Source organism: Nuphar pumila, chromosome 4, assembly GCF_984573655.1.
Source record: "Nuphar pumila chromosome 4, dmNupPumi1.hap1.1, whole genome shotgun sequence".
Taxonomy (NCBI): Eukaryota; Viridiplantae; Streptophyta; class Magnoliopsida; order Nymphaeales; family Nymphaeaceae; genus Nuphar; species Nuphar pumila.
The window spans coordinates 145,619,464-145,691,552 of NC_143252.1; the positions used below are offsets into that span (position 1 = coordinate 145,619,464).

The 72,089-nt window shown below is 37.8% G+C and overlaps 3 protein-coding genes across 4 annotated transcripts; all 3 read left to right on the forward strand.

Annotated features, from left to right (window-relative positions):
• Window positions 1-423: 423 nt before the first annotated feature.
• On the forward strand, window positions 424-1,089 carry LOC149841524 (large ribosomal subunit protein uL15x). The gene has a single exon (XM_090003883.1). It carries the CDS (start codon window positions 489-491, stop codon window positions 927-929), a length of 441 nt encoding a protein of 146 aa, XP_089860009.1. The 5' UTR covers window positions 424-488; the 3' UTR covers window positions 930-1,089.
• A 22,151-nt stretch (window positions 1,090-23,240) lies between these two features.
• LOC149841525 (thiol protease aleurain-like) lies at window positions 23,241-46,158 on the forward strand. Of its 2 annotated transcripts, XM_090003889.1 has the most exons (8): window positions 23,241-23,700; window positions 24,117-24,238; window positions 24,315-24,427; window positions 44,109-44,182; window positions 44,275-44,539; window positions 44,799-44,930; window positions 45,666-45,801; window positions 45,917-46,158. In XM_090003889.1, the coding sequence occupies exons 1-8, from the start codon at window positions 23,507-23,509 to the stop codon at window positions 45,955-45,957; spliced, it is 1,077 nt and encodes a 358-aa protein (XP_089860015.1). In that variant the 5' UTR covers window positions 23,241-23,506; the 3' UTR covers window positions 45,958-46,158. The 2 variants fall into 2 exon arrangements, with proteins under 2 accessions (XP_089860015.1, XP_089860016.1); XM_090003890.1 differs by lacking the exons at window positions 44,109-44,182; window positions 44,275-44,539; window positions 44,799-44,930; window positions 45,666-45,801; window positions 45,917-46,158 and adding an exon at window positions 29,826-38,285 and having other exon boundaries at window positions 23,244-23,700.
• Window positions 46,159-51,584: 5,426 nt separating this feature from the next.
• On the forward strand, window positions 51,585-53,477 carry LOC149841526 (pentatricopeptide repeat-containing protein At2g29760, chloroplastic-like). Its single transcript, XM_090005282.1, has one exon. The coding sequence runs from the start codon at window positions 51,585-51,587 to the stop codon at window positions 53,475-53,477; it is 1,893 nt and encodes a 630-aa protein (XP_089861408.1).
• Window positions 53,478-72,089: the final 18,612 nt, after the last annotated feature.

A 72,089-nucleotide genomic window follows, 5' to 3' on the forward strand; every position in this document is an offset into this window, starting at 1 on the left:
TTTGGTTCCAAACTAGTTCCAATGTAGTCACTTCAGATCCAGATCTGAATTTTAAATGATCATACTGGATCCAATAAAAAGATTGGAAAATAAGTTTTTGAATGTAAAAAAGATTAAATGGATCAGATCTTGATCCAAATATAGTTCAAGGGTAAGTAATTACAATCTTGAATTCAAATGAGAATTTGAAGATTCCAATATCCAAACATGTAATCCCTAAAGTAAATTTGGATCTTAATTTAGGATCCAAATCCTTGAATAATGGGTTGGATTCGGATAAGAAGTCCACTCGAATCCGGTTCATTCGAACTCCCACCCCACAGGGGCTCATCTGCCAATTCTGAATAAGGATTGTCTATTTCGGTAATTTCTCATCTCCTTAGCCACTATAAATAAAGACACCCGCTCCCCCCAAATGCTCAAAACCCTAATCGCCGCTGCTCCTCTTCTTCATCTCTTCCCTTTATCCTCGCAGTCGCCGGGAGAAGATGACCACTCGGTTCAAGAAGAATCGCAAGAAGAGGGGACACGTGAGCGCCGGGCACGGCCGGATCGGGAAGCACCGAAAGCACCCCGGAGGCCGCGGTAACGCCGGAGGCCTGCATCACCACCGGATCCTCTTCGACAAGTACCACCCTGGGTACTTCGGCAAGGTCGGTATGCGCTACTTCCACAAGCTCAGGAACAAGTTCTACTGCCCCATCGTCAACATTGACAAGCTGTGGTCCCTCCTCCCTGCGGACGCCAAGGGGAAGGCGTCGCCGGACAACGTCCCCCTCATCGACGTTACCCAGTTCGGCTACTTCAAGGTCCTCGGAAAGGGAAACCTCCCTCCCTCGCAACCAATCGTCGTCAAAGCGAAGCTCATCTCCAAGTTGGCGGAAAAGAAGATCAAGGAGGCCGGGGGTGCGGTCGTATTGGCGGCTTGATGGTGTTGGTAGGAAGATTTGTTTCCTTTGAATCTGATGTCGTCGCTTAGTTCAATTGGTTTAAGGCCTTTTATTTCCCTTTGTCTATTTTCTCTTTTGAGAGACAATTTTGTGTTTGAGATGTTTTAAGTATTAATCAAATTCAGATGAATTTTAATGACTTGTATTATCCTACATCAGAATTTCGTTTTCATTTTTTTTGCATTTGTTATAATCGAAATTAGGGTTTATGCTGTGTTTTGTTTGTTTCTTGCTTGGTGTTGGTGTTTTGTTTGTTTGTCTTTTTACAACCATGAAATGCATGCGCAATGGGTGGATCCGTGCTTAAGAAGGTTATGGGTGGAGATCGCTATGGTTTACTTGGTGGGTTGATTTTTATATATATATATATATATATATATATATATATATATATATATATATATATATATATATATATATATATATATATATATATATATATATATATATATATATATATATATATCGGTTGGAGGAAGTGAACTATATTTAAGTGTCTCTCCCGGGGATTGTAGTGTCCCACATTTGGATACACCTTTATTTAATTGAGAAACTGGTTATTTCTTACATTTATTGTATTCTTTGCAAGATAATAGTATTCTAAGTTGTAATGGATAATCTTTCTGTGGCACTGATGTTTAGAGATGCTTTATTTCTGGTATATTTGGAAAAGGTTGTAGACGAGGAATATGGTTTAAGGTTGTTAAAATCTTATGATTAATTGTGGTAGCTATTTCCTGTGCCACTCTTGTTGATAACCACGCATATGACCGGGTCCCCTGTTTATGGCCTGAATGAAGAGGTGTCTGTTAATTTGTCTCTCCTTGTTATTTTTCATTCTCTTTTCCAAACCCTAAAATGATACCATATACAACAGTATAGAATTCGTATTTATTATTTTGGTATCTAATGAAATGCGTTCACTTTTAGGTGAAATTTGTAGATAAGGGATTTGGGAGTGTAGGTAACTATGAGTTGGCTAAATGAGGGTTCAATGGTGATGAGATGAAAATATGGGTTGGTGGGAGAATACGAAAATAATGTCATTGCTCAAGTTTGGCTTGTGTTTCATATTTGGACCCAAATATTTTTTCTCCAAATTGTCTACTTCACTCGTACATTTGTCATATTTCTGCAAAGTTAGGATTCTGTGTGGCAAGTCTTACCAGCCTCTGGAGAAATTTTCTTCTCATTCACAGAATTCCGTCTATGATGAGATTACGTGTGCATTCTTTGCCTACTGAATGTTTACTACATAGTAGCTTATCTGGTAGAGACATAGACGTGATTAATGGTACCTGGAAATTGAATGAGTTCTATGCATATCTGGATTTGAATATCAACTGATTATTTTGATCACATCTTGATAGGAAATTGGCTGCACATTTGTTGGTAATTAGTCTTCATTGTGCTCCACTGAGTGAAGATGGTGCTATTCCAGCTAAGTAGTGGACTATATCCTTGACTTGTTCCTGATATGAAAGACGAATGCATTAGTTCTCTATTTCTCTGCAAGTTAGGAGTAGAATTTGGTCTTTTATTTATGATAATTTTGTCAAGTTTTACTCAATTCTATATTGTGCTTGCTTTTATCTCGTGATGTTGCTGTTAGACTAACCATGTCCAATTAGTGTAATTAGTTATTAACCATGTAAGTGGAAACTAGTCTAGGTGGTTGTCATTGATCTGATTTTGGTGGAGCCATTGTGGGAATGGAAAAGTAAAGAACACCTATTCTAATTTAATGCAACGATTTTAAAAGAACTGTCTGAAGCTGACATCCCGTTTATTTTATTTTTCTTGTATTGTTGGAAACAAAGGAAAACGAAATATCAATTTATTATAGTCCTTTAAAACAGGATCCTGTTATCCTGTGTGTTGCTCCTCAGTTATATATAATTAAAGACATGAATGGACTATAACATGTCCCACTGATTTTAATTTCACGGGTTGGTGTCTGTCATATTGTGTGTCATTATAACCAGGCATTCTGTATGGAAGTTGTTTACGGTTGTATACCATGAGAGGTTGATATCCCCCTAGATTCTTTTGTTTATGCTTGCTGTTTACCACAAATGGTTCTCTGCTTGAGGAAAATAAACCATAAGGATGCTTACCCATGGATTACAAAAATTTGAGTATTGATGAAAGCTTTTTGAAGGTCAGACCAATCAGTCTGTAGATAAGTTGATGCTAGTTGCTCAATTAAGCTATTTGCAAACTCTTCCTGGAATTGTTATCGAGTTTTTTCATGTGGTTCTCATTTTATGCTGTTGAATTGTACACTTCCTGATTAGTCTCTCTAGCATTGAAGATTTATTCACTGGCTCTTGTTTGCAGATGTAAAAGTGAGGGATTTCGCAAATGCCAAATCCCTTCCATTTCCTGTTTTCGACTACTACAGCCAATAGGTAGTTTTTGTATTGGCATTTTCCAGTGCAAGACTTGACACCACCGGCCCTTTTGGGCAACCATCCATACCATGTTCATATCGTCCATTGCCACCCGATCTCCATCTGAAACTTCAACCCTAATGACCACCAGATATTGTAACTCTAATTGCTCCACTGGATGACTCGGAGAAGCATTTAGATCCCAACAAGGAGCAACATGCCCTGGCTCAAAGCTTCTAATGGGATGTTACATAGTGTTCCATTCAGCCAACATGTTGGTGAAAGTAAGAACCAAACGACTCACTGAGACCCATTTTGCCATCTTTGATGGAAAAAGGATTGCCGAGTAGTTTGAATGTTTGATGGTTTGTCTCTTATAATGGGTGGGATCTATGAAATCTGAATTGGATGGTTGGGCTTTCAGTCCGAGTCATGGTTGAATTGTTTTAACGGAAAATGACTGTTCTATCCTTGCAAAATGACGAGCTTTGTCTGGTAGGAGCAGCTAGTGCATGTCACCTTGTGTTGGGACGTTTCAAGTTCAAAACCCAATGGTATAGTTGTATAACTGGTAGGGGTATGCTCAACCCCAGTTTGCCTTTAAAAAATGGCATGCTTTTGTTTAATTCTCATAAGTTGCCAAAATCCACTTCATATTTAAAATTTTGATTCCAGACCTTTTTAGGACATTTTTGCTCTTTTGCAATGTCCCCAAAATGTGTGAACCTCTTTTTACTAAAAAAAATTGGCAAATACATTATTATCTTTTCATTTCATGGTTTTGAATGTCTTCAAAATTTTGTAAACCTGCTTTTACCAGAATTGTATAAGGGGGGTACCGTCAGAGAATTTGCTTGTCTGGCAAGAGCAGTTAGTGCCTGCCACTTTGTGTTGGGATGTTGCAAGTTTGAATCCCAATTCTTTGTGGTTTTATAACTGGTAGGGGTCTGCCTAACCCTAGCTTGCTTTATCGATAAAAACATCACATAAGGAGAACAAGCAAGAGGGTGTTCTCAAATGTCTGAGGGCATCTGCATAAGGTTAGGGCATTTGCAAATTTGTATTTAGTTAAAAGGAGTTTTGCATGTTTTGGAGATTTTTGCAACTCATAGTTGCAAATGTGCCAACCTCTTTTTACTTAAGTCATATAAAGGGCTTAAGTAAGATCACATTTGTAAATGTGTGAGGATATTTGCATGCTAAGGTCAGGACATTTGTAAATGTGAGAGTATTTGGTTAAGGTTCATACATTTTAGGGACATTCACAATTATGAATTGTGAAGGTTGTGTTGTATATGTAAATGACTTTTCTTGCATGTGCCTTTTATGCATTTTTTTTTATTTTAGTAAAAGGAAGTTTGCGCATTTTGGGGACATTCACAATTCATATTGTATTTGAGAACGTCTTCTTGTCCGTGCTCTTTATGCATTTTTTAAGGAGGTTCTCACATTTTTTAGACATTTACAATCATGAATTGTGAAGGTCTTATTGAATTTGTGAATGTCCGGCTTGTGCCTTTTATGCATTTTTTTTAGTAAAAAGAGGTTCACACATTTTAGGGATATTCGCAACCATGAGTTGCGAAGGTTGAATGGTATTTGTGGGAGGGCAAAAATGTTAGAAATCAAAATTTGGACATTGGGTGGATTTCGGCAAATTATGTGGCTTTTTCGAAAGTACACCACTTTGTCGATAACCAAACAATAAAAAATTGGATTAATGTAATTAGGATTCAATTGGGTTATCACAATTGTATTACACATTGAAATTTGAAGGCTAGTTTTTACAATGGTTATGATTAATTATAATATTTAAGAATTTTTACATATGAATTTGAGAATATTTATGTAAGATTATATAATTTTAAATCTAGGAGTGATCCAAAGTCTAGAAATCTGGTTTGAATCGGAGATTGAGCGGTATAGACTCTAGAGGATTGATCCGTACTGGACTCAGATCGATCGAGACTCTAAAAAATCCATTTAATGATAAGTAGATTGGAATACATTACAAGTTGGATCGAGATCTGATTACCCAACCCCAAAAGAGGCAATACGAAAGAAAAAGAAAGCATGAACATTTTGAAAAATAGTAGAAGACCAGGAGGAAAATTAAAAACTCGAAGAAAGGTAAAATTGGAAAAAAATAATAGTAAATAGGAAGTAGAGCTTACACCATGGGTTGTTGCCATGTGGCAGCACCCCCCCCCTCTCTCTCTTCTCCCTCCCCTTACACTCTTTCCCCCTCCACTTTCTCTCTCTTCTCTCACCCTTTAGCCGGCCCACTCCCCCCTCTCTCGTATCTCATGAAATCTCCTTTTATCTCTCTTCTCTCACACTCTCATGAATCCTCTCATCTCACCTGTACCCTTCCCACTCCCATGTCTCTCTCGTCTTAACTCTCTCTCCTCACACTCTTCTCCCTCTTCATATGACCATGAAGGAGGACGAGATGAAGAAGAAATAAAGAATACAAAGGAGGAAAAAGAAGAGATGAAAGAAAGAAAAAGATGAATGAGAGGAGAAGAGAAGGGAGTTGTAGTTCCCTCTCCATCTTGTCTCTTCTTCTTCTTCTCTCTCTCTCTCTCTCTCTACGTTCGGGTGTGCCATCGCCTTATCGAGCTGTGTGGGCCTCGTTAACGCCGGACAATAGTGCTACTATCGCCATCGGGCACTCCGCTTGTGTCGTGTCGTGTTGATGTGGGCTTTGCTGCCACAATCGTTCCATCACCATTAACCTGTCAACCATGCCATTGTCAGCTTACTCACGTGTTATCTTGTGAATTGTGCCATAATCGCTCTTGCCATCGCACACCCTCTCGTGTTGTCAATCCTCCATCAGAGTGTGTGTCGAGAGCGAAAAGTTTGGGAAATTCTCGAACAAAGGACACATTTATATAGGTATAATTTTCAAACCCTTATTGGGGCTTCAGATATGATTCTCCTATGCTTACCAGGTTTCTAGTTATGCAAGCAATGCGTATGTAGATACTTGATGATATTTTTAGAACTCGGAAAAGGTTCTTTTTGGGTTCATATGTATTCTATAATATTTTATTGAACTAACTGGAGTTGAGTTTGACAGACAAAATTTTATAATAGTAGTATCAGTGTTAGAAGTGTTTTATTTTGCAGGTTGAAACTTAAACAATAAAAGATAAAATTGAGATTTAATTGTTAATTAGTTGCAGGTAACAATGAATATTAATTATGTGTTATGTGAGTGTATGCAATCAAGGCATACACACACACATGAATGTGTTTGATGCATACATATGTAATTACGGTATATGTATGAGAATTTTGTTTGTGTGTGTGTGCCCAGAGTATATCTCTGTTGTACTTATTTTTTGGAGTTGAGTTCTTGTTTGTGGTTCATTTTCTTTGTAGACTATGTCCTAGTGAGTTAATATACACTCGCGTTTGCACTCAGGTGAGCTCTTTAGTGCTTAGTTTGGTTGAAGCATCATTATTGATATATCTTTGCATTATTAGGAAAAATAGAGTAAATGAGAATATTCACAAGGTACATGTGATTGAGGCAGTTTATAAATATATAAATGTGATATGATACATGTGTATGCAATTGAGGCATATATGCGACTGCTTATGTGATGTGATATGTGTGTATATAATTGAGGCATACGTACAAATGTGAATATGATGTGATGAGTGCATATGCAATTATATCATACATATGAATATGTATATGATGTGATGTGTGTATACAATTGTCATATATACAAATATATGTGATGTGTGTGTATGCAATTGTATCATACATGTGAATGTTTATGTGATGTGATGTATGTGTATGCAATATAGTCATACGTGTGAATGTTTATGTAATGCATGGAATGATGTATGAAATGGGACAAAATGGATGGATGCGTGCATTTGAAATTAACTACATATGGTAGATTGCACACATTAGAAGGTATCTTCTTAGGGCATGTCATACATAAATGGGTAGATATATCTGTGATTGTTTTGGAATTTCAAGTACGTAATGGGCATCAACCCCTTATGATGGTTTCAAATGTAAAACCATGTGAATTGTGTTTGACATATTCAAATGTGACAAATAGTGAGTGATAAATATGATGCATGTTCAAAAGACATGATTTGTATTGGGTATTGATCCAAGTATTTGTTTCATGTACTGAAACTATGTGTTTATATTTTAAATATTGCAAGAATAGCAAGTACGATATATGCATGAGGTGTATGATCAAATAGCATGAATTTGATAGGTATTGACTTAGGTGTTTATTTGTATGTTAAAATTCATGCAATTCAAGTTTGAAATATGCATGCGTGTCAAATATGATGTGATGCATGAAGTGCATGAATAAATGACATAAATTTATGGTGTTGACCCAAGTTATAAGTTGGAAATATGCATGCGTGTCAAATATGATGTGATGCATGAAGTGCATGAATAAATGATATGAATTTATGGTGTTGACCCAAGTTATTGTTTGTTGTGTTAATTTTTTTCTATTGGTGATGCAATCTGTAATTATGACAAATGTGATGTATGATATGCATGATTGAATAACATAAAATTTATGGGTATTGATATGAGTGCAATTGTTGACATGATATTGCCTAGCATATATATTTACTTTATGACATGACATGCATTAAGAAAAAAATTTTGAAAGATAAAAGTTGCACTAATTCATCACACTCTGAAAGATTTGGGTAACATTAGCTCGTACTATTGAGGTCAAGTAAGTGGGGTCAAATATGAACCTTCGTTGCACCAACCCTATGAAATTGTGGTTTTGTCGAACATAGACTAAGGTAGTCTCGTCAGGTCAAATGTGAACCCTTCCCTTACCATGGTGGTTTAAAATGACTTGTACTTTGATACACGTGGCAGAATTAGAGCTACAACTATATGCCGATAGTAGTGCGGTTATGATGTTCCAGTCCAAGTGACGATGTAACGACGTGTCCCAGACTCTATTGTCATTCTCTTGTTTTTCAAGGGTTAAGATATGAAAAATACAATTTGTCTGAATGAACACCCAAAAGGAAGCTTGAGTACCCCATAATTGGTCGAACGTAGTGTCCCAAGGTAACAAGAAAAACTTAAGGTTCAATGTTTACAAGCAAAACATAAATTGCAAAAAAAAGTTAAAATGGAAAGACATGAAAAATATTCATGAATAAGGTGAGTCATGGTATGCTTGTATAATAATTATATGCATAAAATGTTTGCAAGCATGATCCTATCATTAAATGTGATACTTGCATAATTGTATGCATAAGGTATTGTGAGCATGATTGCATGCTTAAATAAAATAAATGTTTAATTGTATGCATGATTTTGCATGCGAGCGTAAGTGTGCCATAATGACTTTTTAGTTTAACTATATACGTAAATACATGTATATATGATTATATGTTTTGAATTACATATACACATAAAAGTATGTATAAACTGTGTGTTTTATTTACGCATAAATGTGTAAGTTGTATTTATACTTGTGCATAAAGATATGTGTAAATTGTGTGTTTGTTTATGCAAAGATACACATAAGATTGTATGCTTATGTACACATAAATGTATGTGTACATTGTATGTTTGATATATGCATGAAAGTATGCGTGAATAGTTTGCTTATGTACACATCAAAATATGCATGCATTGTATGTGTAGTTTGTTTGCTTACATCATTATAGGATAATATAAATGTTACGCAAGTTAAACTATAATTACTATTTTTTGTGTTGTTTGTTTTATAAAAAGTAGTAAGAGTTTGCGGAATTATGCTCGGACATAATGTGTCTTACGCTCTATTTTTTCACTTTTCAGTTCTGCGTGGCAGACAAATATCGATACAAAGAGACTGCTAAATGTACTCTTATGTTTTTTTTTTTTGGGGTGGTGGTGGTGGTGGTTTGTTTACAAACTCTAAATTTAATTTATGAAATAAATGAAATCAGTTTGTGACATTCAAATTATAATGATTTGATTCTAACTCTCTGACCATCCAAGTTTGGAAATAGTTTTGAATTTGTTCAAAAAAGTCTTTCATTATGTTTTAAAAAACAAAATTCTCTTGAGTCAAGGCGGGGCATTACATTAATGCAATTGGATTCAAATTTGACTAAGTAGATCGAAAAGAACCACACAATGTAATGAAGGTCTTTATCCTAAATTCATATTCCAAAAATTCCGTGAGAAGATGGTGGGTAAGGAGAGACCAATTCCAGCCATGGTCTCGCAAAGAGTATCCTGACAAAGTGACAAAATAGTGGTCACCAAAGCCATTCAAAACCAACATCTGTACCAGATTGCAGATCATGATCAAATACAGTCTCCAAAACACCCAAACAAAGCCTTTGTGTTTCTCGGAGCTAATATCCAATGATTGTTATTAAACTGAGATCGTGACTGTTAGAGTGGGAACGAGCTGAACAAGCCAAAGCTGGGCGTAACGAGCTCGGTCAGGCTCGTTGAAATTTTAAAGAAAAGTTTTTTTTTTTTTAATTTTGCAATAATGAAAACCATGTGGCAGACCGCCTATTTGCAAGCTATATACCTCAACCACACTATATCAGATGGCATGTGTATTGAGAATCTGTGTGAGCAGCTTGTATCCTGGCTCGGCATGCTTACTTTCACAAGCCCAAATGTTAGATTAACCAGTTAAATTGAGTGGAGCTACAAGCTGTTCGGTTCGTGTCCCAGCCCGAACCTGAATTTGGTCATTGGCTCGAGGATGGACTTGATATAACTGATGATATAAAGTTGCAAGGAAACCCTCGCCCAAGCGAGGAAAACCCGGGGTGGTGCCCCACGACCACCCTGTCTTACATGGCCCACCTCTGAGAGCAACGCACACAACACCTGTGCTACAGTGCCTTGAAACTGAGTTGTTCATTGAGTCATCATTACCAATATCCCCCATCTTCAACCTCAATGAAGGTTAACTCTCTCTCTCCCTTACCCATGACATGAAATCCCCTGTAGAATAATAATGAATCCCACGTCCTTTCATCATGTTACACCTCTCTCTTTCTCTCGTGGTACTCTACATTCATGTCCAGTAGTTCGAAATTTTAATTTTGGTAAGAGAAATCTCGTGGTAACTAATAATTTTGGTATAATTTCCTCCCTCTCTCTTGACCCCAGGAGGGGTTGGCGCAGTGGGGTGGGGGCCATGGCTGCTAGACGGGCAGTCATGGTTCGATTCTCATGGGCATCACCCCTCTGCGCAAGCCAATGTGTAGCATAGGCTCTGGGGCAGGGGTCCCAGCCTCGGAGTTTTATGCAGCCGGCATGAGGACCGTAGGTGTGTCAGGCTGAGCTAGTGCGACTAGGTCTTCATGCCGGGTGTGGTTTCTTCGGGCTATAAATTCAAATATATATATATATATATATATATATATATATATATATATATATATATATATATATATATATATATATATATATAAATGAACTTGCATGTGTACATCTCATTTAGCTCAGACTTTTCATGAACTCAAGCTCGGCTAGGCTCAACAGAAAAAAAGAGCCAGGCTTGAACACCCTTTGTTCCCTTCATTGGGCTCATTTACCAGAGCTGCTCTTGTTTTGGTTTGTAAAGAGCTTATTCAAAGTCATAAATAGGCTTGACATGCCAAATATGAACAATAGTTGTTAAGCTCGGTTTGGCTTGTAAGGGTAGTGATTTGAGCAATTTAGGTGGTCATGTGAACGAATTTGACTTGATTTCAACCCAATAATTATGAGGTTGGGTTTTTGGTGCATGGTTTAAATCCATTGTAAGGGTTTTTTTTTTCTTCAATTAGTATAATATATAATCTTTGATAGGGCTTAATTAGGATTTTGATATATTTTTTCTTATTTAATAGCATGAATGTTTAATTAGGGTTTTAGGTTTTTTTTTGTGTGCTTGTTTCCGATTAGCATTATTCATGACTCCATGAATGATAAGTGGTTGATTTTAGTTAGAATATTAAGAGTTTTGTAGGGCTTGTTTTAAACAAATTATTAGTATAATTTATTAGTAACTATATTTTCCTTTTTATTGTGTGTTTGTGCTCAAGGGTGCCAATATGTTGGATCTTGTTTGGACCTAGATGGGTCTAAACTTGGATGTGGCGTTGAGGTGCTGGTACCGTGGTGGGACCTGAGTCTGATGGATACAATATAAGAAAAACCACACCAGATTATAATGATTATATGAACTGGTGCATTAATATTTTTTATCTATTTCACATTGAAAAAACATGGATCTTAACCGAAACTTTTATGTAGGATCTGGGTTTGGAATGAAATTTCATAAATTATACCTAGCTCTATATGCTAATCAGATCCTTAAGATTCAATCCAGATTCTAATCATATTTTCTTCTTTGTCACCAAAACCTGACTCTATAAGCTGTGGCACGGGTGGGGTTTGGGACAAACCCGACACATTGACAACCCCAACTTGTGCAGTTGTGCCCACCCTAATTTAGATTCCTGGCTCCGCCCAACATCCTATTCGGTCTTTAAGAAGTAATAAGATAAGAAAGGAATCATTGATGATTGATCCGTGTCAGTCATGAGATCCAGGTCAATCATGGCAGAAGAAGCACGTAAGGAAGGTCTCTCGTGAGGTATGGTAACAAAATTCATCCTTGGTAGAAACTAAAAATAGAAGGCAGCTCAAATGAAGTTACAATAGATAAGAAGAAATGTAAAGGCAACAGATTGGCCAATTCATAACCCAACTCAATGAAGATTCTTGAAGCGAAAATGCAGCTGCTGCGATCCTCTAATGTTGGAAACCACATTGTCTCAAATCCCACTTATCAAGGGGATTGTTCTCATCATGTAAACTCTCTCACGCGGTGTTGAGAGAGAGAGAGAGAGAGAGAGAGAGAGAGAGAGAGAGAGAGAGAGAGAGAGAGAGAGAGAACCATGGACGTAGATTGATCTAGAATCGAACCGCTTTAAAACGTGGTTGTTTGCTCTTACCACTTCTTTTAATTATAAGCTGCAAATCTGACTATTAACTCTATGATCACACGATTAGAAGATCAATATATAGCTGAGCAATGAATGGTCTGGGTCTCTCTATGTAGGCATAATTGGATGGCTGACTTGTGGTCTGCCCTATTAAAGCCATAGGCAAAAGCCTCGCTAGGCTATACAGATGGCTGAGTTTAGGCTGAGGAAAACCTACTGAGTTCAGTTCATGAGCTCAAGCCCGGGCCGTTCGTCCATAATGATCCATTGACAGGCATGCATGCACGATTAAGATTTTCGTGAATCAAATATAAAAGATCAAGGATGTTACAATCTCCTGGAAAAGGTGCACAGTCTTACATAGGGTAGGGATTCGCGCCTTCTTTTCCAAATTCAACATGTTTGTCATTCAACTTATTAATTGATTGCGTTTTTGTTTGAGAGTTCTAAGTTTTTGGATAGAGTGATTTAGAAGGATGCCAGCAGCATCCTCTCATTTTATTCACAAGTCATGTGTGGATGCAACCACTTATCTAGAAAACCATGATAGAAACTTGAATTACGGAAAGCTTGTTGGGTTAATTATTGGATTACTCATAAAAATGGGATAAGCTGAAACTTGAACTCAATTTTACTAATGCAATTTCATAATTTTATCCTATTTTCGTTTCTGGTTGAGATATTGTTGGAAACCGCTGGGTTGTATGGATTTTCGACAATTGTGTGGCAATGAAACTGGCAGCGTCGGATAGAAGGTAACTTGATTTGATTGGCCAACCAATGGTTCCATTATTCCTACAATAGGCTGTCCCCATCCCAACCTGTCCGTGGAAGAAAATATCAAGATACTTGGATTTTGAAATTTTCATTTCATGGAATGATAAAAACAGAAAATATTCTTTGTAATGCATGCTAAAAATTCAAGAAAAATTGGAAAACAATAGGCAAAGAATTTAACCATTGTTGTTTTACTAGGGTCTCCAAAGAGGCACCAGTTCAAATTAGTGTTTTAAGAGTGTTGGCTTCGACTTCCAAACCAAACAAACTTTGTTTGCAGTTGCAGGTGGCCTCCCTCTGTGAGATATGTTTTGGAGATTCTTTCATTATTTCCATATTTTCCTTTTATTATTGTTTTTTAGATCTACGTATCAAGTTGGTGCTTGTTGAGTGGACCATGAAGCTAGTCACTGAGTTGCAAAAAGAGTTGGATTGCAGCGTTTGTGGTTCCGTAGTCAGCTGGGTGATATGGAGTCACTTTTGACAGATGAAACTGACATGTCTTCTTAGTCATGGGCTTCTTTAGCTACCACCATAACCAACCAATTCTTTCTTGATATGAACTAAAGAATCCATGAACCGGGCTGCTTGAGCCCATTCCTCTTTCAGATTCCAATACGTGAATAGTTCCAACCGACTCCTTCTTCCTGACGTACAGCTTAATCTGTACACTTCATCCCTTTCTCAAATTTTGGTTTTGGATTCAAGGGATGGTGTTATTGGTTGCGTCTCCCTTCTGAATTATTGGACTTAAAACAGAAGCAGACAACCATCCTCTAGATTAATTTATTCTAATGTGGACAAATGGAGCCATCATCCATGAAATTTTCCCTTTCAAACGCTTGCTCAGTGGTTTTCAGTCACCATATATCATTATCGCCATCCGTTTTTTTTTCATCATATCACTAGGAATAAACAAAAAAAAATGTTACATCATTCGTTATTCAATATTCAATATTAGTGGCTTCAATTATATATCATCCTCTTTTATAAGACAGGTTTCTGGCAGAACCAAAAAATTGTCACTGCACATCCAAAAAATTGTTGGTTCTCTAGTATGATATGTTCAGAAAAACAAGCTTTCTCTCAAGTGAAAATCAATGGAAGAAATATATATATATATATATATAGCAATAGAAAATTAAAGAAGCACACAAAGTTTTACGTGATTCCCTCAAACTGAAGTGCGTCCACGACGACTGATAAATCAGTCCCTTCTACTATCTTCAAACAAAATTTACAAAGTGGCTAAAAGGCATAAGCCTTACAAACACACAAAGGTGTAACGAAAAGTAACAAGAGGAAAGACCTCACCAAATGTTCTGAAAAACTAATCACACGAAGCAACCCAAATGAAGTGGGGAAGCACTCCTTGCTAGCAGAACCACACGCACTGCTCTACAACAGAAAAAATTACGCACACTGCCAAGAGACTATTGCTTTTCATCAAATATAGAAAATAGTCCTTGAGACAATCAAAGGACGTGCTTTGGGAATCCTCTAAAATATTGATATTGAGCAGTTCCAAAGCATGCCATAAATCAGCAGTTATCAAAAGATCTATTCACTAAACAGATGAGTCCCACAAAAGAAAAAAACCCAACAATTCTTCCCCTCCCGACTTATGTGGAGGCTTCGACCATTCTCGCCAAGAGTCGACACTTCTCATGCTTGTCTTTAGGCAATATCTTAGTCAATATATCTGAAGTATTATCATCAATGTGAACTTTCTCAAGTTTCAAGACATCATGAATCCAATGGTATCTAACATCAATATGTTTCGATTTTGAATGAAATGAGGAATTCTTGCTCAAATGTATTGCACGCTGACTATCACAATGAAGAACATACCTTTCTTATTTTAATCCCAACTCTTGTAAGAATTTCTTCAACCATAATAATTTCTTGCTTGCTTCTGTGATGACAATGAACTCAACTTCTGTAATGGAGAGAGCTACACATTTCTGTAATCTCGATTGTCATGCAACTGCTTTCCTTGCAAAGTAATCAAATAACTAGAAGTAGATTTCTTACTATCGACATCACCAACCATGTCAGAATTTGTGAACCCATCAAGAATAGGCTCTTCTTTTTCAAAATACAAACTCATCTTTGAAGTGACCTGAAGATACCTCATAATCCATTTCACTGCTGCCCAGTGTTCTTTCCCCGGATTTGACAGAAATCGACTAATAACCCCAACTGCATGGGCAATATCCGGTCGAGTACAAACCATGGTATACATCAAAGAACCAACTGCTGAAGCATAGAGAGTTTTCTGCATCTCATTTTCTTCTTCGTCACTTGTAGGACATTGTCTTAAGCTAAGTTTGAAATGGCCTGCAAGAGGACAATTGACATGCTTTGCTTTGTCCATATTAAACCTCTCAAGAACCTTTTTAATATAATTCTCTTGTGATAACCAGATCAACCCATGTGATCTGTCACGAACGATTCTTATCCCAAGAATTTGTCTTGCTGGACCTAAGTCCTTCATGGCAAAGAACTTATTCAACTCTAACTTCAGCTTGCTAATCTTGCTTGTGTCTTGACCCACAATTAACATATCATCAACGTAAAGAAAGAGAATAGTAAAATTACCATCTAGAAATTTTTTCATAAATACACAATATGTAGTGGTTCTTGAATACCCATGCTCAATCATGAAAAAATCAAATTTTTTGTACCACTGTCTCGGTGCTTGCTTCAATCCGTACAAACTCTTATTCAGTTTGCAAACTAACTAATCCTTATCATTGTCAATGAAACCCTCAGGTTGCTCCATATAAATTTCTTTTTCTAAGTCACCATGCAAAAATGCAGTCTTCACATCAAGCTGCTCAACTTCTAAATTCATACTTGCAGCTATACCAAGTACAGTTCAGATGGAGGACATCTTCACAACTTGTGAAAAGGTCTCATCAAAATCAATTCCCTTCTTCTGACCAAAACCTTTCACAACAAGTCGTGCCTTGAATCTAGGTTGAGAGTTGTTCCCATCATTATTTTGCCTGAAGAACCATTTGTTTTTTAAAATCTTCTTCCCTTTAGGTGGCTTCACCAAATCATAGGCGTGATTCTCATGCATTGATTTCATTTTTTCTTTCATTGCCTTAATCCGCTCAGTTCTATTTTCATGCTCTAAAACTTCTTGATAAGTCTCTGGCTCTCCTTGATATGTTATCATCACATACTCATGTGAAGAGTATTTTCTAGACGGTTGTTTCTCTCTGGTAGATCTCCTTAACGGTGACTGTAGAGGTGGTTCTTGGGGTAACTGCTCCCCCTTAATCTCTGACTCAACATTTTCTTCCTCTACATTATCATGAGATGCTTGCATCTTCTCAATGATATCCTGAACAACAGGTGAATCAAGAGGATCTAAGTCAACAAGATCTCTAGTGCTAGACTCAACTGTCTCAAGCTTGTCAATGTCTTCAATAGTCTGATCTTCCAAGAAAAGAACATCTCGGCTTTTGACAACCTTTTTATCAATTTGATCATATAATTTGTAGCCAAATTCTTCATACTCATAGCCAAGAAATATGCATTGCTTTGCTTTAGGATCAAGCTTCGACCTTTCATCCTTTGGAATATGAACAACAAGCTCTATAGCCAAATACTTTTAAGTGATCATAGGAGACTTCCCTCCCTGTCCAAACTTTCTCTGAAACATCGCCATTCAATGGAATAGAAGGAGACAAATTAATAAGATCAATTGTTGTTCTCATTGCCTCACCCCCAAAAGATCTTGGCAATTTAGATTGTGACAACAAACATCAGACTCTCAAGAATGGTGTGATTTATTCTCTTTGCAATCATATTCTGTTGAAGTATCTTTTTGACTGTCTTTACATGCCTGATGTCATGATTGGTGCAATACTAATCAAATGGCCTAATGTATTCACCATAATTATCCGAGCAAACACATTTCAACTGTCTACCAATTTCTCTTTGAACCATGGCTTGAAAATGCTTAAATACATCTAGAACTTGATCTTTAGTTTTCAGTGTATAAGCCTAAACTTTTCTAGAGTGGTCATTAATAAAAGTAACAAAATATAGTGCACCACCAAGTGACTTAACCTTTAAAGGACCACATACATCAGAATGTACCAAATCTAGAACATGAGATTTTCTAGATACAATGCTTCTACAGAATGATACTCTATTTTGCTTACCATGAAAACAATGAATACATGTTTTTAAAGATGTACCTTTTATCCTCGCTAGAAGCTCTTTCTTGAACAAAACTTGCAATCATTTCTCACTCATATGCTCGAGCCTTCAATTTATGGTAGAGAACCTTTGGACAACTTCTACCTTCAATCACTAAAATTGTTGTTATAGCCTTCATCATCCAACTTTCCAGCAAAGATTAAATTTAGTTGAATATCCGGTACATGCCTCACATCTTTAAGCAACAATTTGCAACCAATATTTATTTTCAAGCAAATGTCACCTATACCGATAATTTTTTATACATCTTCATTTCACATTCGAATATTCTCGAAATCACCTTGTGAGTAAAAAGTAAAGAAATCAGTCCGTGAGGTAACATGAAATGAAGCTTCAGAATTAATTACCCAATATGTCTCTTGTCCAATCAAATTAATGCTAGTATCATAACAGATAATCATGAATTCACCATCTGTGACTGCAACTGTATCATTTTGCTTTTTCTCTGATTTTTTTTTGTTCTACTCTTTGAACTTGAGTTTTTTACACTCTCATTCCATGTGCCATTTCTTGTGACAATAATAGCACTCGAAGTCTTTCTTTGAACTCAAGCTTGAACAGCCTCTAGGTTTATCACGATTGTGCAGAGCCTTACTCTTACTCTTACCACTCCCCCGATTTTCCATCACAAGTGCCTCAGAGTGAGAAAGACCTGATGATTTTCTTCTTGTCTCTCTTCATTCAATAAGCTGCTGGTAACTTGACTCATTGTTACCATTCCATCAGGTGCAGAGTTACTAATTGTGACCACCAGGTTTTTTTCAACTTTCATGAAGTGAATTAAGAAGTAATAAGGCTTGCAACTCATCATCAAAGGTAATTTTCATTGTAGCCAACTGATTCACAATGCTCTTAATCTCATTCAAATGTTCTGCAATAGAAGTACCATCTTTATATTTAAGATTCACAAGCTTTCAAAATAAGAAAACTTTATTCACTGTCGTCTTTCTATCATAAAGACTCTCCAGTTTGGTCAAAAGACCATGTGCTAAATTTTCTGTAGAGACATGATGAAAAATACTATCATCAATCTATTGTCGAATGAAATCGATAACTTTTCGGTCTAGCTTTTTCCACTCGTCATCTTTCATCTCTTCTGGTTTGTTGCTATCACCCTCTATGGGTTCATCCAAATCTTTACAAAACAAAATATCTTTTATTTTTATTTTTCAAGTCATTCAATTTGTGTCATTCAAGCTAATCATACGCTCAACGTTGCTTTTCATAATTTTCACACATAAAATATAACTACTCGAAACTGGATTAACCAAGCTTTGATACCAGATGTTGAGAAAAACAAGCTTTCTCTCAAGTAAAAATCAATGAAAGCAATATATATATATTACATAGCAATAAAAAATTAAAAAAGCACACAAAGATTTACGTGGTTCCCTTAAACTGAGGTACATCCACACCAACTGATAAATCAGTCCCTTCCACTATCTTCAAACAGAGTTTACAAAGTGGCCAAAAGGCATAAGCCTTACAAACACACAAAGGTGTAATGAAAAGTAACAAGAGGAAAGACCTCACCAAATGCTCTAAAGAACTAACCACACGAAGCAACCCAAAAGAAGTGGAGAAGCACTCGTTGCTAGCAGAACCACACTCACTGCTCTACAACAAAAAAAAATCACGCACACTGCCAAGATACTATTGCTTTTCAGCAAATATAGAAAATAGTCCTTGAGACAATCAAAGGTGGTGCTTTGGGAATCCTCTGAAATAATGATAATGAGCAGTTCCAAAGCATGCCATAAATCAGCAGTTATCAAAAGATGGGTCCCCACAAAGGAGGGAAACCCAACATGATAAGCCAGGTGAGGGGAGTTCGTATACCACTACTCCTTAATGACCTCCCTTAATTGTGTTTGACGGTACTAAACTTTCTTCCTGTTTTTGGTATCGTGTAATATACCTAAAATCCCTCTAAATTCCTGCTTAATTAATAGAAGATTATCTTGCCCATCATAATCTTGTGCCCCAAGCTACAAAAAGTAGAGTGGTTTCAAGTTGATGACTTGAAAAAGGTGACAACAGTAGGCAGCCAAGGTTCAACCCCACCACAAAAGCATGAGCATGATATGTCCTATGGGGCCAGAGCACCCAGTTGAAAAAGGAAAGAGCACAACAAACTAGCTAGATTCTTGCGTCCTCTTTTTCTCATCTGAGCTCAAAGTATCTCAATGCGAATTTTCCAAAGATGCCCTTTTTCCAGGTCTACGCCATAGGTGTCTGACGGGTACGCTTATTTCTAAGCTAAACTTGATTGAGTTCATTGCCAGTGAAATTGTGGAAAACTGTATGAATCAACATCCTTTCTTAGATGTGCCTTCATGAACAAGTTCCACATGCATGTTACACATTGGAACGCAAGATAATGGTTGATTAAGTTATGGATTACCTTACACATGATAACTTGATAAAGTTCATCAGCGACAATTGGTCAAAATTCCCTTGATGCTAAATATTATGAGCACATGGTCAAAATTCCCTTGTTGGGATTTTCCGAAGTCAGCTGAGCAACCTCTTGCCGTCTACGTGAATACATCATATGCGTATCCACCTAGAAATTTGCAGTGGTGATTAATGGGGGGAACCATTTAGTGGCCTAGGACAATGTGTATAATCCCAAAGACGAGAGAGGGTTGGGAAAAAACCCTTGCGTGAACATAATGCAGTGTGCCTAGCTAAACTGGGCTGGGCAGTTCTACAAAAGAATTCAAATCTGTGGGTCAGAATCATTCTTAAGAGTAATTTTATTTAGTTTCCCAACTTTATTTCAACCGGCTGTCATTGGTGGAAGAGTCTCATTCATGGCTTTCACACAATTAGCGATGACCTTAAGAGGAGTTTGAGCAATAGACAACAAACATCCTTTTTTGGTTAGACCCTTGGCTCTCCCTGGCACCACTGATAGAACACCTTGACAATGCCGATCACAGAGTCGTTGATCAGATTTCTATATCCCTTGAGAGTGGCAGATGTGCTTTCTAGCGGCCAAGATGTGGCCATTCATGTTCCCTTGCATGTCTAACATCTTCTAGCTAGTGCTGGTATTCAACCCCATCCTTTACTTCTTCACCAAGTAGCAGAGCAAGATTAAGTATCCTTACCGAATGGTGTTTCATTTTCCACCAAAGCAGTTTGGCAGTTGAGTCGGACCCCTCATCTGAATAACCATTTTGCAGGTCTGATTTGGTGTAAACATCACGACCCAAGGGATGTCATTACTTTTTACCTGGTTGTAACACCTCAATCCAGAACCTTTAGAGTCCAAGTCCAATTGGTATTACTTCTCAAAGAGAAAATATCTAGAGTTCACACAGAGAAAACATGGCTATTTTTTTTCTTTAATAGACTCAAATTTTTTAACAAAGTTCATAATTCATAACATGCAAAAAAAAAAAAAATTTATAGGAATGTTCAATGACAATAAATAAAACTAACAAATATCTATGTTGCACAATCGAAGTAGTTGATCACGTCCTGCTTTCGCTAGTGTACCTGAAACCTACATTGTAATTATTTAAGAGAATGAGTCTACAACTCAGTAAAAAATATTTATAAGCAATAAATGACTTTAACTTACAACTATAGTGGGCTTTAAGCTCCTAATCTGAGTTTAGTTTTTGACATACCACACAAGTTTTGTATATTTAAAATTTTTTCTTTAACTCTTACAATCTAACACTCACTCACAACAGACTATAACACTAGGTCGGCTATATCAGTCATAACCATATATAAGCATAGCAACCCGAATAGAATACCTTAATTCTACATTGTTGGTCAGACTATGAACTATACACTATCAGTGATTTCTGGATCACCAGGCATTACAGTGAAACAACAAGGGAGACTCCATTGGTAGTTAGCAGAGAGGTTATGCTCAAACTCGACATGGTTCGTGCTATATCCTAACCATAAATATCTTTCAACCATTTATGGTTGTCTAGAGTCGCATATACTGTGTGAATATAAAACCCTAAGTCATATCTTAAGTTCATTACATTGAATCCTACTCTCAAACTTGTGTTTTACTCATTCTCCTACGAGTGCTATCGTGAAATAATCATGACGGGTCTCATTCTCAATCTCAAAATTATACTAGGTTTCACACTTTGTATCATACTAAGCATGCAACGAGATAAAACCTCTGCATCGTTAAATCATTGGTGACCCACTCTCCATTATGATTGCACTATGATCGTGAACCAAGTAACCTTTTTCACAAGTCACTACTTTTGATATTTAAAGGGTTAAGCATGCTAATCTCAATTTAAATTCAAACAACATGACTAAACTCAAAAGACTCAAGGCTAATCACAATTCTCATCACCATTCATGTTCTTTAAAGAGTATAACCGATCCAAGTCAACTGGATCGAACTAGACCCAAACCCAGTTTGGTCTAGTTCAATCTAGACCCAAATAGGAAACTGAGACCCTATCAGGCCTGACTCGGTCTGGTTCGGCCGATCAAGTCAGGTTCAAGACTCGTTGACCAGACTCGGTCTGGACTGACCTATACCGAATCAATCTTAGTCAGACCCGACCTGGTTTGGATTCATACCCAGACCGGTTCGATCAAACCGAGTTTGTCTGGTTTAGTTTGAACCGGTTCGATCGATTAAGACTTTTTTTTTATTTGGGTTAGTCTGGGTCTCACCCAGACCGACTCTTCTAAGTCTTGACAGACTCAACTCGGTCTGGTTTACCCCAGACCAACTCTTTCTGTCGAGGGTCGAGGTTGCTAATAACTTATGTTGTCGGCATCTCTCTCTCTCTCTATTAAGATGCTGACAACCATGGTTGTCGGCTATCTCTCCTTGAACTCGTCGATAGTCATGGTTGTCGGCCTCTTAAGGAAAATAGAAAAAAAAATTATGAGGGAAGAAGCAATTGTTACTGTTATTGTTGTCGGCGATGCTCCAATGACTGCCTCCCTCTCTCTCTCACTCTTTGCAATCCCCTTTCTTGGTCGAGTGGGGCAACACGACACACCGTGAGGACTTGGGTGAGGATAACGTCACCCTCCCCCCGATGATTATGAGGGCAAGGTTTATCCTTACCCCTTTCCGCGATATTTGAAAATAGTGTTTTCTTGTCTGATCAAAACTCCTCTTTTCATTTTATTTTATTTTTTTTACTCTCCTTCTCCACCCGACATCATCGTGTGGGTTTTACACTGGCATTGGAAGGTCGTCTCCTATGCCAAGACCGGTTACAACAGCTTGGCTTTTCTCTGGCAAATGGATGTTATTTAGGAAGTATAAGGGAGAAAACTGCAGATGAGGCGTTCATGAATTGTCCGATAACTCAGAAGGTACGATAGTATGTGTGTCCCAAAGAACTATTTCGGACAGATCAATCCATGTTGCCCTGCAAAGGTGGGGTTTTGTTTGCTATCCCCTAAACTTGTAATACATTCATGGTTGATAGCCCTTTTTGGAAAATCTGAGGCCTTCGTAACCCAGAACCCTCCAATCACATATTCCAACCCAACCATGAGGTCCATTATCCTCGTTTACGCCGTTAAAGCTAACGGAGATTCCAACCATCAAATCCTTCCACGTCACTTCGTACGTCACCAGTATATACGACAACTTCCCAATCGTGTAGAATCTCCAAGACAATGACAAAACTAACCTCCTATCCAAGAATCAATCCTAGTTAATGAAGCCAACAAATTTACGTAGAGACAGAGACGGCAAACGAGCCCAGCGAACCTGACAGGACGAGGACATGTTCTGGATGCTTAGCCGACTCGGTCCCTGAACGAGACGGATTGAAACATTTCATGTTATTTATACAATAAATATATATTACACTTAATGTATATATTTTTCATTCAATTTTTCTCTTATATATATATATATATTTAAACTCTCTTGAGCCGCCCTGTGTTCTCGGTGACTCGTTTAAGCCAATCGAGCTGCTCGTAGTTTGGCTTGTCAGCTATATATGAACTGATTATGAACGAGCAGAAAAGTGTATTTTCATACTTTATAAGTAGATTCCTATATCATTTTCTTGTACACAAGTATATACGTATTTTTATACGTAACTAGGTCCCCTGGACTAATAAATAGGAGGTTGTGGAACGGGATTTCACCGTCTCCTTCTCCAACCTATCACTCCTTTGGTTTCAGGAGATTCTCAATTCCTAATGGCTCGCTCTGCTGTCGTCTCTCTGCTGGTCTTGGCCGTCCTTGTGGCCTTGACAAGCGCCAGGTCGCTCGTGGACGATGGTGAGAGCCATATTCAGATGGTCACCGACGCGATTCATGATATAGACGCTCACTTGCTGCGAATCTTAGGCAACACACGACACGCTATCGAGTTCGCACGCTTTGCAAAGAGGTGAAAGATCCGTGGCCCTTCTTTATAGCTTTTCTATTTTTTCTGCTACTTCTTTGAGGGAGTTTCTCGTTTTTCTGTCTGTGGTTTTGGACAATTTTTTGGGGGATCGTAAATAGGAAAGAGAAACCCTTTTAAGGATTGGTCCTTTACAAGCGAGTGAGTCGCTAGATTTGAGCAAAAAAAAACAAAAGAAAAAGTGGTTATTTGGACCGTTCGCAAAATTTGCAGGATGAAATCTATGAAAAGTGACCGAATTTTGCTGTTTTAATTCATTTTTGGATTGCCCTTTTCACGTTTTGTAATTTTACTGGATCATTTAAAACCTCTCTCTCTCTCTCTCTCTGTTCTTGGTTTCTGTTTCTGCAATAATATTGTCTTTAGTAACCCGTTTTTCATTTTTTTTTTGGGTGGTGAAGATATGGAAAGCGATATGCTTCCACGAAGGAGATCAGACATAGATTTGGTGTTTTCGTGGAAAACTTTGCGCTCATCCAGTCGACCAACAGCAAAGGGCTCCCCTACACCCTCGGAGTCAACCGTAAGCCTCTTGTTGATGCTTTCGCTGCTGCTATTTCTACTGCTTATGTAATCAATTTCAAGCTTTGCTGATGCAGAATTTGCTGATTTGAGCTGGGAAGAATTCAAGAGTCACCACTTGGGAGCATCTCAAAACTGTTCTGCCACCAAGGGAACTCACAAGCTCACCGATGCCATACTTCCTGAAACGGTATTCAAAATATTCTTTCATACATAATTTGTTATCTTCTCTTATGCTTGACACTTACACCTTGATTTATCAATTGAGTGGGTAATGAATCTTCTCTCCTGGTCTGTGCACGACCTTATGTTGAAAGATTGAATTTTGGAACGACTTAAAGGGCTGTTTCCATTACAAGCATGTTAGGGACAAGTGTGACATCAGTTGCTCTTTAGAGAGAATAAGATGGATAGAATTGATGTTAGTTATAGCGTATTCATATACTAGTAGTGTTTTTTTTTGTGTGCATAAACGACCAGTGGATTTTGCCTATCTCGTAGTACTATTAGGGTATGTTCGGTTGCTCTTTAAAAATATGAAAAATAAATCTCATGGGATTTGAAATCTCATGATAATCAAAATCATGTGATTTGGAGTCTCATGACATTCCACTTCTCATGTTTGGTTGGTTTGAGAAAAGGAATCTCATTTGGCTCACAGAGCAGGCGATGGAGCTCACAGGAAGTGGTATTCCAGCGAGTTTTGTTGGCGTATTCGCAAAAAATGAAATTGGAATACAAAATATGCATGTACCAATAGACGTCATGGTCGATGCGACGTGCGGGTGCTCGGCGTTCTCCTCAACCTATCAATATCCACGATGAGCCTAGGCCTTGAAGTCGATGATGAGCAGTTGCCTGAACCCAATGACAATTACAGGCAATAGGCTGGAGGCTATGGTTTTTTATTGCTCTCATCATAAAGTCAAACCCTCTATTTATAATGGAAGATAGGGGGTGGTTACAGAATGTGAACTCTTCACATTCACGTAACCTCCACCCCACTAAGTCTCATTAAGTGCCCACTAAAAGCCTCGCTAACCCTCTCATTAGTGTCAAACCGTTCACACTATGGGTTATACCCAAACCCAAATGTCTAACATTCTCCCACTTGATCCATTGACATTAAAAGGGTACTAAATCGAGGTTTATACCATTATCTCGACTTAATTCTTTATGTGGGTTCAGATGCTATCCTATGTCACAAGAATGGATCATATGAGTAATGAAGATGATTATTTCTTTATGAAGTGTCATATTTTCACGTACTACAATACAACTTATTTTCAGTGCTTTACCATGTTAAGATTACCTTTATGAATTGGTTGGTCTCTAACTTATTCTATTGGTCATTTAATATTGTTATTTTGCTATTCTCTCTAACCAAATGAGAGATCCTTTATACAAAATCAACAATACATAAAGCCATAGAGAAGCAATTCATTTTCACAAATGTGATCACATAATGTATTGTTATACATCAGAAGGAATAAAAAAAAAGACCCATCCCCTTTACATGTTGAGAATACAATTCTGGTGCTAGCCCTTTATTTAGGAGATTTACATCAGTGTTTTAAAACTCGCCGAGTCAACTCGTTGACTCGGCTCGGCCCTCCAGCGAGTCAACCCGGCAAGGCAAACTCGGTTTGCCAAAACTCGGCCTTGACTCGGCCTGACTCGGCTTGACTCGGCCTGACTCGGGCGAGTTCTGGGATGTTTGAAATTTGTTTTTTGAGTTTCAAATGGTAATGATATATTTACATATATGCAGTCTACTGTTTACTGTCTGTACAATCTAGTTGAAAAATCATAGATGCAAGTTGTATCTAAGCAATCTGACCTCATATATGTGTTCAACATGGTTTATTTGCTAGGAATCACACCTTTATCATATTTTTTTTATGTAAAAATATGTTTTTTTGAGTCATGAAATTTTGGCATATTGTAGGCCATTGATTTGTGAAGCCCTTGAGAAACTTGCTTACATGTTGACAAACTATTTGAAAAAAAAAATGTGTTCTAATAGATTGTATGTACAATTGACTGTGTAAAAACATACATTGAAAAACTTACTCTATTGGCAAAACCAGGAGATTTTTGTATGCATTTGCTTTTGTCAAATAAAAAATGGTCTATTTTGCAGTTTCAGACCTTGTTTACCTCAAAATTGGGATTGATATGAAAAATCAGATAAACTGTTGAAATGGAGAACCAGGTCTTGAGTAAGGCTAAAATAGTCTAATACTTTCTGCAAGCTGATGAAATGGTTTGGCAGTCGGGACTTAAACTAGCAAAATTAATGAATTTTTGCTTGTCGTGACCAACTGTTCTACATCTAATAAACTTTTAATCTTTAAACTCCCAGATTTCTGTGGCACATGACAAATTGACTGTCAAAGTGCTTGTATAGATATCAAATTCAATTATTCAAGCAAACCTCTATAGCTCTTTGCAGTTGTTTTTATATTCTTACAGACATTTGGAGACTATGTTTACTCAAAAACATGGTTTCAGACAAATTATATATTGTTTTTCTTTTAAAAACAAAAGTTAACAAAACCCGGTCTGAGTCACCGAGTTGACCCGCCGAGTCACGAGTCAATAAAGAACGAGTCGAGTTCCGAGTCACGGGTTTTAAAACCTTGATTTACATTCATTTCTTTCATACCAATTGTATCAATACATATCATATGATTCTCAGTCCTTTCTTTAACAACAAAGTATTTTAATTCCATTTGTCGACACGAGGTTGAATTCTTGTTATTTGAGAAGGACACGGTAGATTCATTATTACCAAAGATCTTTAGTGGTCTCTCAATAGAGTCCACAATCCCAAGACATATAATAATGTTTCTTATAATGGCCTGAGACAAAGTCTCGTATAGAGCAATAAATTTCGCCTCCATGGTATGAGCAACAGTTGTAGACTGCTTTTTACTTCTCCATGAGACGGCACCACCTGGTAGTAGAAAAATGTATTCAGTAGTAGACTTTCTACTGTCAAGACATCCTCCTAAGTCCGCATCAGAGTGTCCAATGACCTTTAGGTGGTCAACCTTTCTGTAGGTCAATATGTAGTTCTTCGTTTCTTCTTTGCTATCTTTCAATGCGCAATGCCTGGATTTGACTGATATCTACTACGCATTTCCACAACAAATGTGATATCAAGTCGTGTGCAGGTCTGCGCATACTGCAAACTCTCAACCGTTAAAGCATATGGTGATAAGAGGTGTTGCATCGGGTATGTGAATGTTTGGGTCCAGATCCAAACTACTCACTTATTGTTTTTAGCATGTGCTATATTATTTTCATTAATCAGTGGCATTTTGTAATATTCACATATTGTAAATCATGTATAAGTAATCATATTAGGGTTGAGAGGTGTTAACGTGTGTTCAGCCTCCTCCCTTTTTCCTGTAAGTCTCTCTCTCTTCTCTTCTCTTCTCTTATTTTCTGCAGAATAGGGCTGCGGTGTAAATCTTTCATGGTATCAGAGCAAAGTTCGTCTGTCTTGCCTGAAGGTATGCCCAAAGAGATTTGATTCAGTTCAGTCAATCCAACGGTGGGTACTTCTTTCTCTTCATTCTCCTTCTATTTCTATTATTTCTTCCTCAGCTTCTTCCTACTCTTATCTTAAATCAGTTTTTTTTTCTATTTCTATTGTTTCTTCCTCAGCATCTTCCTACTCTTAAATCCGTTTTTTTCTTCTTCTTCTCAAAACCTAATATCCCTGTGTTGTCATTAAGATTTGCCTTTGTTTGATGCCAAATCTAGTTGGTTTCTGTTTTGGGCTTGACGTCAAATCATCCAGCTCCTGATTTATTCACCGACCTGATACACTCTTTTTTATTCTATGAAATTTCTGTTTGCTTATATTTCTGCTGTGGAGATTTGATTTGTTCTCCTTCTATTCCTATTGCATTCTATTTGCTAGCAGCCTGAATGAACAAAACTTCTTTTCTACTGCCTTCCGTCTTCTTAACTATTTTCTCAAAACAAATTTTTTGTGCCTTTTCAACCAGCAACGTAAGATCACATATACTGGTGTTCTTCGTTTATTGTGAGCGGTTATTTACAACTGAATTTTATAACACTCATAAATCAGTGCCTCCTGTCTGAACATCAACCAGACGATCTGTTCATTTTACTGCTGAGACTGTGAAAAAAAAAACAGGCATAGGTTTACAAATTGTTTGGAACAACTTATTCAGTTTGTGTTGGTGGTTGAATATTTATTTTGCTGTCCTTTCAATCTTTAATGGATTCCTCTTTTACTCAAAATGGTATGTCCTCGAGCTTTCTTCCTCATCTCATTTCTGAAAAACTTAACCATTCTAATTACTTGACTTGGAAAAGACAAATCACTCCTTTCATAAGGAGCCAAGATCTCTTTGGGCATCTAGATGGTTCTACACCGGCCCCACCACAGTTTATTTTGCAGGAAATCAAGAATGAGAAAGGAGAGACAGTTTCTTCTAAGCAGATTCGCAATCCAGAATATACTACATGGATGAAACGGGATCAATGTGTGGTTGCTTACATCACTTCTACTCTTTCTCAAGAAGTGTTAATCTCCATCACAGATGGCCTCACCGCAGAACAATTATGGGCAACGCTTGCAGAGACATATTCTCAAATATCAAAGGCTCGAGTTCTTTACTTAAAGAAGGAATTTCAGAATCTCAGTAAGGGATCGATGTCAATTATGGAGTATCTCAATCGTGTTAAGACCATCTCAGATCAGTTGGGAATAATTGGAAGTGTGATTTCAGATAAAGAAAAGGTTCAACAAACTCTTAGTGCACTTGGACCAGAGTATTACGCCTTCACTACAGCTCTTGAGGTCTTACCTGTGTTGCCCACTTTTGGAGAACTACAAGCCAAGCTATTGCAACATGAGATGAGTATGAAGCAACACTTGACAGGCAGTGGTGACCAAGGTGAGAACTCACATAATGTGTTGGCTATGGACACACTACCTGGACATGGATGTGGAAATGCAGGATATCAAGGAAGGAAGAGGGCGTGGTCGGTTTGGAAAAGGGGGTCGTGGTATTCTTCCTACACCTAGTTCTCAAGGAGGGTTTCAGTCAGGGGGTCAGAAGAGAGTTCTTACCTGTTTTCAGTGCAACAAGAAGAGTCACATAAAAGCAAACTGTTGGTTCAATCCCCAAAACAAGGATAAAGGAAACAAAGCAGAGAATAGGCAGATAGGGCAAAGCCAAAGGGCCTCACTAGATAATATACAACAGTTGCTAATGACTGCACTGTCAAACATGATGATCAAGCAAAACGAAGAAGGAGAATGGTATGTTGATTTAGGGGCAGCCACCCACATGACGGGAAATGCAAGTAAACTGTCTAGTCTATCGCCTTATTTCGGTAGAGGGAATATAGTCACTGGTGATGGAAAAACTCACCCCATTACTCACATTGGTAGTGCATACATTCCTATGTCATCTTCTTCTTTGTCTTTGTCTAATGTTGTCCTTGCTCAAAATATTAAAAAAAATATTATTTCAGTTTCTAAACTTATTGACGATACAAATTCTTCTGTCGAATTCACTCCCTCCTTTGTGTATGTCAAGGATTTTCAAACGAAGAGGACGTTCGCTAAGGGGGAGCGACAAGGAAACATGTATGTCTTCAAGGAGCCTCTTGCCAGTCCTTCATCGTCTTTATTGGAGTTAGCCTTGGAGCCAAGTCATCCTTCATCTTCTTGGTCATCAGTTCATAGTTCTTGTCTTCAGTCAGATGTTTCTAATTCTCTTCGATGTAATAAGCCAAATTTATGGCATGGTCGGTTGGGTCATTGTAGTCGTGTTTTTATTGAAAAGCTTGTGTCACAGAGTCTTATTCCAGTGTCCAGTTTGTCTATTGATTTGAATGCCAAGAAGTGTTCAAGTTGTGAACTTTGCAAAAGTCATGTGCTTCATCTTAATGTTCTGAATAAAAGGGCTTCTGAACCTTTTGAGCTTATATGTTATGATGTATGTGGACCTGCTCCCATTGATTCTTTATCTGGTTCTCGATATTATGTCTTGTTTATTGATTCCTACTCTCGATATACTTGGATTTACTTCATGAGGCATAAATCACAAGTGTTCCAATTATTTCGAGAATTTCATGCAATGATTCAAACACAATTCTCGTCTAAAGTTAAGCGCTTCCAATATGATAGTGGGGGGGGGGGAATATTCTTCATATGACTTTATTGCTTTTCTACGAGATAATGGAATAACTCGGCAAGTTTCCTGTCCTTACACTCCTCAGCAGAATGGAGTTGCCGAACGTAAACATCAACATATTGTTGAAACATCTATGAGCATGATGCATGATAGTAATGTGCCCATATCATTATGGACAAAAGCTTTTCATACAGCTGTTCACATAATAAATCGTTTACCCATGTCACTCTTGGAGTTCAAATCTCCATATTACACTTTGTTTGGGCGTCATCCTGATTACAATGAACTACGGGTGTTTGGAAGTATATGTTATGTCCATATTGATGCTTCATTGAGGAATAAATTTCATGACAAAGTTGTTCAGTGCAAATTTGTTGGATATGCAGATGAGTATAAGGGGTTTAGGTGTTATGATCCCGCAGCCCGGCGGATCAAAATCTCTAGAAGTGTTGTGTTTGATGAGAAAAATTTTGGTACGTCTGTAGAACCTTCACAGTTAGTTGAAGTGTATGATCCATGGATGAGTGCTGAATTATTCGCAGAGAACACTCATGGAAATGAGATCATCAATTCATTATCATGTCCTTCAGATATAAAAGATTTGCAATCTAATGCAGAGGGAAAGGATGACGCGATGCCTCATCGTTTTTCAGGATTTGTATACACTCGGCGAGAAGGGAGTAGGAGTTCTGAAAGTGATAATAATAGGAGTGAGGAACAACAACAAAATAGGAGATCTAGGAGGACACGACATCCTATACATAGATGGGTAAGCTACGAAAACTTTTCTTTGGATTTTAAACTTTTCATGACTCAAGCTGCAAAGCAAGATGAGCCCGTTTTCTTTGAGCAAGCATCTCAATCCTGAAAATGGATAGAGGCAATGAATGAAGAAATGGATGCCCTGCATGAATGTCAAACTTGGGAAATTGTTCCTAGGCCTCAAGGAAAGAATGTAATAGGTTCCAAGTGGGTTTATAAAATAAAATATAAACCCAATGAGAGCATTGCGCGTTATAAGGCAAGACTTGTGGCCCGAGGATTTACACAACAGTTTGGTGAGGACTACGATGAGACATTCAGTCCTGTGGTTAAAATGGGCACTATTCGGGTGGTAATATCTTTGGCTGTAGAACATGGGTGGAAATTAAGTCAAATGGATGTTAAAAACGCATTCCTTCATGGTGATCTAAAGGAAGAAGTATACATGGAACAACCTCGTGGATATGCAGAAAGAGATCCTCGGCTATGGGTTTGTAAATTGCGGAAATCTCTCTACGGTCTCAAACAGGCCTCGAGATCGTGGTTTGACAGTTTTTCTCTCAAAATCCAAGAATGTGGATTTCGCAGGTGTGCCCTATATTACTCCCTCTTTATTTTCAAAAGTGAAAACGTAATCACTTTATTGATCATATATGTTGATGATATTGTCATCACTGGGAGTTCAACGAAACATATAGAGGAAGTGAAGACTCTTCTAATGAAATTTTTTAAAATGAAGGATCTTGGAGACCTTCGATACTTTCTTGGGGTAGAGGTTGACAGGCAAACCGACTCTCTTATTCTACTGCAACAGAAATACTCTCTTGATTTGTTGAATAAAACAGGTATAACGGATTGTAAACCTGTTGGGACTCCTAGTGTTTTAAACCAGCGATTAAGTGCAGATGATGGAGAGTTATGCACCGATCCCACTAGATATTGAAGTATTGTTGGGGCTTTACAGTATCTTACGTTTACTAGGCCTGATATTGTTTATGCTGTTAATCAGGTCTCTCAGTTTATGCATGATCCAAGAGAAACTATATGGATGCAGTTAAAAGGATATTACGCTATCTGAAGGAAACAATAAGAGATGGTCTTGTCTATCGTAAGAGTGAGGGAGGTAGGACAGGGCATAAGCTTATTACTTATACAGATGCAGATTGGGCGAGAGACCCTGATGAGAGGAGGCTACATCTGGTTACTGCATATTCATTAGGCAAAATCTTGTGTCATGGAGTAGTCGCAAATAGAAAGTTGTGGCACGATCTAGCACGGAAGCTGAGTATCGATCTATGGCAGACGGTACTGCCGAAGTGACTTGGATTAGACACTTGCTTGAGGATCTTGGAGAAAAGGTCAAGGATTCAATGTTAATGGTGGATAATCAAAGTGCCATTAACATTGCCTTTAATCCTATTCATCACAGTCACACAAAACATATTGAGATAGACCAACATTTTATCAGACAAAAGGTGGAGACTAAGGAAATCCAACCATTGTATGTTTGTACAAAAGAACAAGTTGCAGATCTCACTAAAGGATTAACGAAACATCAGTTTTGGTTTCTCAAGAGCAAGTTGTTCATGGTCCAGGACCATGTACACCTTGAGGGAGGGTGATAAGAGGTGCTGCATCGGGTATGGGAACGTTTGGGTCCAGATCCAAACTGCTCACTTATATTGTTTTCAATATGTGCTATATTCTTTTCATTAATCAGTGGCATTTTATAATATTCACATATTGTAAATCATGTATAAGTAATCATATTAGGGTTGAGAGATGTTAACGTGTGTTCAGCCTCCTCCATTTTTCTTGTAAGTCTCTTTCTCTTCTCTTCTCTTATTTTCTGCAGAATAGGGCTGCAGTGTAAATCTTTCATATGGGACAGTTGCCATCTGAGCCTTTTTATTATCATCTTGAGGACAGTCTTTGAGGCTCAATTTATCCTCTTTCACTATGGGTGTCGAATCAGGAGAACATTTCTCCATCCTATATCTTTTAAGAACCTTAAGGATATAGGATTTCTTAGAGAGGCTAAGGACACCCTTAGTTCTATTACGACGGATCTCGATTCCAAAGACAAATGTAGCCTCACTCATGTCCTTTATATCAAAATGAGAGAAAACAAAATATTTTATCTCATGTAGTAGACTCAAATCATTAGTTGCGAGAAGAATGTCATCAACATATAAAACCAAAATTATGAACTTACTCCCACTAGTCTTAATGTATATGCACTGATCAACAATGTTTTCAGTGAATCTAAAGTTCATAATTACCTTATTGAACTTTTTATATCATTGGCGGGAGATTTGTTTAAATCTATAAATTGACTTCTTCAATTTGCAAACTAAATGATTTGAGTCATCTACACTGAAACCAGGAGGTTGTTGCATGTATACCTCTTCTTCCAGATTTCCATTCAGGAAGACAGTTTTTACATCCATTTGATGTAGCTCTAAATCAAAATGAGCTACGAGGGTCATGATTATACTCAACGATTTCTTAGTTGGGACGAGAAAAATACTTATTATAATCAATGCCCTCTATCTGTGTGAAACCTTTTGCAATAAGCCTAACCTTGTACCTTTTCACTTGACCTTTATAGTTTGTTTTGGTCTTAAAGACTCATTTACATTCAACAGGTCTAACTCTATCAGGTCGAGGTACAAGATCTCACACTTGGTTTTTTGTCATAGAGTCAAGCTCTTTCTTCGTGGCATTGATCCAATGTGTTGATCTTTCACTTTCAATGACTTCTACAAAGGTGAAGGGATCATCATCAATATTTATGAAATTATTACTCTTTCAAATACACCAAATAGTCTGGATGGATAACAGATTTCTTGGTCCTTGAAGACCTCCGTACAAGTGCTACAGGTGGTTCAAAATGAACTTTTGTATCAATTTGTTGTTGTACATCTTCATCAACAACTTGTTCTTTTGGGGATTGATGTTCTTTGACCGGAATTTCCCTGACATTATCCAAAGGGACAATGACAAGAAAAACTGAGTATTTGTCTTTTGCAGGTATGGAATCTGAATCCTGCATTTTCTCAAATTTAATACTTTAAGATGCATCTATCCTAATAGAACCATTTTCAAGAAATCTTACTTTATCTGTTTTCACTATCTGTGGTGTATAAGATGAACAATAAAACCTAAAGCCCTTTGATCTTTCTGGATAACCAATGAAAAATCCACTAGTCCTAAGATCAAAGGCTTTTATATATGGGTTATACAGTTTAGCTTCTGTTGAACATTTTCATATGCGCATATATAACAAAGAAGGTTTTCTACCAGTCTATAACTCTTAAGGAGTATTTTAAACAACATTCGTAGGAACCTTATTCAAAATATGCATTGTTGTCCTAAGAGCTTCATCCCAAAAGGTCAAGGGAACTATTTCTTTAAACGTACAACTTCTTCTTTCAGTTTCACCATTCTGGTAAGCACTACCATACATGGTATACTAAGGTACAATGCTTTCCTCTTTTAGAAACTGCGCTAATGGCCCTTCTTTTTGTCCCATATCAGTGAAATGATCATAATATTCGTCACCTCTATCAGACCTGACAACCTTAACTGGTTTGTTTCTCTATTTCTTTCTTGAAATTCTTAAGAACCTGAAAGACTTCTGATTTTTTAAATAATAAGTGGAGATACATATACCGTGAGTAATCGTCTATAAATATAACAAAATACTTTTCACCCTTATGACATGGTTAAAAAGGGCTGCAAATACTTGTATGCACTATCTCCAACTTTTCATTGTTGTGTTTGTCATCTTTCTTATATGTGTTAGACTGTTTAACCTTTATGCAGTTAACACATGACTCTATATCTGTGAAATCAAGGGATTCCTTCTTTCACAAGTCTTTGGACTCTATCTTTTGAGATGTGTCCTAACCTTCGATACCAAAGCAAATAGGATTGGTTTTTCTTTAGACCACGTTTATTGTCAATCATTGTGTTCTCAACATAATGAGATTCTTGAATTTGGAATTCGGTTTTTAACCAATACAAACCATCACACGCATATTCAGAACCTACATTAATAAATTTTTTGATAATAACAAGCTTGGAGTTTTCAAATTTAAAACTAAAACCAAACTTATCAAGTTTCGAAATTGAAATCATGTTCCGACTATAAGATGAAACATAAAATGTATCAACCAAATCCAAAATGAATCTCGATTCCAACACAATTCTGCAGATCCCAACATTCTTGACATGTGAACACATCTTATTTCCTAAGAAGATGCTTATTTCATGCTATGTTGGTTTACTTTTGTTTAGAAATGTCTGCAAGGAGTTGACAATGTGCACTATGGCATCAGAATCAATCCATCAACTATGCAATGGAACATGAATCAAATTGCACTCATAATAAGCAAATGACTTATTACCTTTATTTTTGAGTCATTTCTTATGCTTCAAGTAGTCTACCTTTTTATGTCCCTTCTTGCATAAGAAACACTTTATAGAAAAACTTCCTACCTAGGATTTGGCTTTCGCTTGAGAGTTTGAACTCTTCCCAGATGTTTTCTTCTTACTCTTCTTTTTTAAGAAACCTTTCTTTGGCCTCAGCCTATGTTTTTCCTTACGAGAGGCTATATGTGCACTCGACACCCTCTCACCTTTTAGTCTTTCTTTTACACACTTGGTCAAGCGGTCATTAAACGATCACTCATCATTATGTGTGTTGTAGGAGATTTTGAAGGGTCTATATTCAGTAGGCAATAAGGTCAAAATCAAATAGATCAAGAAAGAATCGGAAATGGCGAACTTCATATCATTCAGCTAAAATGCAATATTTTTTATTTCCAAAATATGCTATCGGATGTGACTATCACTAATATATTTCACAAATACTAGTTTGAACATTAGTGTACTAGCCCTTGCCTTATTGGAACTGACAAATTGAGCTTCAATGGCTTTCATAAATTCCTTCACTGTTCTGCAGTGAGAAATAGCGCCTCGAATGTTCTTAGTCACTCGAGATTACAAATGCAACAGGCTAAGTCTGTTTGAGCGCTCTCACTTCTCAGAAATAGCCTTATGTTCGGCTGAACTCTGCTCTGTAAGATCGGGAGGTTCGTCAGTCCTAAGGGCCAAATCTAGGTCCATGTATCCGAGAGTGAACAACACTATTTCTTTTCAATTCGAGAAATTAGATCCATCTACTAAAGGAATATTACTAGAATTGTTAATGAGGAAAGAACCTGATACAACAAGAAACAAAAAAGAAAGCTTTATTATTGCTGATGAAAAGGTAAACATTACGACCCTTTATTATTCACCTTTTCTGAGACAAGCATAATTGAGCCATTATCGTTCCATTTTGGTGATTGCATGAGTCGGTCAATCAAGATCTTTTACCGAAATCATATTCGTATTATAGAGCATGCCCATGCACACATATTAATACATGTATATTCATGACGAAATATGCATTATATCGTCAAAATACAAGTTCATGCTTTAACACATATGCATAAACTAATTTTTTATCGTAACACATTAAAAAATGTTATGAATTTAGTCATAATCATGCTTAAAAACTTTATGCATAACTTAAATAATATAAAACACATGTATTAGACATGCATAAGTCATGCTTTATTAACAATAAACACTTATAAAGCATGAAAAAATGACAAAAACATACTCATATGGGTAAAACCTAAGGTCCTCAAGCTGGAACCGGTCTGAAACGACCTCGAACCGGTCATCTAAGGGTCTGAACAGATTCTGGACCTAATGAACTGGTATAAAACATGAACAAAAGCTTACAAAACCTTATAACTAAATGAGAAAATCCTTGTATTTTCATGGATTCATGAAAATACAGTTTCTACATCTCGGAACCTCATAAAACCATAGCCTCTAGCCTATTGCCTGTAAATTGTCATTGGGTTCAGGGTCCTGCTCACCATTGACTTCAAGGCATGGGCTCATCGTAGGCGTCGATAGGCTGAGGAGAATGCCGAGCACCTGCACGTCGCATCGACCATGGCGTCTACTGGTACGTGCGCATTTTGTATTCCAGTTTTAATTATTTGCGAATACGCCAACATTGGGTTATGGGCCAACTAACAGCCCCACCAACTCTCTCATTAGTGTCAAACCGGGTCACACTATGGGTTGGACCTAAACACAAATGACCGACAAGTTTTACCCCTACTACCTTCCCTTTACTTGGATGCAATGACACCAAAAGAAAATTTTAGAGGACTCGTATGGAAGAGGATCTCGTTGGAAAACAAACAGCAATACGCCTCCAATAAGACATGCCCCGTTTAGTGGCAAATGAAGCTTTGCCAGATTTGTGATCCCAGCAAGTTCCACTATGGAACCACCCTCTGGTGGTTTTGCATCTCGCGATTCCAGCAAGCTCCACCATGGAACCACCCTCTGGTGGTTTTACATCAACCAGGGAAAAAAATCGCATGGAAGAGGGCCTTGTCGGAAAACAAGCAGCAGCACGCCTTCAATAAAACATGCCCCTGTTAGTCCCTTGTTCAGTGGCCAATGGAGCTTGTCGGAATCGCGATTCCGATGAGTTCCACTATGGAACCACCCTCAGGTGGTTCTGTATCAACCAGGAAAGGAAAAAAAAATTGTACCTAATTTTTTCAGCGAGCTTCCTCCAACGTCTTTCACTATCTCCAGTGACCTTCCCCCTCTTCTGGCAACACGCAGGTGGCTGCTTTCGCTTCCCCCTCTTCCGGGTTCTTCTAAGTGAGAGATGAATGAAATGAAACAAGGGTGAACAAATATAATGCCAACAAAGGGCTTATACATACACACGAATCGAGGTTCAAAAGAACCGATTACAATCTCACACAAGATGAAATACAAAACAGCGAAACGCATAAAAAGCCTATTGGAAAAGAGAGAGCCTTTGTAAAAAAACCACCAAAATGCTTCAAAGAGCATGTTTTACAATAGAGGATTGAGGCTCTATAATGGGAGGCAATCCAACATCCATTGGACTGCCTTCCAATGGTCATATTTATGATCGTTGGAAGGCAGTCCAGCGAGTAGTTGGTTGGACTGCCTCCCAATAGTTCATAAAAGTCAGCAAAAACAGTAAAAATGAAAATATAAAAAGAAAGCAAAATATTACATTTAAGTCCCTAGTGGACTATACTAAATACAAAATGACAAAAATACCCTTGTCGGGTATTTGTATACATATAATTTTAACACTTTTCCTCAAACTTACGGTAAAATCACTGAAAGTTTGCTAAGAAGGTATAAAAATCTAGGCAGAGGAAGAGCTTTGGTGAAGAAGTCTGCAATCTGAAATTTGGACTAAACATATGGCAATGTAATAATCTCCCTCAAATATTTTTCGCGAACATAGTGACAATCCATTTCAATATGTTTCTTTTGCTCATGAAATGTGTGATTGCTGGCTATGTATATGGCACTTTTGTTATCGCAGCATAGTTTTGAGGATTCAGAGACATTCACACCCATATCGAAAAGCAATGCTCTCATAGACACGACCTCAGTGGTTGTTGTAGCCATTGCCCTGTACTCAGCTTTCGTAGAGGATAAAGACACTTTCTATTGTTTTTTACATCACCAAGAAATGAGGGAATCACCTAAAAACACACAAAAGCATGTAGTTGAGCGACGACTATTGAGATCTTCTCCCTAGTCAGAATCAGTATACGCAATAAAGTTTAAAGATGAGGAAGAGGATAAGAATAGCCCTTTAGATATGGTTTTCTTGATGTATCTAACTATTCTTAATACTGCACTCATGTAGACTGTCGTGGGCGCATGTTGAAATTGACTCGCAGTGTGAACGACATGCTTAATATCTGGCCTTGTAATGGATAGGTACATGAATGATCCAATAAGTTGTCTATAAGGGGTTGAATCATCTAATAGCACTCCATCTTTAGCTCTCATTTTTGCATTGATTACTTCAAGAGTATCGACATGTTTTGTGTCAGTGATTACCAAATGCTCAACAATATCGCTGCAAACTTTATTTGAGATAAAATGTATCCTCTTGGTGAATAGGATACTTCAATTCCTAAAAAATATCTCAAAAAACCAAGGTCAGTCATATCAAAGGATTTTTTAAGCAAAATTTTAATATCTTTAATTTTCTTTTGATCATGCCCAATCTATGTCACATGGGTGCGGGTGCGACACGGGGACTCGGCTATATATATATTTAAAAAAAAGTGCAAAGACACAAAGTCTGTGACTGTGCACAACACAGTCCACTGTGCAGCCCCCCCCCCCCCCCCCCCCCAAGATTTTTTTTTAAATTCTGTAGCCCAGAATTTAAAAAAAAAAATCCAAAAAATGGACCAAAATGACCCTGGGTGCGTTGACCGCATCCAGGGTCGGGTTGACCGAGTCCGAGTCGCACCCGTGTCGGTGAGTGTCGACGCGGGTGCGTCGACCTTGGAGCCGAGTCCGTGTAACATAGTGCCTAGTGATGATCATATTATCAACGTACAAAAGAAGAATGATCAATGAGGTACCGGTAGATCTAACAAAAAAAGCAATGTCAGTGTAACAAGATTTAAATCCAAGTTTTAACATAGTTTCACTAAATCGGTCATACCATGCTTTGGGGGCTTGTTTAAGCCCATATAGAGCCTTTTGAAGACAAAGAACCATGCCATTTTCAATAGTCAGACCAGGGGGAGGATCCATGTATACTGCCTCATTTAAGTTTTCATATAAGAATGCATTCTTAACATCTAACTAATATATAGGCCACTTTTTGATGGATGCTACTGCAACTAGAGCCCTAATTGTAGTCATACGAGCCACTGGGTAAAAGGTCTCCTCGTAATCTACTCCATATTCTTGAGAGTATCTTTTTGCAACTAGCCTTGCTTTATATCTCTTAAGAGACTCATCACTTTTTGTTTTGACTTTAAAAACCCATTTACACACTATTGTCTTCTTACCTATAGGAAGGAGCTGAATTGCTCAAGTGTGAGCCTTATGTAATGCATCTAATTCTATGTTCATGGCTTCAACCCATTCTTTTATGTTTTTAGCTTCGTTGTAGTTAGATGGTTCATGATAGAAATGAATGGCTAGTAGACAAACTTTATAGTTTGGGGAGAAGGATTCGTACGAGACAAACCTATTTGGAGGCCTATGTGTTCATTCTGATCTTCTAACTTTAGTTTATGCAGAATTTGTTAGTTGATTATATCTTTTAAGGGCACATGGATGCTTCCCATTATCTCGTCTGGTGTATTGAAGAAGATTTTAAGATGACTCACTACTTGAGTTATTAATAGACTCGGAATTTTCAATATCATTAACAACAATTTCATTATATGATTCGGGTAGTAAATCAAATAAGAAAGTATACTCGGTTTCTTCCTTAGGAATTTCAAAATCAAGCTCTATACTATGTCACAGGGATTCGGCCAAACAGGTGCCGCAGCCACGTCGACGCGGCACGACGCGGGTGCGGGTGCAGCACCCCGTGCGGTCAACTCGACCCTAGGTGCGGTCAATGCACCTAGGGTCATTTTGGTCCATTTTTTGTTTTTTTTTTAATTTTTCCCTATGAAATGGGTTGCGGAATTTAAAAAAAAAATCTTATATATATATATATATATATATATATATATATATATATATATTTTTTTTTTTTTTAAAATTTTTTTGCCGCACCCCCGCACCCGCACCCATGTGACATAGGCTCTATAGCTTGGGGAGAAGGATTCGTACGAGACAAACCTATTTGGAGGCCTATGTGTTCATTTTGATCTTCTAACTTTAGTTTCTTCAAAATTTGTTATTTGATTATATCTTTCATGGGCACATGGATGCTCCCCATTATCTCGTCTGGTGTATTGAAGAAGATTTTGAGATGGCTCGCTACTTTTATTAATAGACTCAGAATTTTCAATATCATTAACAACAATATCATTATATGATTTGGGTAGTAAATCAAATAAGAAAGCATACTCTGATTCTTCTTTAGGAATTTTAAAATCAAATCCGTTGTCATTTTCCAAAAAGGTAACATTTTCAGAAACGTAAAGTTTATCATTTGTTTGATCATAACATCAATATCTTTTTTTATTCTCAGCATATCCAAAAAAGACACATTTCATAACTTTAGAAGAGAGTTTGTTATATTTTTCAAGAACCACGAAGCATTTACAACCAAATACCCTTGGCCTTTTCAAATCAGGAGGAATTTTAAAGAGTTTTTCAATAGGAGATTTGTTTTTCAATGTTTGAGAAGGCATTTTATTTATTAGATATACGACGGTTAGGGCGGCTTCAACCCAAAATTGTTTTGGAATTTCTTTTGAAATAAGTAGAGTTCTGGTAGTTTCAATGATGTGACGATGTTTTCTTTCAGAAATCTCATTTTGTTGAGGGGTCCTAGGACATGAATTTTGATGAACAGTTCTATGATTTTTTAGATACAGTTGAAATTCATTTGAAAGAAACTCTCACACATAGTCGGAGCGGAAGACTTTAATGTTTGTTTTAAATTGGTTTTTAACAAGATTATGAAAGTTTTTAAAACATGAGAAAACTTTGGATTTGAGTTTTAGGAAGTAAATTCAAGCATGTCTACTAAAATCATCTATAAATATAACATAATACGAATAACCACCTTTTGACATATTGGGAGCGGGACCCCATACATCCGAATGCACTAATTCAAAGATTTTATATAACAAAGAGGTTCTCGATCCAAAATGTATCATTTGCATTTTTCCAAGTATACATTCTTCACATACAAAATTTTTATTTTTACAAAAGTTTTCCAAAACTGGAAAAAGAGATAATTTGGATATACTTGGATGTCCTAATCTTTTATGCTAAAGATCCAGATTAATGTCTTTGACATGATTTCAAAATGAGTTTTTTGGTAAACATAGGAAATCCATGTAGTAAAGGTCTCATCTTTTATGGCCTTGCCCAATCAGCTTCTCTGACTGGAGATCTTGCACCAAAAAAATTCAAATCCAATTTGGGAATAACTCTTACTTTTGAAACAAAAAAATTGTTTGAAATATCATCAAGGTTTCATATGTTTTTTACTTTCAAAGAGTTTCTATCGGTAGTTGACACACATGAAAAATATAATTTAGTGCAATCGGATAAGAGAGACTCATTATGAGTCATGTGAAAAAAGGCACCCGAATCTAAAATCCAAGAAGTTTTTTCTGGAGGAGACGAGGAGGAGATGACGGCGCCGGATGTAGGAGTGACTTTAAGAATTTGTGAGACGGCTTCTGCTATCTGAGCAAGGTTTGATTCATTGAAGTTGCTTCCTTTTCTTGATTCTTGAGATTCTTCACTTAAAGCGGCCACTTTTTTTAATTTGGGACAATCCGGTCTTATGTGCCCCGGTTCCTTGCAATGATGACAAATAATTTTACCTTTATATTCTCCTTTGTATCCTTCTCTATTATGTTCTTCCCCAATGAATTTCTTTTCAAAGTAACGTAGTTTATATGTTTTCATAAATTTTTCGGGTTTTGCTATGACAAGAACCTCATCATTAGACTTGTGCATTCCAAGTCTTGTTTACTCTTGACAAATTTGAGCAAGGGCCTCACTTATAGAGGGAGTAGTGGCCCTATGAAGTAAGGAAGATCTTACTTGTTCAAATTTCGGTCGAAAGCCATATAGGAAAGAGAAAAGATTTTCTCTTTCAATTTGGGATCTTCTCATTTCAATAGCCGAACCTTCCCATTTTGGTTCCAACATGGCTAATTCATCCTAAATAGGATATAAAATATCATAAAAATCTCGCACTTTTATCTCCTTGTTTTGAATTACGTACATTATCTTGGAGATGATAAAGTCTAGCCATGTCCTTTTGGATAAAGGTACCTTTTAGAAAGCTCCATGCATCACATGCCTTCTTGAACTTGATCTTGAACTTGATGATATTGGTGGCAATTTTAAACTCCATGGTATTCATAAACCATGAGAGTATTTGGGCGTTGCTTGCTTCCCAATCTTTCATTTTATTTTGGTATTCTTGCAAGGCTTTTTCCTTTTCTTGATAACGCCTTGACTTGATCTCCCTCTCTTCTAGTCAATTTGAGTTGTGGTTCACTAGTAGAACTACTAACAAAACCCCACAATTTCTTACCCTTGATGTGATTCTCAATCGTCGTTGCCCACATCAAGTAATTGTTTTCATTGAGTTTGTAAGTGATGACAGTGGTGGACTCCCTTTCTCCCTCACACGAGATGAAATACTAAACAGCAAAAGGCATAAAAAACCTATTGAAAAAGGGAGAGAGCCTTTATAAAAGACACCTAAATGCTTCAAAGAGCATATTTTACAATAGAGGAGTGAGGCTCTACACAAGTAATGGGAGGCAGTCCAACGACTAGTTGGATTGTCTCCCAACAGTCATAAAAGACAGCAAAAAATGTAAAAATGAAAATATAAAAAGAAGGCAAAGTATTACATTTAAGTACCTAGTGGATTGTACTAAATACTAAAAGACAAAAATACCCTTATCGAGTATTTGTATACGTATAATTTTAACAATGAAGCGTAAGGAGATGAACGTTAGGGTCTGAGACCCCCAACGTTCTACTCTGCAGGCTTTTTGGTAGGCTTCCCATGAATCAGGGGTGTGAATTTGAATCATGTGATTTGAAATCACAGCCCCACCCATGAGATTTTGAATCTCACAGATTGGAGTGATTTGGAATCACATTTAGATTCAAAATCACATGGGCCCCAAATCTCATGTTTGGTTGGGCTTGAGATTTGGGGCCAAATGAGAATTACTCGAATGAGAGAGTGATTCTCATGGAGCACAACCAAACATGCCCTGAGTGTGAAAGCCATCCTGATTTTCTCTTCTATTCGACTAATATTTGTTATCAATCTGTTATTAGTGTTTTTTTAATCTTTTGTTGCAGAAAGACTGGAGGGAGAGTGGCATAGTGAGCCCAGTGAAAAATCAAGGCCACTGTGGTTCCTGTTGGACATTTAGGTATACTAACATGCTACACGGACATGAGGCTTGTTTATAATTTTAAATGTATAACTCGAGTAACTCTTAATTTCTTTGAAAATGAATTTTAGCACTACAGGAGCTCTTGAAGCAGCTTATGCACAGGCCACAGGGAAGAATATTTCCCTGTCCGAGCAGCAGCTTGTTGACTGTGCACAGGCTTTCAACAACTTTGGTTGCAATGGAGGACTGCCATCTCAGGCATTTGAATACATAAAGTACAATGGTGGTCTTGATACTGAAGAATCTTATCCCTACACTGGCCGTGATGCCGACTGTAAATTCACATCAAACAACGTGGGGGTGAAGGTTGCTGACTCTATTAACATTACTCTGGTAAGATCCTCAATGATCCGTTTTACTTTTACTTTATTCTTATATTGCTGGGACGTTATGAACATGTCAATTTTTTTACAAAATGTTTTATGATATCCCAAATCACTGAAAGGATTGTTTCCTTTGTGACTCCTAGCATGAAGAAGCTGCCTCAAGTATGGCAGTGGAACATCGCCAACTTTTTTCTTCTGTCCTTAGTTGCGGCCAAATAATTAGTGTACTATAAGAAATCTAATACAGAATTTATGTGGTTGATCAGGGTGCCGAAGACGAACTGAAGCATGCCGTTGGAGTTGTTCGGCCTGTCAGTGTTGCATTTGAGGTGGTTAGTGGTTTCAGATTTTACAAAGGGGGAGTCTACACCAGCACCACTTGCGGCAGCAGCCCCATGGTAAACTTCCTAGGCAGTGCTACTGTTTTTTTGTTAATCCAAACTGGTGATTTGTTCATTTGGATCAGTATATGCCCTTTCAGCCCCTCAGTGCATCTTACATTGGTTATGTACAGCTGATTTATTTCTAGCATAAGCCTATAGCAACCGTGATAAATTGATGACACCAACATAGTTTTTCGTGTTAATATTTTTCATTTGTCACCCTAGCGGTTATATCTTTATCTGGCTGTCAAAGGAGTCCTGTCATGAACTCTGTTGCGTGTCTTTAATTTTGGACCCGCTCCAAAAATATCTTGGTGACCACACATTGGGATTTCCAATGGGAGTTTGTGGTGGTAAGGAGGGATCAGACCATTGGGCCCGAGACCAGATAATTTTGTAGTTTTCCTCTTTTTTGTACCGACTAGGGTTTTATGCCTTCGTTATGTTTATAGCTGCCTCCTTTTGATAATTGGGGTAATAGAGTTTTGGGTGTATTGGAGACTAGGGTTTTGAGAGCTCTTTATATCACCTCTGTTTTTTTCTTGCATTTGCTAGTGGATGTTTTGCTCATCTGCCCATGGACGTAGGCCTGAGTGCCGAACCACTTAAATCTTGTATCTTCTTCTCTCTTTGACTCTTTATCTTGTGGTTCGCTTCGTTTCTTGGTTGTGGTTTTCATAACAAACTCAAATCCTGCTTGTTTTGCAAACATGATGCCATATTTACAACGACTTGAAATTTTGATGGCAGGATGTAAATCACGCTGTTTTGGCTGTTGGCTATGGGGTAGAGAATGGAACTCCATATTGGCTAATCAAGAATTCTTGGGGAAAAGATTGGGGAGTTGATGGCTACTTCAAGATGGAATTGGGAAAGAATGTGTGTGGTGAGTCTCTCTCTCTCTTGCATGTTCTGTTTTCTCTGTTCCATATTGTGAAACCATAAATAGTTTAGTTTGCAAGCTCATCCATATTGTAAGTCTGATTCCGCCGTTGTTACAGGTATAGCAACTTGTGCTTCCTACCCGGTTGTTGACGTGTAAACTTTAGAACTGGACGACAGATGATCTGCGTAGCAGTTATAATGTCCTCTGCTTTACCCGAAATGTAATTATTAGATGGGTGTTGAACTTGGTGTGGATGGTGTTTATACTATTACACAGTCATCTATTGGTCTTAAGGAGGAACTTGTAGCCTCAAATCGATGACCAAGAAATGTTAAATGAAATAATGTGATTCTATGGGTAAGATGATGGTGAGAGCTTGGCTTATGCATAACCAGATGGGTCGTGATTCTGTCAGGCTTGTGTGAGTTCATCCACCTCTGTTTAGTTGTTTGAGTCGAATACATTTCATGACCTAGGCTTCCATTAGCCGGCTAGTTGGGTCTCCTTCACCCGATTCAATAGTCCATATGGGTTACCTCCATCTCCAAATAAGCTGAAATCTGGTTGATCGATCCATTTAAAAAACTTGCAATCCTGGCCAATCGACACTGTTAGTCCTTTGGGGTTAACAAAATTCACCATCTTCATCTCCTCATGCTCATTCCTGACGGTTGGTGTCGATCTCTCCGCCCTTCATAGGAGAGAGCTAATAAATGTAGTTTACTCATCATTAGACTTCTGACCTATATACCATACGGTCCATACCAGGTGTTGCAACTGCTCGCATTACGTGAATCATTCAGAACATCAATTTTTTTTATTGCATTTTTAGTTTCAAGTATTGCACGTTTCATTGACATCCCATCAGGAAAGAACTAGCAAATTTAAGCGTCCAAAATTATTAGTACTTCAATAAAATATACCCCTCAGACAGTGCATGCTTTGTAATTTGACGGAAGGGTCATATTTTTTAAGATTGATGTAGAGTCCAATTGCCATTTTGATTTGATCTTAGAAGTTGTGTGGAGGGACCAAGGTCTTTGGTGTGAGATGTGGGATAACCAAAATTTTGATAATTAGAGTGGAAAGCTCCTTTTACTGTCACAACTCATACTAGACCTATTTTGGCTCTTTGTTCTTTCAAAAAAGCCAGTGCCCTCAAACTGTCACGGCCTAAAAGCCAAGGCATGAGTGCCCTGGTGTGCCCCAACATTGGAACAACCTTTCGCGTACAGCAAAAATCAAGCTAAACATCGTTCATCAAGGCACAATAGCACAAGTATGCACACATACAATCACATAAAAAGAGCGGAAAGACATGAGAGCATAAAAGAAGGTAAGAAAGAAGAGACTTATATTAGCAAGTTAACGAGTACATAGGGATTCCGAAATCACCTTGTACCCGGGGGGTTCTTAGGCCATTACATGCACTACGAGAAAGCAAAAGAAGTAACTATATCAAGCAACAAAAGAAAAAAGTTTGGCGATCCAAAACACTCTCCCCCGCCTAAGTTGGCACTGTCCTCAGTGACAATTGTGAGTGGTACTTCTTTGCAAGTTGATGATGCTTTCACATGTTAACGGCTTTCTCCCAACTAACTTCGCTCTTTGGTAGACCTTTCCATTATACCAAGTATTTCTTCACCTCGACAAGATAATTGTTGGAGTGGTTGAGGATACTTTTGGTTCTCGACCTGAGATACTGATTGTTGAAGGAGTGTGTTGCGAGATCAAAGCACGATAAGATGTGTTTTGTTATGGATCTCCTTTGTCATTATAGAACGACTTCAGGTTTGACACATGGAAGACTAAATGCACCTGAAAGTATGTTGGCAAATCCAACTAGTAAGCTAAGTTTTCAACACACTTCATGATGGTGATGGGTCATCATATTTGTAAATGAGGCCTCGGTGGTGACTCTGAAAGATAGCAGTGTGCTCAGGGTAGAGCTTCACCGACATCTTATCTCTAATGCGGAACTTTATAGGTCAACACGTCTTATCCGCTCATTTCCTCATGTGTTTTGCAGCCTTGTTCAGATATACCTTTGCCAACTCCACCTAGTCTTGCTAGTTTCTAACAAATTGGTATGCATATGACATTTTTTCATGTCCATATGAAGCGAGAGAGTGGGGAGTTTGCGGCTGCTACCCCGTTGCAACTTCAAATGAACTATGGCCAAATGACTCACTCTTCTGAAGATTATAGCAGAATTGTGTGATGTCAAGTAAGTTTACCCAATCTCTTTTGGTTAGCACTCACGTGCCAAAAATACTCCTCTAAGATGTCATTGATTCGCTTCGTCTGCCTATCAGTCTAGGGATGAAAGCTAATGCTGAAATGCAAATATGTTCTCAGCAATCGGAATACCTCACGCTAAAACTTTTCAGTGAAGCGAGCATCTCGATTACTGACAATATTCTCTGGGATTCCCCATTATTTCACCACATTCTGCATGAACAACTTTGCAGTGTCGATAGTTGAGCGGATAGCAGGGGCAGGCACGAAGATAACATACTTCAGAAACCTGTTCACAACCACAAGAATTAAGTTGCAACCATGTGTCTTTGGCAGACTAACAATGAAGTCCATGGTGATATACTCCCACTGATAGCTTGGCACATGCAATGACTCTAACAATCCTCCTAGTCTCTAGTTTACAGCTTTGTCCTGCTAAGTATTCAAGTAGGTCTGCACATACACATCTATGTTGTCTTGCAACTGCGGCCAATAATGCTAATGTCCTTCATTTCCCTGGGTGACCAGCTCAGCGTGTGTCATGGCACTCCTGCATCAAGCCCCTTCGCAGAGTTCTCCACCGCGGGATATACAGACGTTTCCCAATGGTACGGAGTAGATCATCTTCAAACCAGAATCTTCTGGTCTTTCATTTTTTTGCCATCGTGATAATCTATTAAATTATCGAATCATTCTTCAATTCTTCTTGAACCTACTCGAAAAGATCACTTGTCAGTTGGATGGTGTTACCTTCCTCTTTGTGCAATACTACAAGTACTGCCTTCCGACCTAGGGCATCTGCAACATTGGTCTTGTCAGGCTAATACTCAAGGACCATGTCAAATTTGGTAAGGAATTTTTGTTAATAGGATTACTTCAGACTCAACTTCTTCTAAGTTTGAAAGTAACTTGCCATCATGTTGTCAGTGCGTACAAAAAATTGTGACCCTAGAAGATTGTATCTCCACATGTGGAGGCAATGCACGATATAGCGTCGCTTGGCATCCTTTACCTTGTGGCTCTCAAAGGCAATGAGACGTTTTTCTTGAATTAACACTACTTCAATCTCGAAGTCAGTCGCATCAGTCTGCATTTCGAAAGACTTATGACAGTCAGGTAATTTCATTAAAGGCTCCTCAATCAACATGCGCTTTAGCTTCTCAAAAGCTTCTTGACAAGAATCAAACCACACCCATGGCCTATCCTTCTTCAACAGATCAGTGATTGGGGCGATGATCAAAGAATGTCCTTGCATGAATCGTTGATAATAATTGGCAAGCCCCCAAAAAGAATGCAACTCTGGGACCTTGCCAAGTGACTCACATTATTGAATTGCTCTGACCTTTTGGTGATCCATCCTCAGCATGCCTCTTCCCACAATATGGCCAAGAAAATACATTTTCTTCTGGCCGAATAAGCAATTCTCCTACTTCTCGTACAACTTATTATCCTTCAGAGTCTGGAACACAATCTAAAAGTGTTGAATATGCTCATTTATAGAATTGTTGTACACCACTAAGTCGTCTAGGTAAACCATAATGAACTTGTCAAGGTGTGGGTAAAATATTATATTCATCATTGTAGAGAAGGTTGTGGGCGCTTTCGTTAAGCTAAATGGCATAACAAGAAACTTGAATGCCCCATATCATGTCGCACATGTGGCTTTATCTCCTTCAACAATTCTAACCTGCTAATATCTTGATCACATGTCCAACTTCAAGAAAACACGAGTTTTACCCAACTAATCAAACAAATCCATAATCAAAGGAAACAAATATTTGTTCTTTACAGTCAATTTGTTTAGTTTTCACTAATCCACACATAAGTGCTTCGACCAATCATGCTTCGCCTGAAATAGCACAAGTGCTCCAAAGGGTGTTTTGAATGGTCGAATGATCCCGACTTCCAACATGCCATCTAACTATTTTTGCAACTTCGTTAGTTCATTAGTCACCATGTGGTACGGTACCATAGCAACTGACCACACACCTAGTACAATCTCAATCTCATAATCTATCTTTCTTCGTGTAGGTATCTTTCTCGGCAGCTCAATAAGCATAACATCATTGAACACTTTCAATATTTGCGCTAAGGCTATTGGGACGTTAGCAACACTCTCATCTTCATCAATCTTGCATATCGTTACAAGAAAGGTCTCATCCCCTTTCTTGATACCCGTCTTCAACTGGAATATAGACACCACACACTCAGATGTCTTCACCACAGGCAGTGCGGTAATGGCGTAAAGATGTTTCTCATCCTCAAAACTGACAACATTCAGATGAGGCATCAATACGACCTTGTTGCTTTGAAGGAACTCCATACCTAGGATGACCTTGAAATCATCCATTGGTGCTACAAAAAAATGTAACCCTTTCAAACCAGCTCAAGATTCTCACTGGTACATCACGGACAACCCCGTAAATAGGCTTGGCTTTGAAGTTGACTACCTTTATTCAGCTCTCTTTCTTTTTCTATTATGGCCCCAATTACTCTGTCTTTTTAAGAGAAATGAAGTTGTGTGCAGCGCCCATGTTAACCAATGCCTTGGTAAGTCGCCCATTTAGAAGGACTTCCAAGTACATCAGTTCTTTGCTCATTGGTAGTCTGACAACAAGTGTCACCTTCACCACATTCATTTGTATTGCTCCAACATTCGACTGCTCTACAGCAGCATGCCCGACTTCAGCTTGGACAACGTTCACAGCTCTAGCCTCACGATTATCTTTGTTCTATGGACCACTATTCTTGTTCGGACAACGATTTGCCCAGTGATCACCATGACAAATGTAACAATCCTGAAAATGCTAATTTTGCCCTCGGTAGTTGCTATTTCTCTGTTGGTTATGAAGTTGTTCCTCTTGCTGTCCACAATGCTACTCGTTATCATCTTATTGGTTTCCATTACCAACATTGTTTTCTCGGTCATTCCTTTGATTGTCTCTCCTATTATTATTATGATCATTCTCGAATTGTCTTCCTTGTGATATCGTATTGCGTCTATCAATCTTAGCGAGCTTCTCAACAGTAGCAAAAAAAATCAAGAAAAACAGTCGCATAAATTTTGCAGTGTTACTAATCTCACTTTTAGTAAAATCTCGACGAGGAAAATCCCTCAATAAATTAAAAGTTTATTTTTTGCAAAGGACTTGGGGAAAAACAGTATATATAAGCATAAAAACAGAACAAAATACAAAAATGTAAGAAAAAATATACGATATAAGAATATTAAAAAGTGTTTCTATTGCATTAATATATGATAAAATCGTGATATTTTCAAAACAAGCACTATTTCAAAAGTATCGCGGTTTTTGAGGAATGTATTGGCTGTTCTCAAAATATCACTGATATAAGTGACAGAGAAATTACATGTTCTGTTTTTTATTCCTTTTTATTATAATTTTTAAATATTTCATCTATTTAAGTTTGCAGATATTTTTCAGATAAAAACGCGCTAAATAGAAATTTTCGATCTCTTCATAAGAAAACGAAGGCCGTTAAATTGCGGCTCCAAGATTTTAACTTGGCGGCATCTTGTTGCGTCCATGCGTAGCATGATTTGCAATTCTCGCCTTACTCCTAAACGCTTCACTCATCGATCGATCCCCTTCTTCCTCGATCTCTCTTTCTTTTCTTCTTCCCCTTCTTCCTCCATCGACCCTCCACTAGCCACGCACCACGCCCATCTCTCCCTGCTTCTGCAACGCGGGCGTCTCTCTTCGGACCAACTTCGCCAAATCCACGCCCGCGTCTTCACCTGCGGACTCCTCCAGGACCACCTCCTCGCGACTCGTCTCATCGGCCACCTCGCCCTCTCCGCCGATGTCGACTCTGCCGTCCGCCACTTCCACCACCTCCGCCACCCCAACATCTTCCCCTTCAACGCCATCATCAGAGTCGTCTCTCAAAAGGATCTCCCCGACCACTCTATCTCTCTCTACAGGCTCCTGTGTCGTCTCTCCCTCTCCCCTAATGACTTCACCTTCGTCTTCTTGCTCAAGGCCTTTTTGGGGCGTCCTGCGATGAAATACACGCTGCAGATACATACCCATATCGTCAAATCCTCTTTCGGGAAGGATCTCTTCGTGCAGACCGCGTTGCTCGCCGCTTATGTGAACGGTGGTGGCGACGTTACTGCTGCACGCCAAATGTTCGACGAAATGTCTTTTAGAAACGTTGCATCTTGGACGTTGCTAATATCTGGCCATGTTCAATCAGGTCGTTCAGACGAGGCGTTATCTCTCTTTCTGGATATGGTTGAGGAACGTGTTGTTCTCCCAAATGATGATACAATGGTCGGCGTTCTTTCTGCTTGCTCGAGTCTTTCGTTAGATGGGGTTGATAAGTGGAAAAGGAGGCTTCTGCACGATATTGGAATTCACTACAGCAATCACACGGATACGGTTTTAGTTTACTTGTTTGCTAAATGTGGGGATATTGAAGGCTCACGCCAAGTTTTTGATAATATGTCTCAGAGAACTCTGGTTTCATGGAACGCCATGATTACTGGCTATTTACAGACTGGTTACCCTGCGGAGGCTTTAGCAGTGTTTGGCCGGATGAATGTGAGGCCTAACCATGTTACCATGGTTGCTGTGCTCTCTGCCTGTGCTAAAGTTGGTGCGTTGGAGATTGGGAGGTGGGTTCATGAGTACATTGTGACGACTGGGCCTAAGGGGATTGTAGAGTCTAATGCCATTCTTGCCACAGCATTGATAGACATGTATGTGAAGAGTGGGAGTTTGAATGAGGCAAACAAGGTGTTTGAGAAGATGAGCAAAAGGGATGTGGTTGCTTACAACGTGATGATTATGGGGTTAGCCATTCATGGGCAAGGGAAGGATGCTTTAGCACTCTTCTCCCGAATCCAGGCTGCAGGCTTACGCCCCAACGACGTATCACTTTTAGCAGTTTTGTGTGCATGCACTCATGCGGGTATGGTTGAAGAGGGGCTTTCATATTTCACAGCAATGGATAGAGAACACGGGATCATACCGAAGCTCCAACACCATACTTGCCTTGTAGATCTACTTGGGCGTGCAGGTCGCGTAGAGGAAGCATTGAATATTATAAAGGTAATGCCTATGGAGCCTACTGCTCATGCGTGGGGGGCTCTACTTGGATCTTGCCAGATACATTGTAAGTTGGATGTGGCTGTGGATGCTGCTAAAGCTCTTAGGGACTTAGACCCATTGAGCTCTGCTGGTTACGTGATGATCTCCAACATGTATGCAGTGGAGGGTCAGTGGAGTGAGATCTTTGATTTGAGGGAAAAGATGAAGGAGAGGGGGGTAACCAAGGAGCCTGGCTGTAGTTGGATTAGTATTGATGGTGGTGTTCATGAATTTCTTGTGGGTTCTAAATCCCACCCAGAGCACGAGAGGATTCATGAGATACTGGATGTGTTATTTACGCAAATGAAGTCGATGAAGTCCTAGTACTAAAACAACTTCCTTCCAGCGTTAACAGGTAGTCACCGTTTCCCATACTGTTCTACTCATCAACATTTTGGTGTAGCTGGAGGAATGCACAATTTATATCTTTCGCAGCCAATTTGGTGGTCATCCAATGCTGCATAATTTGCCAAACCTGGTTTGGTGAACGTGTTGTTGGGACCTAGGGTTTCTACTTGATTGGTGAAGTATTTCAACTATTGCACTGTTAAGAATCCTGCATTTCTGGCAGCATTGCAGTATTAATTTTGTCATGAATCAATCGATGACATCCAATAGAAAAAAAACTCTCACAAAATTTATGTTCCAGGTTATTACGTTCCCTTGCCAAGAAACAAATTGGAGCTGGGGTTACCATTCTCTGTCATATACGATTTATAGACCAAATCGATGAAGACATTAAGATGTATATTCCTTTTGAATAAAATGTGCGAAGCTGACCATTCTTTATGTTATTTTTGTGCATCACTGTGCCGCTGTGAATTTCTTAATCCGCTGCTACATCAGATTAAGGGTTCATAACACTGCTCTTATATGCAGCTGCACATACACAATAATGACAGCTTTCTTTTTAATTTTGTTTGGTAGTGGCCAAACAAAACGAAGTGTTGTGCCAATGGGGCCATCGCTTCATTTAGCAGTAAGGTCAGCTTTGCATGTCATATATTAATTTTAATATGGATGTTATCATCTCTCTAGCTTGGAAGTACACGGTGGTTGGGTTGATGACTTGGATATGGGATGGATTGTGGCAAGTTGTGATAATGGCCAAAGAATCTTTTGTTCCAATTAGGCCTGGTTCGACTATAGAAGAGAACAAAACAATATTACGAGTGCTTGAGTTACTGAATGAAATGACAATTACAGTAAAGATCGGGTATCACTTATTCTTGGCCCGGTGGGATGGGAAGTGGCATTTCAGGAAATCCTGGATTTGGAGGTGGTAGCTGTAGCTCCCATGCTTTAGTGTAAATACAATGCCACTTTTCATCTCAAATGCATTAACTCACATCCCAACTACCATTTTCCAAACAGCCAGGTGGTAGTTTGACCAACTTTTTGCCAAATGCATTAACTCCTATCCCAGTTCCTAGATTCCAAACTGGCCCTTATCCTATTTGGTTGGTAGGTGAAGAGGTTTGAGCGCTCTGTTGCTACCTTAGATTAAACTTCACTAGGAGTGGGCAACGGGCCCGCCTGGCCTGCCATGAGCCGGATTTGGGTCATGATTTTAGACCCCGGCCTGCTGGCTATCGGCTCGATAGGCTTGAGTTATTTATTAATTTTTAATAATATAATTTTTTTTAAAAATTAACTATTGTGTAGTAACTTTAAGTATTATTATTTACTTAATTAGTTGCATTAATTTTATAAAAATTAGAAAAATAATTAGTTGGGTATGTAGGAAGTTGAGAACTTGTTAATTATTATTATTTATAAATGAATTTGGGATTATTAAAAAATTAATAAATAACTGAAGCCCATCAGGTCGACTCACATATAATGGGTCACGTTTCAGCCCAGTACTTAACAGGTCAGAACTTAAAATCATGGCTCAAACCTGGCCATAGCGGCCGGGGGCAGTTGCCCACCCCTAGTCTTCACATGAGGGAGTCCCAGAATACAGCGATAGACCCTTTGACCATCATTACTTGACGTGTGGGGCTTGATCTATACTTAAACGAGATGTGTGGTGCACATCATTAAGCTCAGGGCCGTGTCCACTGTTATCAACCAATACAGTAAAGAAAAATTTGTTAATGGGTGAGTTTAAGTGGCTAACGAATCACACTTATGATTTGTTTTTTTTCCTTATTGGCGGCTATATGCTTGACAATACTGCCGTCAGAAGTGCCCTGGGTATCATTCATCAACAAACATTGGACGTGGCGGACGGCGTTCCGCACGTCCGCCGTGTTCAATATATACCGTATGTGTTGATCCACCTCCCCCCTGTTACAAAAAGAACAGGAACGGAGGGAGCCAAAAAAAAAAATTGTGCATCGACGGGTGTGCTAACTTCTCTCCTCGTTTGCGCTTCTTCCTCTTCCCATGATTCTTCTTCTGCAAGCTTTGGCACCAACCCTAGCGTCGTCGGATCTGTCTTGTTTCTCGAGGTTTGGTTCCTCACTGGCGAAAAAAAACTTTGACGAAATGCACCTGGGTTGGTCGTCGGAGAGATCGGTGCATCCTTGGTCCCCGAAGAGATTAGCGAAATGTGGCTCAACAGGTCTTTGTTGGTTCCCCTTTCAGTGGTATGTCCAATTTAGCTCTGGAGATTGTCTACAGGCTCAATGTGGGAGGTCCTAAGATCACCCTAATCAATGATAGATTAGGAAGAACTTGGGAGAATGATAGGGTTTACCTGTTCTCTAACAATTCCGTGACGATTGCATATGTGGATCCAACCTCCATTAACAACGGAACGATAGTCACCAAAGAGATCGCGCCCAATTGGGTATATGCCATTGCTGAAGCAATGACAGACGCAAATGTTTTAAATGTCAACTACAACATCACGGTCTCTCCCCGTTGATCCAAGCTTCTTGTATTATATATGGCTTAACTTCTGTGATATCATTAGCAATGCTTTGAATGAGCTCATCTTCAATGTGTGTCAATTTTGATTATGGGGCAGCAGGTCTTGATCCCTCCAAGAAGACCAATATGTTGAGAAGACCATATTATGTAGATTTTGTTTCCAAAACCTCTCCTGGATCAACTCGCATAAATGTGAGCATTGGCCCTGATTTGACTATTTTGGATAATGCCAATGCCGCTCTCAATGGTTTAGAGATCATTAAGATAAGCAATGATGCTGGGAGTTTGGATGGCCTGCTTTCTGAGACTTTTATTTTGGTTCACAGTCGAAGAAGATAAAGTTGACAATCGTTGTTGGAGTGATTGTGGTCTGCTTGGCGGCAATTCTATTGATAGCTTTGTATTACTGTTGCTTCGTGGTTGCCATTGCCATTATATGGAAATTCACACACCATGAGCAAAGTTTCAACTACTTCTCAAAATACAGGAATTGCCAGCTTCATCTCTTTGGAAAATTCAAACTTGGGGTGCTTATTCACCTTTCAAGAGATATTGAATGCGACCAACAAGTTTGATGAGGGCATGCTTCTCTGTGTAGGCGGCTTTGGCAAAGTTTACAAGGGAATGATTGACGATGGCACCAGCGTTGCTATCAAAAGAGGAAATCCAATATCGGAGCAAGGTCTCACTGAGTTTCAGATTGAAATTCAGATGTTGTCCAAGCTTCGACATCGTCATTTGGTTTCTTTGATTGGCTACTGCGATGATCTCTTCGGAGAAATTGAGATCCATATTCAGGGCAAAATTCGAATTCCAAATCCATATTCAGGGCAAAAAATCATGATTTTAGATATAATTGCGTAATTGGATTCATATTTTTGCAAAAAAGCATAATAAACTTGTTAAAACATGTAAAATAGTGAACGGATCAGGTCATACAATCCAAAATAAAGTAATTTGACCCATTATCCATGACTGTCCAAGTTGTCCGCACATTGTCATCAAACAACGAACATTTGAAATATAGCATTTGAGTACGATCCAAACAAACGTTGGACTTAGAACAGTTGTTACAGAACGAACAAAACCAATGTTTTGTTTCATTCTTTTTGTTCATTTTGTCCAAACCTGGACAAGCCATCAAACATGCCCTGAGGGCTCGTTTGCATGTCATTGGGAAGGTTTCTGCGTTTCTCAAGGCATTTAGCAACGCAAACAGAGAGCTCTGTTTCCACACAGAAATAGCCTCCAAATCCTAATCACCAGTGACTTATCTAGGATTTTGCTTAAGGGAGGCAATTTTTTTATAATAAAATAAAATATAAAACTAAAATACAAAGAGAAGCGGTATAAATTTTTATAATAAAATAAAATAAAATAAATCAAAACTTTATGAGGGGCTTGAGCCCCTGGATCCACCCTTGAACGTTACCACCCCCTTTCAGTGGAATCACTTATCGAAGGTGGTCTGACTCTGTTTCTACTGAAGGAAACTTGTGGATTGAGGCGTGGTACCTTATAGATGGGATGTCCATGTAGATGGATCCAACATTCATTTCCGATGTCGTCTGTTTTGTAGATGGATGACATTGGAGTGATGCAGTTTGAATGGCCCAAAAAAAGTCGTTAGAACAATGGGCTTTGACCTGGCCCATTCTCTTTGTTTTTCCCACATACTCTCTTCTACAATGCCAACAAGGCTGCTGAAGAAAGTGAACATCAAACAATAAGATCACAGCCCTAAAAAAAAAACATTAAATTTTGCACACTTGTGATGATTTGATTTGGACATAAATCACTATCATTACGTCTGTCATGGGCTTACTTTTTTCAATAAGCCAGTGCCATGCGACGGTCCTTCCTTACCGCCGCAATCCTACTTATCGCTCTGTCACAGGCATAGAATACTTTGCAAACTCGTGATGCGCCAAGCTGCCCAAGTTGGACAGCCTAACGGTCAAAGGCTGCGTACCAACATGTTTTCATGTGTTGAATCATTTTCATTGGCCTTGCGCGCCACCCCATGCGTAGCTGCCTAGCGGAAGTTGATCAAGCACATTTCCAAATGCGCATTTCATATAGTCTATGCCGCTTAGTGCATAGTCGTCCCATACCAGCTATTACTTCCGAAAGAGGCACAAACTTTTTCTTAACCTTGTGTGCTATAAAGCGTATTGCAGCTTCATGCACACGACATAGCAAAACCTCATCACTGAAGGAACAAGACCTCGCAGCCTCCAGTTCAAAGATCAGTTGATGATTGAACACCATAGCGAAGAGCACCACCCAAACTCATTCGTCGGCGCCTAGGTATTCACTTGCCTAGCCCTGAGTCACCATAATCGTTTGGAACCACCTAAGGTGATTCCTGAAGAAATTAGCCCTAACCCCCACACACACCCGTGCGTCCAACCGCTATGTGTGGGTCTTGTCTTGCAACCAAGATGTCCTTAACCAAATCTCCAAAGGCAACATCCTTTGATCCGCTGGCATTGCTTAACCGAACAATGATCTACGTCTATGCCGCCACACAGCGATGCACTAACAACGATACCGATGTCTATCGCATGTCGTGCTACCACCGCATGTCACCGATCAAGCGAACACATACCGCATGTTTCTACACTCGATACATTTTTCACCCAGTAGAGCTCTGCACTGCACATGCCCCATTCCGAAAGATCGACACGGGACAACGTCATTCAGGTTAGTAAAGTTCACTAGTGTGCGGGACGTGATGGGTGGTCCTGTATAAATAAATAATAAAAATGCATTTGGATTATGATGAGCATACATCTCAACCTCAGTTTAATGATTTAATCCCAACTTGGCCAAATGATAAATTTGTGATGTAAAACAAGCCAACTAGAAGTGAGTCAGTTGATGTGCACAACTCTTTGGGGAAATTTGCCAAGATCTTATAAAAGTGGTATTTTCTCAAGTTATTGTGATTATAAATCACAACCACACGACTTTCATACAGCAACACAAACATGTGAAAGTTAAATCACAGGCTGAGGAATCACAGCTGTGAAGCTTTACAACTTCTAACCTGTGAAAGTTAATTGCTCACCAGTATGCGCATGTGACCAAGAATCACTGGCCGAAGAATCATGATAGCTGTGACTAAAAACAAACATACCCATCTTTGAGTTTGAGTAAATCACTTGAATCTTCTCCTTGTGATGAGCCATGCCAAGTTTCACGCATGGATTGACATTGCATAAGAGAACAAATTAGTGCAACTACAGAAAGGCAGTGATAATTGACTAGTAACAGTGGAAGGCTGCCAAACTTCATAAGCATGCAGAGGCTAGGACCATCCAGTCGGTGCATTCCTAAATACTCCTAGCATGACAAAAACGTGTTTTGAGGAAGAGCTTACTTGGTAGAAAAGCAAGAAAAGATTCCGTTTGAGAGCACTAAACATGTTTCTAGCAAGAAAGATTTTGTTATTGGCGAACATGTTGATAATGCGTCGAACCAATGTTGTGGTATCGAATGGAATCAGCCCGCGCCGGCCCTTTTGAATTGTATCGGCCAATAAAAGGCTGATACGAATCCTTTAAAAAATCAGACGATTCAACCTGATTCAGGCTGAATTAGGTTTGAATAAGCTCGATCGTGCCCTTTTTTGTAATTTTCTGCATATTTTTTTCACGTTTTTAATTTAAAAAAAAAAATGGCCCATTCAGCTTGGTTCGGCTCGATACTGCATCTGATTCTCTCAATTGATTTTCAAATCGAATTCCTATTACGACAACATTTCATTGAACACTAATTTCAAATTCCAAATTCCAAATTCAAATGGTTAATCCATCGTGTCCTTAAGGGCGCATTTGCATGACACGGAAACAAAACAGCAGTGTTTCCGCAGAAATGGCGCTGTTTCCACAGGCCATACTCACCCCTACTAGAACATGGGGAGCCACTTTCCTTGCAGAAAGGGCAAAGTGGGGGTGATGGTGGCTGGGTTGCACTCACTTATCCATAAAAGTGAGATAAATCAGGATATTGTATTGTTACCACCAAATCAGTTTCCTTAACTCATCTTAGGGAATCATCCTAAGATGGGAGGATCCTTCCTCAAAATGGGTACAAAACAGTCGTGATCACTGGCCCATGATGGATGAGGTCGGGCAAAGGAAAGTTCCATTTGACCTACTTTATTCAACGTACTGCTATGTTTGGAAAATTCTAATATGCTCCCGTGTTTTCTTTAAAACTGTCAAAGAGGCATTTGGGTTTTTTCTCCTGTGTCATGGAGAAGCAGCAAATTTTCAAAATTTATGGTAAGCTTCAATTTTGACATATTTGGGTATAATATTGAGATAACCCAATTCCATGGACGGTCTTTGGGCTTCAGGTGCTTGAGCAGGCTTACTTTGAGCCTATGTCACAAAGACACGGGTACGCCTTGACACCCATAGTGACAAAAGTTTAAAACAGCAAAATATCGGCAGTCAAAAAACTCGTGAGAATTTGAATTTCTTTTTAAAATCTTGCATTTTTTGGCAAAATCTCGACAATAAAAATAAATTAAAATATAGAAAATTATTTTTTATAAGAAAATAAAAAGTAAAAAATATTTAAAAATAAAAACCACATTTTTTCATGATAAATAGCCGTTAAAAATGTAAATATCGCATTTAAATCATGATATTTATGTTTTGACAAAAAAAAATCATGATATTTTGAATATATCACGAGAAATTACCGTTTAAAATGTTTAAGTAATTTCTCGCGAGATTTCACAAGTCTCGCTATATTTGTCACTATGCTGACACCAGAAAGCTAAAAGTTTCCACGGAACTTGGATGCCCAGAATTTTCATGCTTATGTGTCCAACCAGAGTTGTGTTGGATGCCCAAGATTTTCATAGATTTCACTGCCCGTAATAAGAAAGAAAAAACTTTCAACAGAATTTGGTCACCCGTATTTTGTTGAACGTTCCTAATTCATCCAAATCCCCACTTGCATTAGAAAATTATACAGCAACTCGGGTTCTTTTGAGAATCTGCTATCCAAACAAATGATATAATCTAGGGTACGGCTCCCTAAGGGCTTGGGTGTCGATGACCCCTCCCCAGCTCTCGGTGAGGAGAGGGTGTTGTGTGTTCTTCCCGAAACGCAAATTAGTGTGTTCCTGTATATGTGTATGAAGGAATATCTTGGGACCCGTGATAATTCATATGCCAATGTTCCCTATGATGACTTTATAATAAAATAACATATAAAAAAGGTAGATATGCTTTTGACGAAAATGTCCTCCCGTAAGATAGATATGTGTTGGACGAAAATGTTCTCCCACTCACTGTATATACATTTGCACGTTTCGCCTTTATTGTAGCACAAGCTAATAACAAAAGCAAAAGGAGGAGGAGAGGGAGAAGCAAAGAAAGACACTTGTTAGATAGAAAACTTTTCCTGATTCGTTCTAGAAAACTTTTCCTAGTTCGTTCCTACCTCGTGGAGATAACTATAAATCGAACGACTGGTTCGATCATCGGTGGACGTCAAGGGAGATTTGTCGACCATCTCTTTTTATAGTCTTCTCTTCTTCTTCGTTTTCGTTAGGTAGTATAGAAAAAAAGCAATGAAGCACAAACATTCCAACAAGTGCCATTAAAGCGTCGTGAGTACCATTCCATGTCATCATGTTATTATTGAAGAACATATGTCATCGTGAGTGTCATTAAGGCGTTCTTTTATTATTGCAGGTAGATTATATTGTTTCAACAGTTGAAAACTTGAAGACATTTGTAAGACGTTGGGACTTGTTGACAAGAATGCTTGGTTACAGATGCGAGCAAGGGTCTCTACCTCACCCGGTATCATCCATTCACTCAGTATATGCAATGTAACACAAATTGCGGTTGTACTAACATGTATATCGATTTGTGAGATATTGTTTCGTTTGTAATATATTATGTTAAATTGTCGTATATCGATTTGTAAGATATTATGTGTTTTCTATTGTCGATTTTTGAAATATTGTTTTGTTTGTTGATGTCGATTTGTAATATTATGTTGAATTACCATATATCGATTTATAAGCTATTATGTGTTTTATAGTGACGATTTGTGAGATATTGTTTTGTTTGTTAATATCAATTTGTAATATATTATGTTGAATTGCCGTATATCGATTTTTAAGATATTATGTGTATTCTATTGTCGATTTGTCAGGTATTATTTATTTTTTAATATCGATTTGTAATATATTATGTTGAATTGTCATATATCGATTTGTAAGACATTATGTATTTTCGATTATAGATTTGTAAGATATTATTTTGTTTGTTATTATCAATTTGTAATCTATTATGTTGAATTATCATATATCAAATTGTAATATATTATGTGTTTTCGAGTATCGATTTGTTAGATATGGTATTGTTTGTTAATATCGATTTGTAAGCTATTATGCTTAACTAATCGGTAGTCATTGTTATATGCATCTTGAATAAATCGTAGTAAACGTATGCGCTAGCTAACGCAAATTGATATTTTGCACATGACAGTGTTGAGCATATCAACTAGTTGCAGTGAAGATTACGTATCTCAATCATTGAGAAGTCATGGAGCAACGGACATTCATACTATCGACGCACTAGAAGAATCGAATATGTGCACTAATGATGCACAAGATAAGAAGGATGCAAGTATTTGATTCAATCTTGACTTGAATATTCCAGCAGACGAATTACAATTCGATAATGAGGTAGACAATCTTGACAATGCACTTGACAAAGGTGCAAGCACCTCAAGTTTACATGATAGTACACTTGACTCTGTTCCCATAGAGGGAATGCAGTTTAATAATGAGGAAGTTCATATAAATTTTATAATGGTTATGCCTTAAAAATTGGCTTCAGTGTTAGAAGGTATTCTTGGGCAAAAAATGCACAGGGTGTCGTGGTGAGAAAGGCATATGTTTGTTCAAAGCAAGGTTGAAAGAAGTCAAGTGAAAATCCAACAAGGAGCGGCTATCCAGCGAGAATGGTGTTAAGAAGACTTCTGAATGAGAAATATGTAGTTCATACTTTAATCAATTATCATAACCATGAATTAGCCGCTTCATTTATGACTCCTATGTTAAGGTCACATCGTAAAGTAATTACAGCCCATGTTGCAATTGCTGAAATAGTTGATACCGTCGGCATTGCACCAAGGAAGACATATAATTTCTGCGTGCACGTAGATGATGGTTGCGAGAATGTACCATTCACACCTATGGATCTAAGAAACCACTTGAGAAGGAAGAGGTCAGAAAACATGAAGAATTAAAGAATATGTTCTTTGGTTGATTACCTATATAAAAAATCAAACATTGACCCTGGTTTCTTTAGTGCAATGTAACTGGATGAAGATGGGTATGCTGTGAATATGTTTTGGGCAGATTCAAAGTCAAGAGTGGATTATGAATGCTTCAATGATGTGCTTGTTTTTTATACGACTGTGAAGATTAATACAAAACAGTGACCATTTGCACAGTTTGTCGGAGTGAACCATCACTCACGGAGTTGCATATTAGGCGGTGCTTTTTTGTATGACCAGACCAAGGAAACCTTTGAGTGGTTGTTCAAAGTATTTACACAGGCAATGAATGGGAAGCACCCTGGAGCTGTACTTACAGATGATGATCATGCAATTGCAGTTGCAGTGTCTCATGTATGGCCATATGCACATCATTGCCTATGTTTGTGGCATATCTTTCAAAATGCTGCAAAGAACATAGGACACATTTTTAATCAAAAGACAGGGTTTGATAAAAAGTTTAGATAGTGTGTACTTGAGAGCATAGACGAGGTCACCTTTATGTCTGATTAGAAGCAAATGATACAGATGTACGACCTTGAAGATTGTGTGTAGTTACAACATTTATATGCAAATAAAGAGAAGTGGACATTGGCATATGGAAGACAATATTTTTGTGTAGGTATGATAAGTACACAAAGAGCTGAATCTATGCATGCCACACTGAAAAGAATATTGTATTCATGTTTAACAATATTTCATTTCATAGAACAATATGAATTATTTATAGACGATCTTAGAGAGAATGAGCTTGAACAAGATGTGAAATGCTTCAATACCTGCTCTGTAACTTTGGGTATGAAAATATTGACGCAACCTGCAGATATGTATACACTAACTGTATTTGAATGGACTAAGAAGAAGGTTATACAGGTTATGAATTGCAACATAGAAGGACATATGCAATATGGAAATGTGCACAAATATCATGTTGTATGGGATGGCGAAGAGTATCCAAAAAGGCAAGAAACACATGTTACGTAAAATATTGACAACAGAACAGTTAAATGTACGTGCAAAATATTTGAATTCAAAGGTATTTAATGTCGTCATGCATTAAAGGCACTTAATCAAGAGAAGATACAAGAAATATGTAAGTCATATATAATGCAAAGATGGACGAGACAAGCAAAGATTGAGCTGCTAGAGACAAATAATGTCAATCGATCTAGTGTTGATGAGAAGTGCCAGATAGCCTCTCGTTACCAACAACTATGTAGGTCACTTATGCATGTTGCAGATTTGGCATCAAAAAGCGAAGAAGCCTATGTATGTATGAGAAATGTGTCAAGAGAATTACTTGAAAAAGTGCAGTTAATTTACCATGAGTCTGTTGCAGTTCGTGGAGACCAATCTAAGAAAATGGGATCAAACAACGTAGGTGAAAATCATGCTTCCCCTGACCCTTGTGAGAAGCTGGGTCGAAGCATAAACATCATCTTCGACAAGTCAGGAATAAACGTTGTAGATTATGATGGAAATATTCACCCAGCGAAGGGTATCAAAAGGAAATCTGCCTTTGATCGCAATCGTCGGAGAACAAAAGGTGCATTGTAATTGGTTGGCAAGAAGATGTCTAAGAAACAACCAACCCCTAAGCAACCAAGCCCTTCGCATGAACATGTATGTAATACAGTATATTGCTTTCCATGTAAATTATATTATGTGCAATCTATCAATATCTAACTTGTTTAATTTCCAACATGCAGCAATATCATACAGACGTGCACTACAATGTTGTAACCTGCAATCCACCCAACCTATTTGAGTGGAACGATGGCATGAGTATGACAAGTCTTTCGGTATGTAACAATTTTTGGAAAATGTTAGTATTTTTTGTTGAACTTAATATAGTGTCTGATATTGTTCTATTTCATGACAAACTCTGTTCAATTCAAAAGCAAGCAACACAATACAAGAATCACGTGTGGATTCTTCAGCTTCAAAATAGTTGTAGCATTTAACTTTCATATCTTACAAATCGTTGTAATATTTAGCATTCTACAATTCTTTGTTGTAGTTCTATAATTCTTTGTTGTAAATCGATAATTTTTTGTTGTAATTCTATAATTCTTTGTTGTAAATAGATAATTTTGTGTTGTAATGTTATAATTCTATAATTGAAATCATACTACAAATAATTTAAAAATTGACACTAGAAAACACATAATAACTTACACATCAATATACAACAATTGAGCATAATATATTACAAATCGATATACGAAAATTCAACATAATAGCTTATAAATCAATATTAACAAACAAAACCATATCTTACAAATCGATACTAAAAAACACATAATATCTTACAAATCACAAAAGGGATTAGCGATGTATGTGGTGTACAAAGGCTTGTAATGTTCGCCCTTCATCAATGAAAATTCAATAAGCGACTAGAGACGTGTATTATTCATAAATCGTTGTGATGCTCACCCTACGTGAATGAAAATCGCAAAAGAATTTACCGACATATACGGTGAACAAAGGCTTGCAATGTTCGCCCTTCATTGATATAGACATAGCCCGTAAAAGCGATTAGGAAATATCGTTGACATAGACATAGCCCGTAAAAGTAAATCGCGATAGCACGTAGCCTTCATATGTCATTGTGTAAATCGTGATGGTACGTATCATTCAATTAGACAAAGTTCATTGTCTAAAAGACATACGCCATTATGTAAATCGCAATGGTATAACGATTTACACAATGATGTATATGTCGGTCACATCTGAATAAAAACCGCACTGTGCATGAGTACAAATCACGGTAAAATTGCACGATTAATGTTTGTGCAAATTGATTTAGACTTTTATCAATCATTTTGTAAATTGCGATAAAAACACAACTCGTAAAAGCAAATCAGTGGCATTTTCACGCTATAAAATGCTAAACGGTAATTCTGTGTTGTAATGTTATAATTCTTTATAATTCTATAATAGAAATCATACTACAAATATCGTAAAAATTGATACTAGAAAACACATAATATCTTACACATTAATATATAATAATTGAGCAGAATATATTACAAATCGATATTAACAACCAAACAATATCTCACAAATCGATATTAGAAAACACATAATATCTTACAAATCTATATACGGCAATTCAGCATAATATATTACAAATCGATATTAACAATTTGTACAATGTGAATTTTGTACATAGTCATACAAAATTTGTTACAAATGTCTGTACACAAAAAAAATGAAATTGAAAGTTGAAAAAAATTACTCTCTCTCTCTCTCAACAGTAGAACATAACCATCTTCACGTTATCCTTGAGAACAAGTAGACATTTAAAATGACTTCCTCTTACTCTTGAGGGCCTCGTGTCCTTCGTAGCTTTTTAGGTAATCTTGCAGTCTGGGTTTTTGTATCATCCTCAACTATAAAATCCTCTAATTCCTCGCATAGTTCTTTGCGGAATCCAGGTATATCATCCTGAAAAAAAAACCCGAAAATGAGAATAATATAAAAATGTAGTAATCAATAACATAGGTTAATAAATAATGTTTAAGTGTACAGCATATAGTCATGAATTCTGGTGCTCGTCCATAGTATATTGCTTCAATATACTTCATTACAAAGACGCCGCAATCGCCGCCATTATTTTGTAAAAGAGCATCCTCTGCGACGTGAAGCCTCCACGGGCCAATGTTGAACCCCAACATGTCTTTGAAAAATCCAACATGTGGTTTATGCAAAAGCAAGTAAATTCTGGGCTACGGTACAAGATACACTAATCTTAAAGAAACTTACCAAATGCACAATGTCAAAGTCTACACAAATGTCATAATCCAAGGAGTTGTATAGCCATAATTTTTGTTCTTATACATCCAACACGTATAAGAGCCAATGCTTTTCTGATTGCCACAAAGTAGAAATCAATATCTGCAAATGGATTATAAAATATCTTAAAAAATGGATATAAAAATGAGCACTGATACCATAAAAATCGATGTTAAGAATCAACATATAAATCGATATTAAGAATCAAACCAATATCTTAAATTGATATTAGGAATCAACATTGAATCAAAGCAACATCTTAAATTGCTATAAAAAATCCTATTGATAGCTTAAAAGTAGATTTTAAGAATCAACAGAGAAATCAATATTAAGAATCAAAACAATATCTTAAATTGATATTAAGAATCGACATGGAAATCGATATTAAGATTCAGAGCAATATCTTAAATCGATAATGAGAATCAAAACAATATCCTAAATCGATATTAAGAATCAGCAAAGAAATTGATATTAAGAATCTAAACAATGCCTTAAAAATCGATATTTAAAATCAGCATAAAAATCAATGTTAAGAGTCAAAACAATATCTTAAATCGATATGCAAATTCCTATTGATAGCTTAAAATCGATATTAAGAATCAAAACAGGATCTTAAATAGATTTAACATCTTACAAATTGATATGGTCACAAACCTTTTCACTTGAAAAAAAAGTTTGTCATTTGGTCATCATCACCCCAGTATTGTATTTCGTCTACAAATTCAGCTGCGTATGGCATTCGACGGACAATACTCTGTTGAACGAAATTGTAATAATAGTAAGTTTAAAACACGAAGGTACATTAGTAAATAAAATAACAAAATAAACATATCAGATAACCGATATACCATAAAATAAGGGGTGACGACGCGGACTGACATGGTTCTTCCCTTGCTTTGAATATACATGACGAAATCGTGTATAGTCTGCTTATAAAAAATATGCATTTGTTAATATACATACCCATGGCATACATTAATATATAACTGAGAGTGGTTTCATACGTACAAATTTACGGATAGTGTGTCCTTCTGCAAATTCATCTCGTATCCGGTTGATGTTCTCTTCGAGTACTTTGTTGAGTTTTCTGGCACTTTGTTTTGTAGATACTGCACTGAAATTAGCTGAATATTCAGTAAAATAACTATAACATTATATTCAGTAAACGCATTGTAAACGACGTAAAAAGGCCAAAGCAGGTTATAGAAATTGAAGGTACCCTTTTTTGCAGACGTTCGACTAAATCGTAGCATCCTTCTTCGACATCGATACAGCTTGCGCTTAGAAGGAGGTTAGAAGAAATGTCAGTTTTTCTGTTCATTGCTCACAAAGCAAGTTATAGGAAAGGCTTCTTTTCTTCTTTAAATGAAACGTCGCATGTTCCATACTATTAAAGAAAAATCTTGTGTGCCTTGCGGAATATGATGATTCATTCATTTATTGTTCGCGTCGTTTCACAACCCACCAGTTTTAAAAAATCACGTAATGAAAGTTTCTTAACAAATAAATAAATTACATTGCGCATTAATTATAACAAAGATGTCATTTCATTTGCTAGTATCATCGACACGATGTTAGTACGTGTAAATTAATGACACGTAGCATAATATCAGTAGCGTGTCAGATCCTAAACCCTATAGTAATGTTATTCGACATTTCTTGCAACTCAAAACTAGTAATCGCTATAATTGCTATCACGGGAAGTACAAATCATGGTAACTGCATAATCAATATACCTATTAATCGCTAAAATAAGTAATCGCTATCACACGAAATACTATAAATAATAAACCCTAAGTGAGTAATCATTATACAAAGTAGCAAACGTAAGTACAAATTATGGTATCTTCATAATTGCTATACTGAGTAATCGACATAGTAAGTAATCGCTATCACAAGAAACACTAAAAGTAATAAACTTTAAGCTAGTAACCACTATACGATTTAGCAAACGCAAGGATAAATTGTTGTAACTTTCTAAACACTATACATATTAATCAATATACAGAGTAATCGCTATCACAGGAATCACGATACATAATAAAGCTGAAGCCAGTAATCAATATACGTAAGTACAAATCATGAAAGAGTTAGTGGCACTTCTGTGTTACACTTATTAAGGAAAGAATTATATAATTACAACAAAGAATGTCAGAATTACAACATAGAATTATCGGGATACATAAATCACATATGTTTATTCACTTACGCTTGACGAGTCAGATAGACCTATAACTCGTCTCTTGCTTGCACTTGATGGAGTCTCTTTATTTGGTGGCCTCTTTGTTCTCTTGATCTTATTAAACCCACTAGTAATTAACTCAACCAACGACCCAATTTGTTTACTTAAATTTTGCACATCCTTCTGTAACTTCTTATTATCACTCTCCAGCATCGCAAACTTTTGGTCGGACAATACCTTCTCCTTTGAGAGTTGTGTTTGTACTTTATCGTGTATTGCAACAAATGAAAATGTAGTATCTACCGAATGAACACGATGGACGTTACGTCTATGCAGGAGGATGACATGCTTGAGGACAAGAGTGACCTCACTTTCAAGTTGTTTCTCCTCAATCTGTCGATTTCCACACATGGGTTTCCAATATTTTTTGAAATAGTTGGGGTCATATTGTCGTTCTTTATAATCATATGGTATGGCACAAACACCTCCTTTATTCCAGTTATTCAATTGTTCCCTGAAGTGTTCATGCCAATTCACGTTTGTGGCCCATCACTATTCATCTTCCTTTTAAATGCCAGAGGCAATTTTGGTATCGACTGTCCCAAGTTAGCTTGTAGGAGTACTCGACTACCATGCTGCATCTCAGCTTCACATTTGCTAAAGAGTCAAATATCGCATACAGACAGTCTCGCAGCCTCGACAACAATCTCATCGTCCTCGTCCTCCCCATCTCCATAAGGTCTCTACACAACCTATATAATCGACATTATGGTTTAAATATAGACATAATTATTGATGCAAAATGTTGAATGTGATAACGATTTGTACTAAAGAAGACAAATTGTTGAACGTGATTATTAGTTAAGAATGCTAAACATTATAACAATTTACGGTAATGAAAGTTAGATGCAAATACGATAATGACTTATACTAAAGAAAATGAAGTGTCGAATGCGATGATTACTTAAGGATGCTAAACATTACAATGATTTATGGTAATAAAAGTTAGATACAAATGCGATAATGATTTGTACTAAGAAAAATGAAATGTCGAATATGATGATTACTTGAGGATGCTAAACATTACAACGATTTGCTGTAATGAAAGTTAGATGCAAATGTGATAACGATTTCTACTAAGGAAAAAGAAATGTCGAATGCAATGATTACTTGAGAATGCTAAACATTACAATGATTTACACTAATGAAAGTTATGCAAATGAGATGACAATTTTTAATAAGACAAAATCCTAAAGCGATGATTACTTAAGAATGCTAGACCATATAACGATTTACGGTAATAAAAGTTAGATGCATAAGAGATAACGATTTGTACTAAGGAAGACAAAATCATAAAGCGATGATTACTTAAGAATGTTAAACATTACAATGATTTTAAACCATTTACCTCATTTAATTGCAACTCATCTAAAATGAATTGAGCATTTTCGCACTTGACATTTATTGAAGCTCACGCGCCGATCATGGGAAAACTATAAACCGTTGGGCCACATTGAGGACGCAAGACAACAATATGCTCCCAAGTCTAGGCCTACAAAAATAATATATTAGTAAGAATATAACCTTCAACGAGCTTAGTCCACAAGCACTAAATATGTAATAAACAAATACCTGAACAAATGGCCAAAACCCCCCAATGGTTTTCATACCCCTACTCGCACGGTAAAGTTGACTGTACAAGTGTGCGAGCATAGCAGCACCCCATGCCCAGTTATCGACTTCATCTAAGTCTTCCAGGAACTGCAACCACAAGTAACTTATTCTCGATCCATAACAATCAAAAAATAAAGTAAGTCCAAAAGAATAAAGAAGGAAGCCACGCAACTCTTGGTCAGCTGCTTCAGCTGCACATGCAGTGGACCAGCCTTCCCATTTATTACGAAAAAAATAAACTTTCATCGATGAGGAATTGCCTTCGCTAGAAATACACTTACACCATTCCTCCATCGACATTCCTAGAAGGGTCGTGCAATTGTCTTTTGGGTTATAACTTGAATCCTTTGTTAGGATAGCACTGCCATGGCACTTAAGACCCGTAATTTGTGCCACATCTTCTAGGGTCATGGTCATCTCAAAACCCTCAAACTGGAACATGTTTGTCTTATGGTTCCACTTATTGACCAAGTGGGTCATGGTGTTCCAACAATTTTCAAAATAATGTTGGTCTAGAAGGCCGCCGAAGTGCATATTTCATAATCAGTCTTTCTGATATTCACTCAGCTTTCTGAACCACGACAGAACTACAAGCCACATACACCACCCTTTCAGCTTTTCACTTGCTGCTTTGCTTCTCTTCTGACTTGCCTGTAATACAAAATATCAAATCATAGTTAATTGCTACACCTAGTAATTGCTATCACATTAATCACTATACATAGTAATCGATATTGCAGTAATCGATATCGCAATAGTCGTTTTAAAGATAAATCGTTATACGTCATAATCACTATACATAATAATACCTACAATAGTGCGTCACGACATACAGTAGCGATTAACGTACCTTGGTCACACTTTTCTCCTCTTCATCTCCTCCCTTCCTCTGCTTTTGTACTTCTTCCTTCCTCTGGTCCATCGTATGCTTTTTTCTTTTTCTTTCCTTCTCTTCTGACTGCTTCTTCCTTTCTTTTTCCTTCTCTTCCTCGTCATGCTTCTTACTTTCTCTTTCCTTTTCTTCCTTATTCTCCTTCTCCTTCTTTTGTCTTTCCTTCTCTTTCTCGTCCTCCTTCTCCTTC

What these genes read in the sequence shown, in the direction of transcription:
- LOC149841524 (XM_090003883.1), top strand. Translation starts at nt 489, where the DNA reads ATGACCACTCGGTTCAAGAAGAATCGCAAGAAGAGGGGACACGTGAGC.
- LOC149841525 (XM_090003889.1), top strand. Translation starts at nt 23,507, where the DNA reads ATGGCTCGCTCTGCTGTCGTCTCTCTGCTGGTCTTGGCCGTCCTTGTG. An exon ending in ATGCCATACTTCCTGAAACG is followed by an intron (nt 24,428 to 44,108) that starts GTATTCAAAATA and finishes CTTTTGTTGCAG; the next exon opens with AAAGACTGGAGGGAGAGTGG. An exon ending in CTTGCGGCAGCAGCCCCATG is followed by an intron (nt 44,931 to 45,665) that starts GTAAACTTCCTA and finishes TTTTGATGGCAG; the next exon opens with GATGTAAATCACGCTGTTTT.
- LOC149841526 (XM_090005282.1), top strand. Translation starts at nt 51,585, where the DNA reads ATGCGTAGCATGATTTGCAATTCTCGCCTTACTCCTAAACGCTTCACT.